The following is a 63,694-nucleotide window of genomic DNA, read 5'->3' on the forward strand; positions in this document are numbered from 1 at the left end:
CCAACATTCCAAGTGCATGTTATGTACAATTTGAAGTGAACGATAGAACCTCAAACGCCATAGTCTCCATGAGTGAAACGAGAATAACCACTCAACTACATGGGAGGGAAGGGCGATGTCGTGACTAGCGACTTAATTGTCATGGATGGCGTTATAGTTCTTTTCTCTTCTCCACTGTCGAGGTACACACATATTTGACCCCTGAAAACACATTGTATTTGTAGGCTAATAGTTTGTCTGGTTTGTTCTTAGGGAATGTTTGAGATGGCAAGCTGGTTGTCTGGAAACAAAAGATCAAATGTTCATTATCTGGTGTCTCGTTTCTCAAAACTTTAACAATATCATTTGTTCGCATTTGGAAACACATTTTACATCACGTATCTTCCAAGCCATTTGGCTTGCGTGAGTGTAGTTTCCTGTTGTTCTCAGCCTTTTCCGCTGGACACAGAATGGTGAGTGAGTGAGTGAGTGAGTGAGTGAGTGAGTGAGTGAGTGAGTGAGTGAGTGAGTGAGTGAGTGAGTGAGTGAGTGAGTGAGTGAGTGAGTGAGTGAGTGAGTGAGTGAGTGAGTGAGTGAGTGAGTGAGTGAGTGAGTGAGTGAGTGAGTGAGTGAGTGAGTGAGTGAGTGAGTGAGTGAGTGAGTGAGTGAGTGAGTGAGTGAGTGAGTGAGTGAGTGAGTGAGTGAGTGAGTGAGTGAGTGAGTGAGTGAGTGAGTGAGTGAGTGAGTGAGTGAGTGAGTGAGTGAGTGAGTGAGTGAGTGAGTGAGTGAGTGAGTGAGTGAGTGAGTGAGTGAGTGAGTGAGTGAGTGAGTGAGTGAGTGAGTGAGTGAGTGAGTGAGTGAGTGAGTGAGTATGGTTTTACGCTGCTTTTAGCAATATTCCAGCAATATCACGGCGGGGGACACCTGAAATGGGCTTCACACATTGTACCCATGTCGGGAATCGAACCCGGGTCTTCGGCGTGACGAGCGAATGCTTTAACCACTAGGGTACCCGACCGCCCCTACACAGAATAGACTATACCTATACATTGTACATATATCTGGAGTGGAACCCGGACCTTATCAAGATTTAGATATCACGGGATCATTTTCCCATTGGCGATCACTAAGGTCGAATCTTGTCAACAAAGTCATTTCTGAATTTTGAAATATTTCATAATCATAAGCAGCATTTGGGTATCCGAATCACATTCATTATATCTGATAACCGTCTTTAATTCATCGTCAATCATTTAGACAGGACCCGGTGTTTAAGTTGCACAAGATTCGTTGCGCAAAGTTGCGCCCCTTAGCTGCATGGATCCGTTGGTTGTGGTTTCGAGGCCCACACTTGCCTCTGATTATGATCCTTGGTTTGTCGGCACCATACACTTTCCCATGGGTTTCACATTGAAGGGCAAATGTCTAGAAACCTGTGCAGCTCAGTCAATATTCCACATAAAGCTGACATGCTGTGATATAACTGGAATATGTTTCAACACAACGCCTTTACTCTCTTTTGCAAAAGTATTCGTCTTGACAATGTGTAACCACTCAGCCAACTAGGCATATAATATGGCAACCTCGGACCCTCTTAACTGCTGTCAGTGAAGTTATCTTGTTGTAAATATCTCTTCAGACCAGACGTCTAGCTCCGCCAAGAAATAGCACTGTAAATAGTAGATCGGGCTGCGCCACTGTACAAGACTTCCAGGTCGACCGTACACTTGGGATCTGGTATGATGAAGCACCATTGTTCACTATAGATTATGGTCGTCCATCACGATACACGCTAGCTGATGCCAAGGACATCTATCCGTTGACAATACATGCACAGCACAATATCGACAAAATGTTTGGATAAGAAGACATCATGACACATCCTATACATCCAGCTAAGTGTGTTTAAAGGTGCAAGATCCGGGTCCTGTTCATAACGTGGGAACTGTTGGATGTAGAGAATTGTCGAAACTGATCTTTCACCTTAAAGATTAAAACAAAACAAAAATATCAATATTTTCAAGTAGGGTACATTAACTTGAAACATTTGCCCTTGGATATTGTTTGTGCAGTGAGGCTTCATCTGGTTTGTAATATTCTCTGTAATATATATGTGACCGCCTCCGTGGTCTAGTGGTAGAGCGTCCGCCCGGAGAGCAGAAGGTCCGAGGTTCGATCCCCGGCCGCGTCATACAAAAAGACGTTAAAAGATGGTACGTGTTGTTACTCTGTCTGACGCTCGGCATTAAGGGGCTAAAACAAGGACTGGTCGGCTGAGAGTCAGTATACTGTGTCTGAGTGGGGTATTCATGTTAAACTGCGGCAGTGTGCTAGCACTATAAATCGGCATCAGTCCGGACTAGTACAAGCAGCCACACGTGCATGCACGTCGCTATATAAGTGCAATAATCTTGGACGCGACGTTAAACCCCATTTCACCTCACCTCACCTGTTTATATGTTAATGTATTTCCTCTATCCACACGACCGTAAATGTATCTAAAATGTAATGACCCCCGTTGGAGTTCCGGGTTAGACTAGGTCCCCAGCTTTGGCGTGCCATCGTGCCCGACGGCATATATCGTTCATGATGTCAATCATCTCATTGTCTGGTCCAGACTCGATTATCTCACAGGCCGCCGTCATAGAGCTGGAATAATGCTGACTGCGGTGTCAAACAACAGACAAATCGTTCAACTGAGCACGCCAATCCGGAGGTCAAAGATTTTATGTGGAAGCTGATTTCTCCAAGCCCTCCACAGTAATATCTCGTTTCGTGCTAAGGTTCCTTGGTGTCTTTACGATGCGACACATTTATCATACGTAGAGACCACCTCCTTTCACAATATATCCCATGAATCTTTTCCAATTCCGATACAGGTGTAGGATTTATCCTCTTGTTTAAATATTGTCATAGTTAGGAAATAAATAGAATGATGTAAATCTTGAACAAAAAGTGACTTTCTTCTTGTACCTTAAAGATTAAAACAAACAAAAATATAAATATTTTCAGGAAGTAATTTAATAGGACTTCTAAAGGTCATTACTGAAGTGGCCCATAGACATCACTACAAATCAACATGAAAGGTGCTACAGACTGGAAACAAAGGCAGCACGAAGCCCAGATCGCCAGCAGACGCACATACATGAGACAAGAGGATTGATTGTCTGACGGAGAACTGCGAGCAAGCCAGAACAGGCCTCCTAACGCCTTTAATACCTGACGAAGTCCTCGACCGCGTGGGTACTGCCTCGGGATTCGTGTGTAAATATCGCCTTATCTTTAATCTGATGTAATCGGGGACCAATTACCATTCTTTTGACATTTACTGTTGTGGTCCAGTTGTTGCTGATGTCTGCGCACTGTATTGGTTACCGCCTTAATCATGCATGTTTCAGCCAGGAACACGTCATCTCCGTACTTCGTTAAGCCCAGGCTAAAACCCGTGTATTAACTGTTCATGAGACAATTAATGTTTAATCGATACTGAAAACATTCTCAACACGGAGCTCTATTTTCATGGAGACATAGGTCCTTTGATATTTTTTTCTAAAAAAGATAGAATTACATAAAACGATAATCACAGTTGGAATTTTGATTAAAAATTACGCTGTATGTTATTCCGATGAGAACTAGTACGACACTAATTGATCCGTTTGCAATGATGCTTGCTACCCAGAAATGTAAATAAGACTCTTGTGATGGTCGTGATATTGTAATTAATGTAGTGCTTGACAATTGAGACACTATCTCTATTCCATTAGAAAAAGCCGTTGTTGCCAGGTTGGTACTATTACCTTTGTTATCCAGCCAAGCTCATATTTAATCCCGATCTTCAAATAACAGCTGTTCAGATGAATAGAGGCCTGGTATTTGTGCATATCGTATTTAAACGCGTAGATGTGTGTGTGTGTGCGTGCGTGCGTGCGTGCGTGCGTGTGCGTGTGCGTGTGTGTGTGTAAGAGAGAGTGAATGCCTGTGAGTGTGAGAGTGAGTGAGTGTGTAAGAGAGAGTGGGTGCCTGTGGGTGTGAGAGTGAGTGTGTGTACGCGCTCGCGCGTGTGTTTGCGTGTGAGTGAGTGAGTGAGTGATTGAAGTTTGTCGAACAAATCGTGGTTAGTGCGTAGACCGTGTTTCCGGTATGTGCATGTGCGTCGAGGTATAGATGTTTGTCGGAAGTGTGGATGTTTGTGGACGTACACTATAGGTTCGCATTATCGAAAGCCTAATCCTCGGGCCATTGGGCTACTTCTGAAGATAAGCTCATTGATATACTATATATAGATATGTGTTATTACTTTCCCCGCCTGACTGCACAAAGCCTTGGATATCGCAAGCTTCTTGTTCTCATACTAAAATCAATTGATTTTCGCATAATCATAAGCACCTGCCATTGACGGGTCTGCCAAATGTGTAACTGAACCAAATATGGATGTGTTCCTATTTATCACAGTGATCGATTGTTTGCTTCCAGCTTACTACGGTATCTATGGAAACAGGTCACATTTTGTACGTCATATATCAACAACTTTTAGCGGTTTTCTCTCCTGTTGTGGATTAGGCAATAGCAACATCGCGAAAGGATATGCCGACTACACCTTAAAGGAGCACAGATCTAAAGCAATTCCCCGGGACTGGTTGTTGCCTTTGTTATTGTTTTTCCCCCGTGAGTACCCGGATGATACGCAACGCAACTGAGCGTGACAAGAGACTAGGCTACCGTCTGCAAATACAGCTAAATAAACTTGGAGGCAATATTTGTTTTACTCATTTTTGAACTCTGATTGGTTAACCGTGATCTATAAAGATTTCGACAAAGGGCGCATATTAATTATATTTGCATATTAGCCTAAACAAACAGACAAAAAGAACGGCGGAGTTCATCGGATGTCGTCATTTGGAAATACCCCTGATGGTTATAGTATAATAATTAAAAAAAGTATCCATGCAGTGAAAGCATTTTCGGATTTCGGATTGCGTCGATAATACGATTACTACTCCCTTGTTGTCATCCACGTTTTCTGGTATAACCCTGTACTTGTGCATTTGTCGTCACACAGTTAATGCATTTACTAAAGGTATAATTAGTGGTAGCAGGTTCCCATTTGGTATTTATTGTGTCTGGGGTAATTATTCAATCTAAATCCAGGTTTGAAGTGAGGTGAAATGTGTGTTAGGTTATATGCACGTGGCAGCCCAGCAAGAGATGAATGATCAGTTGATTTACTTTTTTGTAAATCAACGGATCGTTCCTAGTCATCAAAGGATTAACAGAAAATACATTGATTGGATTAATCACTGTTATCTTGCACAGTGGATATGTCAAAAGTAAGTGTTTACATGTCTAGGTTTACTACAACAGACGGAATACACTCATATCATGTTGTCTACCCTACACTTCTGCAGCTCTGTCTACTCATGCTGTCCACCCTACACTCCTGCAGCTCTGTCTACTTGTGTTGTTTATCCTACACTCCTGCAGCTCTGTCTACTCGTGTTGTCTACCCTACACTCCTGCAGCTCTGTCTACTCGTGTTGTTTATCATACACTCCTGCAGCTCTGTCTACTCGTGTTGTCTACCCTACACTCCTGCAGCTCTGTCTACTCGTGTTGTCTACCCTACACTCCTGCAGCTCTGTCTACTCGTGTTGTCTACCCTACACTCCTGCAGCTCTGTCTACTCGTGTTGTCTACCCTACACTCCTGCAGCTCTGTCTACTCGTGTTGTTTATCCTACACTCCTGCAGCTCTGTCTACTCGTGTTGTTTATCCTACACTCCTGCAGCTCTGTCTACTCGTGTTGTCTACCCTACACTCCTGCAGCAAGGCCTACTCATGCTGTCTACCCTACACTCCTGCATCACGGTCTACTCATGTCTACACATGCTGTCTACCCTGCACTCCTGAAGGACGGTCTACTCGTGTCGTCAGCCCTACACTCCTGCATCACAGTCTACTTGTGTCGTCTAACCTACTTTCCTGCAGCAAGGCCTACTCATGCTGTCTACCCTACACTCCTGCATCACGGTCTACTTATGCTGTCTACCCTACACTTCTGCATCACGGTCTACTCATGCTGTCTACCCTACACTTCTGCATCACGGTCTACTCATGTGGTATACCCTACACTTCTGCATCGCTGTCTACTCATGCTGTCTACCCTACACTTCTGTAGGACGGTCTACTCGTGTCGTCTTCCCTACACTTCTGCATCACGGTCCACTCAGGCTGTCTACCCTACACTTCTGCAGGACGGTCTACCCGTATTGTCTACCCTGAAGCTCTTCATGACTATCTACAAATAGTGACTACCATTGTTATCCACGCCAGGTCTACCCACGTCGGCTACCCTACACCTCTTCATGACTATCTACACGTATTGACTACCATTGTTGTCCATGCCAGGTCTACCCGTGTTGTCTACCCTACACCTCTTCATGACTATCCACACGTATTGACTACAATTGTTGTCCATGCCAGGTGTACCCGTGTTGTCTACCCTACACCTCTTCATGACTATCTACACGTATTGACTACCATTGTTGTCCACGCCAGGTCTACCCGTGTTGTCTACCCTACACCTCTTCAGGACTATCTACAAACAGTGACTACCAATGTTGTCCACGCCAGGTCTACCCGTGTTGTCTACCCTACACCTCTTCATGACTATCTACAAACAGTGACTACCATTGTTGTCCACGCCAGGTCTACCCGTGTTGTCTACCCTACACCTCTTCATGACTATCTACAAACAGTGACTACCATTGTTGTCCACGCCAGGTCTACCCGTGTTGTCTACCCTACACCTCTTCATGACTATCCACACGTATTGACTACAATTGTTGTCCATGCCAGGTCTACCCGTGTTGTCTACCCTACGCCTCTTCATGAGTATCTACACGTATTGACTACCATTGTTGTCCACGCCAGGTCTACCCGTGTTGTCTACCTATTTATAAACAGGAAATTCCATAACTATATTATTCTCACCAAACATCAACCGATAACGCTAATAGTTCTTGTCGTAGATTGCTATAGGAACAGACATTGTCGAAGTCTCGTACACGGAAGAATCATCGCGTATTAGACAGCCCAATTAATTTCCTAGCTGTCCGAACTGATGGCCCAGCCAATATCAGAGGAATACGAACTGACACGGATTGTCTAGAGAGGATCACGAGTCAGCTTGGAGGCACTGGCTTGTCAGGGATGAAGGCACTTGAAACACACCCATGACTCGCGTCGACAACAGAAGTATGACATTATAGAAAAGGTCGTCAATATGGTTGATATCGCTGTCTAATTGGTTCTATTGTAACTCGATTTTGACCTGAGAACGTATATCACAGATCTTGTTCCAATATATCCTTCGGGTCCTTACTATTAACAAATAAAATTCGATCGTATCAAAGCGGACTGTCGGAAATATTCCAGGTAATGTAGTGTGTGACTGTCGGAAATATTCCATGTAATGTCGTGTGTGACTGTCGGAAATATTCCATGTAATGTAGTGTGTGAATGTCGGAAATATTCCATGTAATGTAGTGTGTGACTGTCGGAAATATTCGATGTAATGTCGTGTGTGAATATCGTGAATATTCCATGTAATGTCGTGTGTGACTTTCGGGAATATTCCGTGTAATGTAGTGTGTGAATGTCGGGAATAGTCCATTTAATGTAGTGTGTGACTTTCGGAAATATTCCATGTAATGTAGTGTGTGAATGTCGGGAATATTCCATGTAATGTCGTGTGTGAATGTCCGGAATATTCCATGTAATGTAGTGTGTGAATGTCGGGAATATTCCATGTAATGTAGTGTGTGAATGTCGGGAATATTCCATGTAATGTAGTGTGTGACTTTCGGGAATATTCCATGTAATGAAGTGTGTGATTGTCAGGAATATTCCATGTAATGTCGTGTGTGAATGTCGGGAATATTCCATGTAATGTAGTGTGTGACTGTGGGAAATATTCCATGTAATGTAGTGTGTGACTGTTGGAAATATTCCTTGTAATGTAGTGTGTGACTTTCGGGAATATTCCATGTAATGTAGTGTGTGACTGTCGGGAATATTCCATGTAATGTCGTGTGTGAATGTCGGGAATAGTCCATGTAATGTAGTGTGTGAATGTCGGAAATATTCCATGTAATGTAGTGTGTAACTTTCGGGAATATTCCATGTAATGTAGTGTGTGAATGTCGGGAATATTCCATGTAATGTCGTGTGTGAATGTCGGGAATATTCCATGTAATGTCGTGTGTGACTGTCGGGAATAGTCCATGTAATGCCGTGTGTGACTGTCGGGAATATTCCATGTAATGTCGTGTGTGACTGTCGGAAATATTCCATGTAATGTCGTGTGTGAATGTCCGGAATATTCCATGTAATGTAGTGAGTGAATGTCGGGAATATTCCATGTAATGTAGTGTGTGACTTTCGGAAATATTCCATGTAATGTAGTGTGTGAATGTCGGGAATATTCCATGTAATGTCGTGTGTGAATGTCGGGAATATTCCATGTAATGTAGTGTGTGAATGTCGGGAATATTCCATGAAATGTAGTGTGTGACTGTCGGAAATATTCCATGTAATGTAGTGTGTGAATGTCGGGAATATTCCGTGTAATGTCGTGTGTGAATGTCGGGAATAGTCCATGTAATGTAGTGTGTGACTGTGTGAAATATTCCATGTAATGTAGTGTGTGACTGTTGGAAATATTCCATGTAATGTAGTGTGTGACTTTCGGGAATATTCCATGTAATGTAGTGTGTGACTGTCGGGAATATTCCATGTAATGTCGTGTGTGAATGTCGGGAATAGTCCATGTAATGCCGTGTGTGACTGTCGGAAATATTCATGTAATGTAGTGTGTGACTGTTGGAGATATTCCATGTAATGTAGTGTGTGACTGTCGGAAATATTCCATGTAATGTAGTGTCTGTCGGTCAGAAATATATACTAAACAACAAAAGTTCCTTTGACATTGAATAAGATTCAATGCAAAGTTATGTTTTTTACCAAATCTGAAACAATTTCGGTTTGCAACAGATAAATGACTCCTGTAAGTGTTCAAATGGTTTAATTTGCCATACTGACTTCAGAAAATGAGTGATTTCATAAAAAAAACATGGAACATGCCAAAATGTAAATTTACAAATAAATAGCGTGTGTCCACCTCTGGTTGCGATGCAAGCAGCACATCTTCGTCTCATGGAATGGACAAGGCGTCTCACAAAGTCCTGTGGGATATATCTGTCCATATCTGCTGGAGCATGCTTCGAAGTTCCTGGAGTGTCTGTGGAACACGTGGTTGTCGAAGGCGCTGATCCATCTCATCCCACGTGTGCTCGATTGGTGAGAGATCAGGGGAGCGAGCCGGCCAGGGGATGACATTCACATTGTTTTGTTGAAGAGAATCCTGAACAAGTCGAGCAATATGAGGCCGGGCGTTGTCATGTTGAAAGGTAATACCTAGGCCATGACGATGCAAAAACGGTAGAATAACAGGGCCGATGATCTCGTTGCGGTAGCGCTGTCCATTGAGATTTCCCTCTACCACTATCAAACGGGTCCTCTGTCTTGCTATAATCCCACCCCATACCATAAAGCTGCCGCCCCCGAACCGATCTTCTCCCATGACACATTGATTGGCGTAACGTTCACCTCGACGTCGGCACACTCGAATCCGTCCATCGCTGTTGCTGAGGTGAAAACGAGACTCGTCGGTGAATAGAACTTGTCCCCACTGCATGGCCGTCCAGAGTAGACGCTGTCTGCACCACTGAAGACGTGCTTGACGGTGGTTTCCTGTCAAAATGGGACGTCTGGCGACAATCCCTGCACATCTGAGGCGACGACATACGGTTTGTAAAGATATTCGTCGAAGGCCGGGGATGCTTCTTGCAGTCACTGTTGCTGGCTGGAATCGATTTCGTAGGTGTGTTGTTCGAATCCAGTTGTCTTGTCAATTATTGGTTACGCGTGGCCTGCCACTCCGAGGATGGTCTCTGACTGTATTCGTCTGTTGCCAACGTTGCCATAAACACGAAATAGTGTTTCTGTGGACTTAAAATTGTCTTGCAACATCACCCGATCCTACTTCAAGCATACCAGTGGCTCGCAGACGCTCATTTTCGGTCAGGCGTAGCATTTTGTTATGTTGAATAATTGCGTAAATTTGCTGTTTTTCTGAGTGGTTGTTGTCAGCACGATACTAAACAATGCATATGGAATCCCGTTAACGCAAGTTTTTATACCCATTCTTGGGTAGTGAAATGCATGGGGCTTGCATAAAGGTCAACTTTTGCATGGAATGCATGCTTTTCTGTAGCAGTTGCGTTTTTGTGACTTGATTCCATACATGTTGTATGGAATATTGAAAACCAAACTTTACTTATTTGAAAGTACACCAAAATATTGGTGTCACAGGAACTTTTGTTGTTGAGTATATGTTTCCGCTTCCATTTCTTAGTCTACTGATTTTGTTGAAACAACTTGCAATAAGAAATAAATCTTATGGTTGACTTTTGATGTCTTTTTCACACAAAATTAACTTTTGGTATTAATGATAACAGAATTCCTTCAGTTAAACAGGATGTGTTTTACTAGCTGTTTTTCTTAAAACCAAACTCTCCAACAATGAATCATGGTGATATTCTCTGAAAATTTTGATTCATCATTTTTGCATGACATCTGATGAAATATGTTATATTCATAGATGAAAACCATATCTATAGATTGTTTTAAATTCTGGTGGCCATGACTTTCTACAAAAGTCAACTGAAGTTTATTCAATCTGAGACCATGTCTAAGAGGTAGTTTGTTGGTGAATATCATTTCAATTTACTAGGATCATAAGTGTATGTATACTTATTTCACTGGTGGTGACTATGGTCTTCAATCTGATTTCACTTTCAACAAAGGTCAACTGAAGTTTATTCAATCTGAGACCATGTCTAAGAGGTAGTTTGTTGGTGAATATCATTTCAATTTACTAGGATCATAAGTGTATGTATACTTATTTCACTGGTAGTGACTATGGTCTTCAATCTGATTTCACTTTCAACAAAGGTCAACTGAAGTTTATTCAATCTGAGACCATGTCTAAGAGGTAGTTTGTTGGTGAATATCATTTCAATTTACTAGGATCATAAGTGTATGTATACTTATTTCACTGGTAGTGACTATGTTCTTCAATCTGATTTCACACAGTACATTTTAGACAACTGCCATGGTGGCCATTGTACATGTCCACCATGTATTGCATGATCTTCCACAGATCGGAGTCTGGTCTAAATCCCAGAATATATTTGATTGTTGTCTACATTTTTCTCTACATAGAGCTCTATGGATTGAGGTTCCAGTGGATGCAAGATGCAAGGATGTCAGCAGCTTCCAGTCAACCCCCAACAGCACTCTTCAAAAGAACATACGACTTATCACTATTGAGCAGGGACTATCTAGATAGGATGCTCTATAAAAAATCGATAATTTATTATTAACTTATTATATTTCAAGTTTAGTTGTCCATTTTGGGGATTTCAAGTACCTCAGGCCTTCCGTAAGAGCTACCTAGGTAAGGTGAAATAAGGTTTAACATCGCAGTCAAGATTATTGCACTTATACAGAGATGGGCTAACTACACTGAGTGGTCAGGCTCCGTGTCCGTGACTTGGTTGATGCAACCAACCACTGTTTGTCTGGTCCCGACTTGAGGTGAGGTGAAATGGGGTTTAACGTCGCGTCGAAGATTATTGTACTTATATAGCGACGTGCATGCACGTGTATGTGTGTGTGTGGCTGCTTGTACTAGTCCGGACTGATGCCGATTTATAGTGCTAGCTCACTGAGATACCATGCCGCAGTTTAACATGAATACCCCACTCAGACACAGTATACTGACTCCGAGCCGACCAGTCCTTGTTTTAGCCCCTTAATGCCGAGCGCCAGACAGGGTAACAACAAGTACAATCTTTTAACGTCTTTTTGTATGACGCGGCCCGGGATCGAACCCTGGACCTTCCGCTCTACCACAAGACCACGGAGGCGGTATTGGTCCCGACTTGACTGATTACCGGCTGCTGTGATCTAGCGGGAATACAGCTGATTGTGGCCGCGAAATATAACTAACATTGAGATGTTCTCAACAGTGTAGCATTGAACATTTTACGATGACTGAAATGTCATGTCACAATACAAATAAGGCAAATGTGTATAAGCTATGATGATTTATTCGTGTATGACAAAGACACATGCACTCATTCATATCATACATTCTACAGTATCGATCTAATGGCATGGATGTTGAATGAGATAACCCCAAAATACAAGAAATCAGTAAAACTGGGGAACACAATCAGATGTGACATGGTCAGCATTTGACTGAGATAACTTGAACTGAGTGGATATTAATCTCTTAAGCATCAAACAGTGTTCATGATCTTGTCAATCAAACTTGGCAGCGTTAGAAATTGGCACTAGTCCTGTAGTCCTTGCCAAAATGCCCAATAGTTAAGGTATCATAAGGACTAGTAGAAATTTGCCATTTTTAAAGGTTTTGCTATATGTTATCATTATAAGGACTAGTGGGCTAAAACTGTTAGTTTCTACTGCTGCTTGGCTGTGACGAAGAGTCCATAATCTGGTCTCCAACATCTGCAATTCTACATGTTGTTCATGACGTGATGCAGGACACACTATCCGGCCAAAGATATCACAATCCGTCTGCACACAGCTTGCCTCTTATTTTGTCCGTAACCAGCTGGTAATCGGGGGATGTAGCCAGTGGATGCTTATCAGGATGTCATCAAGATCCATGGACTATGGCTACATAACAGATCTAGATCATTTGAGTAAGAGTTTAACATTAGCCATTTTGTCCTTTAGTGAGTCCTTTGTCATGTAATCACTGAATGGAGTGAAAAATCTAGTAACAGATACACAGTGTGCCATGGTGTTTGGACGATTCAGGTGTATTACCTAGATAACAACAATCTATGAACATTGGTGTCATATTACAATGAAACCATGTTACTCCAGACAGAGCTGGCCGTTCACAGTGAAATCATTTGGATTAACAGTGAGTATGGTTTTACGCATCTTCCCGAGGCAAGAGAGTCAACTGACTATAAAAGTCCAGTTTCGACCCTTGCCGAACTAGGCTGGTATTATGGAGTTACAATTTGGCTGGACTAACGAGTCTATGCATAGTCCAATCAAAATCGCCCACCGAAATCGAAATCCTGTTTGTAAACTGTCGTGCAGATTTCGGTCGATTGCAGGATTTGCAAAGCATGTGCACCGCCAACTCTTTGTCAACAGATATTTTCAAAATCTTTTCATGTTTTTAATCAAGGTGCAAGTAATACGACAGGTGGAATCTGATTGGTCCATAGGAGAGGCTTAGAAGGGACATAACTGGTAATAGCCACTGGTAGCGCTACGACCAAGCCCAGGAATTCCAGCCTTGTTCGGCAAGGGTGGAAACTGGACTTTTAAAGTCAGTTAACTATCTTGCCTCGGGAAGATGGGTTTTACCCCGCCTATAGCAATATTCCAACAATATCACGGAGTGGGACACCAGAAATTGTCTTCACACATTGTACCCATGTCAGGAATCAAACCCGGGGCTTCGGCGTGACGAGCGAAAGCTTTAACCACTAGGCTACCCGATCCCCCCCTTTGGATTAACAAGTTTCTGGATCAACAAATCACATGCATGTAGTAATGTTTCTGTGATTACATAAGCATTCCAAACAATCCCCTGGATGTGGAGACTTCCGGACAAACCCGGTCTGGATTAACAAGGTTTCGCTGTTAACAGATCATTTGTTTTTGTACACAGCTGTGTTTTTTGGAAAAAAAGTGCGCACTATACTCAAGACAATATGGTATTGATTTAACTGATGTTTTATAATTACATACGCTCAAATAGAATCCAGGCAAAGAATGCCACCTTGTTTCATGGCCAGGTAAAAAACCAGACATTTGATTCAATAATAATATATCCCTTTCTCCAAAACATTTAAATAAAACCACCCCAAACACAATATATTATCTATGTGATATATATTGGGACAAATCCCTTTCAACATATATACTCACCGCAGAAAGAAATGCGAAACATAAAACATATAGAGAAGAACGTACGTTAAGAGAAGATGTTTCCAATGTGTACCACTTAATGAGAATCAGTCAAGTGTTAGCACAGTGTCTTTATTCTTATCACAATATGTTGCATGAGATTTCCAAACATACTAATCCTGCGCGAGTCAAATGGTGCATCTCCAGTCACGGATAGGTGACGTCACATGTGATGCGTTGAGTGTCGGTTCACACAACATATAAGTATGTTTGTTTGTGCATTAAACCAATCTAATATCTCTTGAATATCAGTAATTCTTCATATAGTAACCAACATATATGTTTCTCACATTTCTTTTGTCGGTGTGTACAGTACATAGGTTTGGGGAGCTTTTGAGACCGATACCTGTGGATGAAAAAGTCTCATGAATATTTTCCAAGGGAGATAACTCTTTCCATAAGTGTTCTTGCACACACAAACACACAATGTTGTGGAGTGATCACTTAAGAAACACTGACCAGGGCCGATTTGCACAAAGTAATCTTGGAGTGAGGACAATCACACATCCGTCATGGGGATCAATGTCTTGATGGCTTTGTGCAAGTGAACCCAGGAATGTCCAGTAGCAGACGTCTAGGTCACTCAAGGTCATCCTCTTCCAGGGTAGATACCTCGGGACCACCAGTGGGCACACCGCCAGACAGACGCTGAAGAGGAACATATATGTCAGTAGACAGCTGAAGCAGAGTTACTGGGAGCTATGAGTGATGAAAATATACCACATTTAAGGAGGATAAGTGATAATAGAAGGGAAAGCCAGTCTGTAGTTACCTGCTGGAATTCGGCGCTGCAATTCTTGTTTATGGGAACTTACATTTTAACCTCATTGGTCATGAAAGGTAAATCACCAGACTGGGGAGAAAGTGCTGATCTCACTTGACTGGGGGAGGAGGGGAAGACCTGCTGTCACCTGACTGCGGGAGAATATTGTCCTCACCTGACTGAGGGGGAATTTTGTCCTCCCCTGACTGAGGGGGAATATTGTCCTCACCTGACTGAGGGGATTATTATCTTCACCTGACTGAAGGGGAATATTATCCTCACCTGACTGAGGGGGAATATTATCTTCACCTGACTGAGGGGGAATATTATCCCCCACCCGACTGGAGGGGAATATTATCTTCACCTGACTGAGGGGAATATTATCCTCACCAGACTGAGGGGGAAGAACTGTTCTCACCTGAGGGGGAATATTGTCCTCACCTGACTGGAGGGGAGTATTGTCCTCACCTGACTGGGGGGGAATATCATCCTCACCAGACTGAGGGGGAATATGATCTTCACCTGACTGAGGGGAAAGAATTGTTCTCACCTGAGGGGGAATATTGTTCACACCGGACTAAGGGGGGCGTATTGTTCTCACCTGACTGACTGACGGGAGTCGCTGCACCAGGAGCTGGAACACCTGAGGGGGGAGGGTCTGCTGTAAGACCTGCAGCAGTTGCTGGGGCTGCCCACACACGGCCACGGCGGTGCTCAGGTGCTCCACACCACCCTCCATGTCACCTGCAACACGTCACACTCATTGAATACATTCTGCACAATCAGTAAAACATTATCCAACACAGGAATGATCTTGGTTGCCTTTACATCCAACACAATGGTAGTTACTACACTACTCTGCATATAGTGATGCTGTTATGAGACTGATAGGGGGAGAAAATACCACAACCTTTGAAATCTGAATGTTTGTTGACTATGAAACACTTATTTGTATCTTGAACTACATTGTGCTTCTTCAATAAATATTACTGTCAGAATATGTCTATTTTCTGTCTATTTTCACCCTTTCTCCATCGTTTCTCCATCCAATTTTGTCCCTTGTAACTCCTGTTAGAGGCTACAGTGTCTTTTAGTAAATATATGTTGTACCGTATTTTCTTGAGTATAGTGCACACTTTTTTCTTCACTTTTAACATAGGGAATATGACAATGACGTTGGACTTTCATGCTTAATCTTGCCACTGCCACTGTTTCTGTTGGCTGAGTGTTAGCTGTGAAACTGAGTCTACTGATCTTGGCCATACTGACCACGACCAACATGTACAAACAAACAGTTTTGGAAAGGTCCAAATATAACGTTAAGAAATACATACGATAATTATTCTTTTCCATGACAACTGGCAAGTTTTGTTCATATTTGCATAAAGCTGTGAACAATAATCCTTTCTTTTCTTATCGTCCATATAAAACTTGAGAAAAGCAGAATTGTTTCTCACAAATTAGGTCCATACTTGGAAAATCTTGAAGAATACTGATATAAATAGAATAACTTTGAACAACATACCAAAGGTGTTGGTAGAATGTGTGAAATACCACTGTTCTGTACAATATATTTGAGGGCTAGTGTTTCACATAAAATAAATATTACATCATTGTAAATATGATTTTAACAATGTCGTCTCTCATCAGTCTTTTGAGTGGCTACAGTGTTATACGCATTGTCTCACTGCAGTCAACAATGTTTCAGTCTTACAGCAACAACATGAGAATGATCTATTCAAGGAAGTTAGTGGCCCATAGCATAAGCAATGATCTATTCAGGGAAGTTAGTGGCTCATAGCATAAGCAATGATCTATTCAGGGAAGTTAGTGGCTCATAGCATAAGCAATGATCTATTCAGGGAAGTTAATGGCTCATAGCATAAGCAATGATCTATTCAGGGAAGTTAGTGGCTCATAGCATAAGCAATGATCTATTCAGGGAAGTTAGTGGCTCACGGCATAAGCAATGATCTATTCAGGGAAGTTAGTGGCTCACAGCATAAGCAATGATCTATTCAGGGAAGTTAGTGGCTAATAGCATAAGCAATGATCTATTCAGGGAAGTTAGTGGCTCATAGCATAAGCAATGATCTATTCAGGGAAGTTAGTGGCTAATAGCATAAGCAATGATTTATTCAGGGAAGTTAATGGCTCATAGCATAAGCAATGATCTATTCAGGGAAGTTAGTGGCCCATAGCATAAGCAATGATCTATTCAGGGAAGTTAGTGGCTCACAGCATAAGCAATGTTCTATTCAGGGAAGTTAATGGCTCATAGCATAAGCAATGATCTATTCAGGGAAGTTAGTGGCTAATAGCATAAGCAATGATCTATTCAGGGAAGTTAATGGCTCACAGCATAAGCAATGATCTATTCAGGGAAGTTAGTGGCTCATAGCATAAGCAATGATCTATTCAGGGAAGTTAGTGGCTCATAGCATAAGCAATGATCTATTCAGGGAAGTTAGTGGCTCACAGCATAAGCAATGATCTATTCAGGGAAGTTAGTGGCTCATAGCATAAGCAATGATCTATTCAGGGAAGTTAGTGGCTCACGGCATAAGCAATGTTCTATTCAGGGAAGTTAATGGCTCACAGCATAAGCAATGATCTATTCAGGGAAGTTAGTGGCTAATAGCATAAGCAATGATTTATTCAGGGAAGTTAATGGCTCATAGCATAAGCAATGATCTATTCAGGGAAGTTAGTGGCCCATAGCATAAGCAATGATCTATTCAGGGAAGTTAGTGGCTCACAGCATAAGCAATGTTCTATTCAGGGAAGTTAATGGCTCATAGCATAAGCAATGATCTATTCAGGGAAGTAAGTGGCTCATAGCATAAGCAATGATCTATTCAGGGAAGTTAATGGCTCATAGCATAAGCAATGATCTATTCAGGGAAGTTAGTGGCTCATAGCATAAGCAATGATCTATTCAGGGAAGTTAATGGCTCATAGCATAAGCAATGATCTATTCAGGGAAGTTAGTGGCTCATAGCATAAGCAATGTTCTATTCAGGGAAGTTAGTGGCTCATAGCATAAGCAATCATCTATTCAGGGAAGTTAGTGGCTCATAGCATAAGCAATGATCTATTCAGGGAAGTTAGTGACTCATAGCATAAGCAATGATCTATTCAGGGAAGTTAGTGGCTCACAGCATAAGCAATTGTCTATTCAGGGAAGTTAGTGGCCCATAGCATAAGCAATGATCTATTCAGGGAAGTTAGTGGCTCATAGCATAAGCGATGATCTATTCGGGGAAGTTACTGGCTCATAGCATAAGCAATGATCTATTCAGGGAAGTTAGTGGCTCATAGCATAAGCAATGATCTATTCGGGGAAGTTAGTGGCTCATAGCATAAGCAATGATCTATTCAGGGAAGTTAGTGGCTCACAGCATAAGCAATGATCTATTCAGGGACGTTAGTGGCTCATAGCATAAGCAATGATCTATTCAGGGAAGTTAGTGGCTCACAGCATAAGCAATGATCTATTCAGGGACGTTAGTGGCTCATAGCATAAGCAATGATCTATTCAGGGAAGTTAGTGGCTCATAGCATAAGCAATGATCTATTCAGGGAAGTTAATGGCTCATAGCATAAGCAATGATCTATTCAGGGAAGTTAGTGGCTCATAGCATAAGCAATGATCTATTCAGGGAAGTTAGTGGCTAATAGCATAAGCAATGATCTTTTCAAGGAAGTTAGTTACTTACAGCATAAGCAATGATCTATTCAGGGAAGTTAGTGGCTCACAGCATAAGCAATGATCTATTCAGGGAAGTTAATGGCTCATAGCATAAGCAATGATCTATTCAGGGAAGTTAGTGGCTCATAGCATAAGCAATGTTCTATTCAGGGAAGTTAATGGCTCATAGCATAAGCAATGATCTATTCAGGGAAGTTAGTGGCTCATAGCATAAGCAATGATCTATTCAGGGAAGTTAATGGCTCATAGCATAAGCAATGATCTATTCAGGGAAGTTAATGGCTAATAGCATAAGCAATGATCTATTCAGGGAAGTTAGTGGCTCATAGCATAAGCAATGATCTATTCAGGGAAGTTAATGGCTCATAGCATAAGCAATGATCTATTCAGGGAAGTTAGTGGCTCATAGCATAAGCAATGTTCTATTCAGGGAAGTTAGTGGCTCATAGCATAAGCAATCATCTATTCAGGGAAGTTAGTGGCTCATAGCATAAGCAATGATCTATTCAGGGAAGTTAGTGACTCATAGCATAAGCAATGATCTATTCAGGGAAGTTAGTGGCTCACAGCATAAGCAATTGTCTATTCAGGGAAGTTAGTGGCCCATAGCATAAGCAATGATCTATTCAGGGAAGTTAGTGGCTCATAGCATAAGCGATGATCTATTCGGGGAAGTTACTGGCTCATAGCATAAGCAATGATCTATTCAGGGAAGTTAGTGGCTCATAGCATAAGCAATGATCTATTCGGGGAAGTTAGTGGCTCATAGCATAAGCAATGATCTATTCAGGGAAGTTAGTGGCTCACAGCATAAGCAATCATCTATTCAGGGACGTTAGTGGCTCATAGCATAAGCAATGATCTATTCAGGGAAGTTAGTGGCTCACAGCATAAGCAATGATCTATTCAGGGACGTTAGTGGCTCATAGCATAAGCAATGATCTATTCAGGGAAGTTAGTGGCTCATAGCATAAGCAATGATCTATTCAGGGAAGTTAATGGCTCATAGCATAAGCAATGATCTATTCAGGGAAGTTAGTGGCTCATAGCATAAGCAATGATCTATTCAGGGAAGTTAGTGGCTAATAGCATAAGCAATGATCTTTTCAAGGAAGTTAGTTACTTACAGCATAAGCAATGATCTATTCAGGGAAGTTAGTGGCTCACAGCATAAGCAATGATCTATTCAGGGAAGTTAATGGCTCATAGCATAAGCAATGATCTATTCAGGGAAGTTAGTGGCTCATAGCATAAGCAATGATCTATTCAGGGAAGTTAGTGGCTCACAGCATAAGCAATGATCTATTTAGGGAAGTTAGTGGCTCACAGCATAAGCAATGATCTATTCAGGGAAGTTAGTGGCTCACAGCATAAGCAATGATCTATTCGGGGAAGTTAGTGGCTCACAGCATAAGCAATCACCTATTCCCTCATGGTACATTGATACACAATTGTTGTCCTGAATCACAAGTAGAGGGGAGGGGACGGGGGTAGGAGTTGCTCCATTGTATCATGTTACCTGTAGCCAGCAGTTCTTCTCCAAGCTGTACCTCTTGAAGGAAGAAGCGCTGCATTGCCTCAGGATTGCTCAAGTCTGGAATCTGTGCAATGAACAGTTGACCATGATTTTTCAACACAATAAAACTTGCTAACACAAACAAAACTGTTATCATCTCATTGATATTGTATTGTGAGGGAAAAGTATACTTTAAGCCACGTCAACATATTTTCAGCATTTTCTTTTTTATAGTAACTAAAGCATCTCTGCAGGTTTACTGTCAAACTCAGAGACCAGAATATGACAATTGATGGTAAAAACAGATGACACTGATAAGCTTATAGTTTGGGAAAACAATTTGCCAATAGTGAAGGATGTCTGTAGTTTTTACAAGTGTGATGACAGCCAAATTACAAGAATGTTGGCATAATGTAAGAAAGGTAGGGTATTTGAAGTTATTATATGACAATTGATGGTAAAAACAGATGACACAGTTAAGCTTATAGTTTGGGAATACAGTTCGCAAATAGTGAAGCAACACTGACAAGGCATCTTGAACAAGTGTATTCCTCATGTTTTAATAACAAGTCTTATGTACCTTAATTTTGAATTATATTGCATTTCTTATTCATATTTCCAGCAATGTTCCACCTATATGATGGCAGTCTGTAAATAATAAAGTCTTGACCATTGATGATTGGGATACGATGACGTGCATCAACCAAATCCCCGGCCCTGACCACCTATCGATCCATTTGGTTGCTTCTTACGACTAGCATAGCAGGATTTATCAAGACCAGTTTAGAGGCCAATATTTGGCCCCGAGTCTGCAGGAAATATCAGTAAAAAAAAATCCAAATTGGAATTACAAATTTCCCAATCCATAATGTCTAGCAATGATTAATGTTGAGGCTTTGTAGAAGTTCCTTGTATTCCTCCCCGATGTGTATTAATACACATACCTGAACAGTGGCTTTCCCAGGTCGCTGTGAACTTGCCTTTTTCCTCCCTAAAATATAAGAAAGCTTCCATTTTTAACATGCTCTTTCATAGTGTGATGAATAAAGCTTATAACTAAAAGGATTTCATTTTGGAAACTGCAAAATCAATACACTTCAGCGATGTCATGTAAGTCAAGGTAAAACCCTAATACATGTTGTAAAAACATTGTTTAAAGGAATGACCGATAATACATCATGAAACATAGTTGTACCATGTGCTATCCCAGCTGAGTGAGTGAGTGAGTTGGGTTAACTTTTAACAGTATTCCAGTTATATCACGGCATGTCAGCTTAATGTGGGAGGAAAGCCCGAAGTGATGCAGGTCTCAGACATTTACCACTTCAGTGAAACCCACGAGCACGGGTATGGTGCTGACAAACCTAGAAACATAATCGGGGCGAACCGGGATTCGAACCCACAATTATAGGTTTCTGGCATGCCCAAGGGATGCATCTCTGCACAGAGAATTGCGGCACCTTAGACGACTGGGCCACCTGTGCCCCCTATCCCAGCTGACAAATCAGACTTTACACATACAAATGTGTGTCTGGACAATTCACTACAGGACAATTTCCCACCAATACAGGGACAATTCCCTACACCCTACAATATTTTTGTTTTTAGACAATGGCAGACTTGAGTTATGACAAAACCATGTTTTTTAGTAATCAATGTGAAAGTAGGGTTTGTTGTCTTTGCAATGTATTATAGGAATATTCCATAAAAGGGCTGATGTTTTGGGGAATTAGTGGAGGAAATTGGGAGTAAATTAATCTTAAGTAAGGATTACATACAGGTCTCACTAGCTAGTTGTTTTACATTTTGTATGCAAAGGGGGTGGGATCAAAGTAGTGTAAAATGTTTTCTAACAGTTTCTAATAACAAGTGGAGGAAATTGGAACTGAATGAAGAGTATGAAAGGATCACATCAGTGACAGGTGTTACTGGGTCACATACAACAGGTCCATGTGAGGAATTGTCACAGTGGGGAAAAAGTCCATGTGTGACTGTCCATGTGGGGAATTGTCTGTTTAGGGAAATGTCCGTGTGGGGATTTGTCCGTGTGGGCAAATGATTGTGTGGGTTAAATTCAATTTAGGTTTTTATGCCATCTTTGCAAATTTTCACAAGTCATTATTTTTCTTTCAGTTAATAAATGTGTAAACACACAATATGATAAGCAAAGCTGAGGTTAAATCATTAGTTTCTGCTACAAGTCAAAGCAGTGATAAGAAAATCACAGAATGGCGAACATATGGCTAGCAAAACTTTGTCAACATTACTTATGCGCTATTTTATTTTTCTTAATCTATGTTCCCTAATTACTTTCCCAATTCTTTCTTCTTGCTCTTCCCGGGTTCGCGTGAAAAACATTGTAAGTAGTGTTGGTCCTATACCATGTTACTAACACCCAGGGTGCACACCGCTTAACACAAAAAACAGTCAGTTAAATGAATCCTACATCTGGCTGACGTACCCCATCTTCCCGAGGCAAGAGAGTTAACTGACTTTAAAACTATATTGTGATAAAAGGGGTCTTACATCACGAAGTGCATCAAATCATGTGAGCACCTTGATTAAAAACTTGAAAAGATTTGGAAAATATCTGTTGACAACGAGTTGGCAGTGCGCATGCTTTGCAAATCCTGCAATCAACCAAACTCTGCATGACAGTTAACGAACCGGATTTCGATTTTGGTGCGCGATTTTAATTGGACTATGCAAATACTCGTTAGTCCAGCCAAAATCTAACTCCATAATACCAGCCTAGTTCGGCAAGGATGGAAACTGGACTTTTATAGTCAGTTAACTCTCTTGCCTCACGAAGATGGACGTACCCATTCAAAACAAACAAATGAAAAGACCAGTCCATCTTAAGTGTCCATATGTTTAAGGTCATGATGGAAAATGTCTTTAAGCAGCCAATAAATAAAAGAATAATATTACGAAAGGGAGGAGAGTGAGGGAGTGATTATTGCTTGGCACAGCATCGGCAACCCTGAAGCTATTCACAGCAAGATGGAAGATTGGAAACACTATAGTAATACTTTATGTCTGACTGGCGTCAACATTGTCTCACATACTTATTAATTTAACCAATTAAGTATTTCCGTTTGTATCAACAGTGTCTGCCCCAAAGTTCTAGACTCTATGTCTACTAGCTTGAATCTCGGCTTAGTGTTAAAAAATATATATTACCAGTTAAGTTGACCAAACTTGACCGAACAAACTTAAACAATCTCAAGCTTCGGACAATGTGGCTAAAACAGCATATTGTCTTGAACGTGTCTGTAGTGTCTGCTGTTTGAAACATTCAGCTAGACACATAGTCGACTTGATCTTTAGACTGAATAATGGGTAGCCAGAAATTACATTCCTTAAAATGGTCCCTATTTAATATGTAATAACTAAAATTAATATACAACAATACTAGCTATGTGTAGTGTACCGATCATCACAAATTGTGTACAATGTGATGCACTGTTTAGTGGACTGTTTCTCATTTTGTTGAAGAAATACCATGCAACTTTTACATGAATTGATGAAATTATCTATTCAGTTACAAATTCACTGTGACTGTGACCCTTTTCACTCTGTCAGTAATTCCGTTAACTATTTTGTGACATCAAGGCAGGTGTCATTCACATCATGCATTGCATCAGAGATAAATGTGTTCAAATTATTCTTGAGCTGTTGCCATGTAGAACGCGGTGATAACTTACTTTCTCTTAATTTTTGTTTGAAATTTGGATCACTTCTCCGCTTCTTGTCAAAATATATACAATAACCAAGGAAACAAAGGCCAGCTCCCGCGGCGATCCCCACAGCTGTCTTCGACAACATCATGAGAGCAAGTGAGGACGTCTTGTGATATCACAAACCCCACATGTAGAAATAAAAAGGAACTCTTCAGCGCGTGAGGTACAGAGTGACCTCCAGTACACGCGATGTACTCATTCAATATTCTCGGCTTCCAAAGTGATATATTATATTTATATATGATACAATCATAGGCCTAATCGCTCGATAACAGATATAACATTGTCTGTTGTTTGTAGGAATTACAGAAAATGATCACAATAGTGATGATGTCCTCAGAATATATCTAGAAAATCTATAGTCTCTTTCAATAATTGTAGACATTTGCGCGTGGGTATGGAGTAAGTGAGTTGGGTTTAACGCCGCTTTTAACAGTATTCCAATTATATCACGGCCTGTCAACTTAATGTGGGAGGAAAGACCGAAATGATGTTTACCACTTCTCAGACGTTTACAACTTCGGTGAAACCCACGAGCAGGGGCATGGTGCTGACAAACTTAGAAACATAATCGGGGCAAACCGGGATTCGAACCCACAATTATAGGTTTCTGGCGTGCTCAGTGGACGCAACTCTGCACAGCGAATTGCGGCGCCTTAGACGACTGGGCCACCCATGCAACAACAACAAAAACAACTTATATAGCGCCAACATTCACACAATAAAGTATGCTCTGTGCGCTTTTTGAGGTTAAGAAACAGTTTAGGGAAAGTCAGTCTAAAACGGATTTTATTAACAGATGATACGTTTGGGGATTGTTTTATTTCCAGTGGTAGATAATTCCACAATGAGGCTGCTGTATATTTGATACGACGTTACAGCTTGTGTTGTTGAGATGATTATTTCGTCTTTGGGTTGTTGCGAACGCGTTGGTTGAAAAGGAGGTAATAAGAGATTTGGACTTTAATAATATGCCATATTAGCTAGAGCGTCAGAAGATGCCTAACTAACTTCGGTCAAAATCTGAACTTCGGAATTTTGTTTAGCTCCAGCTGTCAAAGAAATTATAGTGACATTGTCATTGCGAATACATGTATTGTTGAAGAAACTATTGCTGTAAATAATTATAAATACAGTAGTATAATATATACACCGTGTCCGTAAATATAAATTTATAAACAATATTACAACAATCGACAGCTATACAAAAATAGAGACCTGTTTTACAATTGTCAATCATTCCGCAAGGTCGTGTCACATGTAACATCTGTTTTATGGATACCGTTATGCAGTAGAATTACTTATACGACCAAAAATGCACATCATATTTGCGTAACATCATACCAAAGTGCAATTGTGAAAGAAACATGCTTTTTTGGATGATCTGCAAATTATAGGCATTATGGATACTCCGTTTTGTATGGTGTCATTTACCCATTTGATGACAATAGTTTAATATTATTAATGCACAGTTAAACAAAGTAGCGAGAACTAAGATCTGTTTTTGTTGAGATAGGAAAAATATTCATTCGCAGTGAAAGATTTCCTGGGCTTTAACAACGTTTTTCAACCAATCAGGCTGCAGCACACACTCCAATTCGTTTTACAACTGTGTATTATTATATTGATACCTTCTGACACATTGTGTCAAAATGTCAATGTGTTGCAGGTTTAATGATGAATAAAAATTCGTCTTTAATTTGATGTTATTTGGGAACGTTTGATGTGCTATGAGAGATTTCTTTACACAAAAGAATATGCACAGATTTATTCTACCCGAGAACTAAGATCTGATTTTAATGAGATTGATATTTTTATTGATAAGTATCTCTTTTTCCTTAATCCCACATTCGAACAATGGCATTTGAATTGGCTTGGAAACCACGATATTATGAGGCTTCGTCCGTGGTAAAATAGCACTGGGATTTAAAATATCTTCTGCTGCAAATATACCCTACTTATATCAATATTATTTCCACATAACATGTTCTTTGTGTCTCTACACAGCTAGCTACAACGTAAACATTAGTAACAATTCAAAATACCTCCACAGCAGCTCATATTGAAAAATACAGCCTTCGTGTCAAGCCAACGCACGTCTTCTTCTGAAAAGTGCAAATGGTCTGAGGGTGTGACTAAATGTTTTTATATCTTGTCACAAGGAAAAAAGACCACTTTGTTGGTGAATAAAATGTGCATGTATACATATTGCATACAATCAAATGAACTTTATATATGTCACTCATTTACATGGTTAGAATCACTGTTAATTTTTAAGGTACATTGGTGAAGTGGTCTTAGATGTATGTTTTGTGGAATATACGAGCGCTTCCAACAGTGTTGATTTCGCACATGGATCTTGTCTAATTGTCGTTCATGAGCGAGTAAGTAAGTGAATTTGATTCACGTCACAATTTACCCATATAGCCTACGACCGCAGCCTGTAAACACTGGAATCTGAGCCATATGCAAACAAGTGGTTGATAACACGAGCATCGATCTCCGACGACGGGATCGAACGACACAAACTTAGCTTGGTCCCACGTTAGAAACATTATGTGCAATAGTTTTTTCCAAACTAGAGAATAAGTCCAGACGCAGAAAGTGGTTGCTGCAAATCATACGAAAGTACCGTTACAGACGTGTCTCTGACGTCATTTCCGGTAAACACGAATTGAAATTTGGCGCACCTGGTTCGAATTTTCAGTTCAGAAATATGAAGTGACATGTTCAAATTTGATCTGTAAACAGAACAAGATGGCTTCATTTGTTGCAGAAGTCTTGTCTTCAGCAGGTAAATTAAAATATGTCTTCATCTGTATCAAAATAAACAGCCGTATACATCTTGAACGTTTTTGTTCGGTTTTCGATCACATTCCTTCACGAAGTTATTAAACGATACATGTCATTAAAACTTCAATGTTCGTTTGACATTACAAGGTGACTTTAGGATTTGACATAGTCTTCAAACGAGAATGTCGGATATGTGAGAAATGTCAAATAAGAGTGACTCGATTTATGCCTGTGATGTTTATTTGTTATTTGTTAACTGTTGTAGTTAATGTTTCAATGGCATCTAGAATTACATCATTCAGCATGTATAGTACCAAAATCTCACAACTGACAATAGGTCTCAAGTATTCCAAACTAGTTGTGAGGTCTCAAGTAATCTATACTAGTTGTAAAAGACCATGTTTATTGTGTTTATACCTGTTCTTCTGTTAGTGCTATAATGAACAGCTCCTATGCTAGCAAGCTTCCAATGTCCGGAGGGAGCTGTGTAAATACATCACTTCAAGCTCAAATTTATTATCCATGGCAATTGCTGTGCACTATAAACAAAACAGTCTCATCTGGCCATGATGGTAGACAATTTATTCCATTCACATCAGTTAACAAACCTGGTAGGCCTACAGAACATAATAAGAATGCTAAGACGTCAGCATATACTGTAAATCTTGATATTAACGCGAGCGTGAATTAAATGCGAAAAATGCGAGTGGTCTTTTCTCACATTATTAAACATTGCATTTATATCAACAATAAGACATTTTGGATATAGCAGAAATACAAAAATTAGACATACGCTGAAAACAAACAACTATGTATTCCACATCACTGTTTATTGAGCAGCACTTGTTACAAGTATATAAACAATGTCATTCGAACACTAATTACATCCTGTGAATTGTCACTGCTGGGGTCAAGAAAAGCGTTCTACTCACTCATGTCATCACTGATTACACCTGCAAGTCCAGACAGACACCACCCAACACAGTGTCTTTGCTCTTAGCGACTGCGTCAAAGGCCGACACGAGCCAGCGCGCACATATTGTTTTAGCTGAAGTATTCTACTCAGCGCTAATAAGCTGTGCTATTTGGTGTGTGATTGGATTAATGTAAGGTTGGATTAAGGTGAGGATTCTCCTGTAAACCTGACAGAGGACATTTTGTTCAGATATAAATCCACTGATGCTTGAGAGGAGGGGGTGTCGCATTCATATTGAGTCGCATTTTTGGCTAGGGGCCATCAGTCGCATTCTTTTGGAGACGCATTAATTTCACGTTTTACAGTATGTATGAAACATGCTCAGTAGCCCCTTCATAGGAAGGAATTACAAGCACACATGCTGAAGCAGAAATTACATTCATCAGTAACAAATAATTCATATTATTGATAGTTGTACTTTTAAAAATGATAAATTATAAAGTGAAACGAAAGGGAATTTGCAATCACCACACAGTCAACAGTGTTTGTTTCACGACTTGACTAACATGACCAATGAAAAACAGGTGCTTGTGTTGGGCGATGATGGTGATTATGTGTCATCGGGGCAGTTTAGATTGCTATCCGAGATCTTTCAAGACCTTCTTGCACCTGCTTATCTAGTCTATCTAAAACCACACAGTAGATTTCAGGACAGTTTGTTATATTTCATGTTTAAGTAGTACCGCATGGGTAATAAAACAAGCTAGAAGTGTTCCTCACCAAACCCGTGAAGATCTGGGTAGAGAATAGGTCTTCAGTAACCTGTACTTGCCGTACAAGGCGACTGTGTTGTCGTAAGAGGCAGCTAACGGGATTGCTGACTTGGTTGATGCATGTCATCATATACCCAATTGTGTAGAGTGATGGTCATGATGTCAATCACTGTATTGTCTGGTACGGACCTCAATTATATACAGACTGGCGTCATATAGCATGAATATTGCTGAGTTCCGCGTTAAACAACCGGCAAGCAAACAAGCTAGTGTTCCCCAGCAACCATTTTGATTGGATAGTCAGGCTCGGTGACATGGTTGATAGCGGATGGTTGTTTACAGTATCAATCACTGGATAGTCTGGTCCAGACTTGATTATTTAGAGGCTGGAGTGCGGCGTCAAACAACAAACAAAAAGAAAAAGCATACACCTAACAAATAATTTCAATCATTTCTTCTAATTCTTGAGGATTGTTTATACTTTGCAGCCCAGCTGGAGAAAGAAGAAATTTTGGGCAAACTGAGCACTCTTGCTAAAAAGACGGATGAAATGAAGGCTGAGATCCAAGACCTTGTGACAAGGAAGTATAAGGACTTTGATCCTTGCTATGGAGAATCTTCTCAGCTTGGTGAGAGGGTAGAAGGGCTCTCAGAAGAAATGTCTTGTGTCACAGAGAAGATTGAATCGGAGGTATAATAATTTGATTTAAGTTCAGAATTTCTAGTTGAAGAATACATGGTTGATTTGATAGTCTAACTGACGTTTTGCACTGCAGTCTCAGTGAAGTTGTTCAAATGCTGTTCCCAGACCTGAAGTGTTAGGAATCAATACCAGATATCTTGTTTTTAAAGATGAAATACACCTGTTATGGTATCAAATAAAATCTTCCTTTCCCATGGTTGTGAAACCACAGGTGGTAAAAATATAACCATGACTCATCACTTTGTATATTAGTTAACGAGGGACTTTTCTTGCACTCAAGTTGAAAATGCTGGCTAAACATGCTTAAGAATTGAATTTTACTTTTGTTTGTCCTTTGTTCAATCATGTGATGATGATAAATATACCCATCAAATACATAACCTGTAAAATAAGTTTGCACACCATATTTCAATGAACTCACCTGATGAGTTACTAGAGGTGAAATGATACATCAAGGTCACAATAAGATTTGTATCACAATACAAAGGATACAATATGTCTCGCAATATGCATATTTACGTCAAATTGCGTGGAAATGACTATGAATATTCAGAGCTCCAGATAAGCTGCGTATCTGCGTAAAATATGAATCAGAAATGCAGAAATACGCCAGTAAAATAAAATCCAAGCGTATCAAATACGCAACGAACATTACAGATACGCTGCAAAAATAAAACTTGTGCATATCATCAAAATATTGTGAAGTAACCCTGCGTATTCGATTAGCAAATCAGCAACTTATTCCGTCAACCTTGCCAAACTCCATGATGACAGTTACATCATGATCATTTGCCATCACACTTTCTTGTGGAAGTATCATATTTTTGAGTCCTAGAGGACTAGATGAGTAGTGTTTTTAAATATTTAACTTAAATACCCACATGTGTAAAAACTAGTGGGTAACAGAAATTTGAATACCCAGATAGAATTACTGATACCCAATGATTTTTAAATGCATGGGTAAAATACCCACAACACCAAAAGCTTATCTGGAGCTCTGATATTTCAGAGCCGGTTCAAAAAGAAAAGTTAGCTGTAGACACATGTTCGTTGCAGCTATTTGTAGTAGTAAACTAAATCACAACAAATTTTGCTATTTTTTTATATAGAAACAAGAGTAAAAGTTTTTTGTTTTTTTTCATAATCATGTATATTGGTCTTTCATGCAATTAATATTTTTAATGACTAAACACCATGATTACTAATACAAGTTATATTTCAGATTCGAGGGCAGTTAAACATGTCAACGGGAGAGTTTCAGAGCCTGACCAGAGAGCTACAGGAGATGACATCAGTGATGACTGTCCTGGAGAGGCTGGCCAAGTTCCAGGACCTGTTGGAGAACCGAGAGACGGCCTTGAGGGAGAAGAAGTACTCGGAGGCTGCCAGCTGTCTGGACACTGTGTATAGTCTGCTGCAGCAGACGGTGCATGACCGACAGGGAGAGATGACCATCATGGCGAGTCTCCGGACCGAGTGCGAAGTCCAGAAACAGAAGTTCATCTTTGATCTGGGGGATGTGTGGAAGGAGCATATCTTCTGGACCACATCCGACACCAGTGAAGGAGGACAGTGGGAGTTGAAACTGTTGACAGGTGGAGCTGAAGCTGAGGTGGTGCAGGAGATGGTGGTTGCCATGGCAATGCTGCAGGTTCTTCAACTCAAGATGAAAAGTTTTGGTGAAAAACTGTTGAGTTGTTTCATCAAACCTCTTGTCTTGAATGAGGAAGTAATCATTGACACCAAGTCAGTTTCCCAAACACACATTCTGTGGGTGTCTGTGGCTTCCAGTAAAAAGGTCACTGATAGTTATGTAACTGTCCTGGACAACATTTTCAGTATGCTGAATTATCTCCATATCAAATTCTTGAAGTTCCCAATAGCCCCCAACTCGTCTGTGACCCTGATGGAACTGCTGGGCACGGAGATCTCCAGCCAGGCAGTGGATGTCATTGTGAAGGAGTGCCTCTCTCGTGCTATACCCACCAACAGGAAAGACCTGGAACACTTCCAGGAAGTCGTGGCCAGGACTGAGCTGTTTCAGAAGCAGCTCCTTGACTTGGGTTTCATCAAGTCGGACAACTCCATGCTGACAGACTATGTCCGGAATGTGGATGTTTTATTTGCCAACAAGAAATGTCAGGAGATTCTGGAACAGGCTCGACAGATGATGACATCTGAAATACACAACACCACGGTCATATCTGATGACCAGCCGCTAGGGGAGGTAACTCAGCTGGACTCGGGGCCATCCAGTAAAAAGACAAGGAAGGTAGAGATCAGCTCTGAGGTGCCTCTCAGTGGTAACACATTCAAGATGCCAACTTGTCACATTAGGTTGGTTGCAAAATATATCAATTATGCTTGTCATATATTGACTTCTCACAATCATCATGTTAGTGCATAAGACATCATAAATATGTTTTTCTCACAATTGTTGTCATTCATGATCGACAAGACACATGTATGAATGAGAAATAACAACTACCGTATTTGACGTAATTAACGCCCAGGGCGCTCTCAAAATTAGAAATAGGGGGCTCTTATTAGAATAACATTTTGGTGAAAGAGTTGAAAGATCGTAAATTTCGTGGTTTATGCTGACAGCCTGAAATGATACAAAAGAAAATTCTGTGCGTATTATACACGACAGATATATTTTTCCAGAATTTAATTGCCCGTAGTTAAGGGTGCATATAACACACGATTGTGTATTATACACGAATAAATAAGTCTTGTGTACATTGATCAATTGGAAAGGTGCTAACTGGGATTGTTCACTAGCCAATATATTAACAAATATCACCCCAGTGCTTATTAGAGCGGGGCGCTTATGCCGAATACGGTAATTCAATTACTCCTTCAATTTAACTTTTTAATCAGAATCTTGACAATCTCTTTATATTTAACATTAGTTTGTTTTAGGCTGGAATCAAATGTGAATTAACACTGTTTAAATGTATTCACCAGGTTTCATGGCAGTGTGTGGCATGCATAGCCCAGTGGCATAATGTACCCCAAGTTGCTCTTTGCAGGGATTTATCTAGACATGTTCAGAGGCTCATATTCAGCCCCCCCCTTGCCAATTTGCCTGCCAGTTTGGAATCCCACATAAATCCCAGCCATGTCAGGATCTGGTGATTGTGGATTTGGTTTTTCAGATTTGCCATGCTTATGACCCTTGGTTTGTCAGCACTATGCCAGTGCTTGTGAGTTTCACCAAACTGGTAAATGTCTATGGTCTTTGTTTGGCTCTTTCCAAACAAAGATTGCATACCATGTTATGGCATGATGTTGATAACTGAACACAACTGCCTCACTCACTCCCTCCCTACACAGTGGGAGCGGTCGGGTAGCCTAGTGGTTAAAGCGTTTGCTTGTCACGCCGATTCCAGACATGGGTACAATGTGTGAAGCCCATTTCTTGTGTCCCCCGCCGTGATATTGATGGAATATTGCTAAAAGCGGCGTAAAATCAAACTCTCTCACTCACTCACCCTACACAGTGATGCACTATTTCCTAGATCATGCCTACAATTTGCACGACATTTTGCAGCTCCTCAGTAAACTGCCTGATGAACCTTGCTTACGAAACCCTCCACGAGGCCACAGAGAGCTCCCCTCAGTGTGCTATCCAGATGTTTTATGCTGTGAGGAACATCTTTGAGCTGTACTGTGGCGTGTTCCCCACCTACCACAGGCAGAGTCTCTCCACACTCCCTCAACTCACAGGTAACTCAAACTTGAGAAGCTAGCCTGGGTATCATGCTCTCTTGACAAACTTTGATCAGTTCATAACAACACATTGCTGGTCTGCTGGCTCAAGTCTTTTTAGGTAGATTTATGTTTCATAAATGACTACCTGTTCCCTACCTGGTGACTAAGTTATTGTAGCCAGTGTTAACTTAATTTACCGTAGAGATACACTTGGTACCTGACTGTAGAGTCTAGTCAAGGGGTAGGTTTGTATGTAGCCAGCAGTTACTGGCCCTTCTCCAAACTAAATGATGCAAAGCGGCTGAAAACCGAGGTCACAAATATTACCTGCAGGAGGATAAAAAGAAGGACGAAATAAATGAATTGCCCATCTTTAGTGTTATCTTCTCCAGGAAGCTTAGTTCTTTGTTGGTTTATTTCGGTAGGCAAAGGGAGTCAAATCAGGCAAAGTCTGTGTATCAAGGATAAGGGACATAACTCTTTAAGACTTATATGCAAGGAATTTCTCTACCGCTTGTCGACTGAACTTGCCAAATGATTTGGCAAAATATTAATATAAACTTTTATAGATTTTAATTTTTAAAAACCTGATTAATCTCCAAATGCATGACATATGTGAGTTATGGGCTGAAAAAAAGGTATAAATTTGGATTATTATTGAATTTTCTTTCAATTTTGAATGTGGGGTCGGTGGATCCAACATAAGAGGGCCAAAGAATGTTAATGATGGGCATAGCCATCACGCAATTAAACACTTCATCCTGTCTGCTACAGGTTCTTACATAGTTTGATCATTCATGTGCTATGGTTGGGGTTGGCTAGTGGTTTGCTAGAGGTGAGTCTGATTATGAAAGGTACACACTGGTGTGGACAGGCCTGCTTCCAGCCAAGGTCAGGTTGTAGGGTGAATAAATAATTAATGATCTGCATCACCATGATCACTTTAGACTTTCCTCTTACATTATGCTGAAACGCCTTTAATACTACTGAAATACTGCTCAAAGTGGTATTAAATGTACTCACTGACTAACGTTACCTATTTCCAAATGCTTACCGTAAAAGGCGACTATGCTTGTCGTAAGAGGTGACTAACAGGATCGGGTGGTCAGACTCGCTGACTTGGTTGATGAATGTCATCGTATCCCAATTGCGTGGATCGATGCTCATGATGGATGTCAATCACTGTATTGTCTGGTCGAGGCCTGATTATTTACAGACTGGTGTCATATAGCATGAATATTGCTGAGTGCGGTGTTAAACAACAAACAAAGAAAAACCTATTTCCAATATCTTTAAAGAAGCTGCACACACCAAGTGCTGCTGTATCCCAAACAAAGATTACAAAACTGTGAAATTGTTTTACAGCAAGGTTTCAAAACCTCAGTATTTGTGTAAAGTTGCTTCAAGTCAAGAGTAATATTCGGCATGGATTCTCAAATAAATTTCAAAGTAATAGCAGGAGGGGTAGTATAAAACGTGTGTTGCTCCGCTGTGACAAATGGTTTGCGTATATGTTGCCACTGGCGTGAAGCCAGTGTGGTGTCGACGCCCATTTTCATTCTGATCTTGAAGTGACATTAAGATCTGCTGGCATATGGACTTTATGTATCAAAAACAATTGATACTCCAATATATCCTTGAAAAAATGTTTGTTTTGTGAGATACCTTCAGTAAAGTATAAAGGTTATTTTAACACTGGTGTTGTGTAAAAAAGGGAATTTCATTTGGGCATATGTAGGTCACATGAGTAAGGATAGATGGCGACCTTTAGGCGAAATGCAATCAGGTTGATATGTAAACTTTGTTGCAGCAATTGGTAGATTTTTATCCCCCGCCCAACAAAGTTGGCGGGGTATATAGAAACGGGCTCCATCCCTCCGTCCGTCACGTTTCGTTTCCGGAGCATAACTCAGAAACCGTTCTATATTTTTTCATGAAACTTTGCAGGTCTGTCAGGTACATGCTGAACTGGTGCCTTTTGCTATTTAGAAATTTTAGAAATTTTGACTTTTTTATGTTTCCATGGCAACAAGATGGGACTTAGGTTCCAAACTCTTCTTTTTTTAACAATTTCCATGAAAAGTTCCACCTCGGTTAAAAAAGGTTAGGGTTTGTTTAGATTTAATATATAGCCACATTAGTGGCAAACTCTTGTTCAGCTATTTTTACCGTAGTGAAAATTACCTAAAAAATCAGCGGTGGTCCTGAGAATGCTAAATGTCACTGACTGTGACTTTGTCCATATGTTGCAGCTTTGCACCACAACAACTGTATGTTCATCGCCCACCACTTGATGACACTAGGACATCAGTTCAGCAAGAAGTTGCCCTCAACACTCAATGCCACATTTGTCGATCTGATCTATAAAATTAAGAAAATCGGCACAGAAAGCTTCCAGGAGCAGCTCAACACACAGAAGAGCCAGATCTCCGAGTCACTGAAGGGGTCGAATGGTCAGTACAGCTGGTGCCGCGGAGGGTATGGGTGTTCACAGTGATGTGATGGGGTTTGCCTCATTTCACGAGCGGTCTCATGGCCAAGCTCTGTGTGGATTGTATGACATTTTTGTGTGACATTGTTATGTGACAGTGATGTGTGACATTGTACAACATTTTGTGACATACATTGGTGTGTTACAGGGTTCTGTTGTGTGATGTGTGACATTGTTGTTATGGTGTTGTGTAACGTTGTGTGACAGTGTTGTGATGTTGTTTGAATGTTGTGTGACATTCTGTGATGTGACATTGTTGTGTGACAGTGTTTACTGACATTGTCCTGTGACAGTGATGTGAGACATTTTTATGTGATGCGTGGCAATGTGTGATGTGTGACATTGTTGTGTGATGTGTGACATTGTTGTGCGAAGTGTGACATTGTTGTGTGATGTGTGACAACATTGTGTGATGTGTGACATTGTTGTGTGATGTGTGACATTGTCATGTGATGTGTGACATTGTTGTGTGATGTGTGACATTGTTGTGTGATGTGTGACATTGTCGTGTGATGTGTGACATTGTCCTGTGATGTGTGACATTGTCCTGTGATGTGTGACATTGTTGTGTGATGTGTGACATTGTCCTGTGATGTGTGACATTGTTGTGTGATGTGACATTGTTGTGTGATGTGTGACATTGTCATGTGATGTGTGACATTGTGTGACATTGTTGTGTGATGTGTGACATTGTTTTGTGATGTGTGATATTGGTTTGTGATGTGTGACATTGTCCTATGATGTGTGACATTGTCCTGTGATGTGTGACAATGTTGTGTGAATATGAGGATCAGGCTGTCAGCCACTTGTTTGCCCAGCCTTAGATTAAGTTAGAAATTTGTTTTTTTAGGACTAGTGTAAACCTTATGGCACTTGTCCTGAGAATTATAGCTGGTCCTGCTTGAACAGGACAAAACTGTTGTCTGTTTACAATTTCTGTTAATTTATTCAGTTCCATTTTATAGCAAAATTGAAGCAGTGAGAACTGCATTATAAATTATAGCCCTCACATGCCTTTGGTCAGTGAGGACTACCAGCATTGGATTTTAATCTGACCTTGGCACAGTTTTGTAGTCTCGGGCTAGCAGACTAACTTGAAGTATGAAGGCTGTTTATCTTGCCTTGACGTAATTTTTACAGGCTGCTGTGATATAAATGCAGCACAAAACAAACAAATATTTCAATAACAAAAATGGAGGTTGACCTCGTGGTTAATGTGTTTGCTTGTCATGTCAAGGACCAGGGTTCTATTACATACATGGGTACACATTCTTCTTGTCCTGTTGTTTTATTGCTGAAATGAATCAGAAAGTAAATAAATTTGATAACATTGATAATATTATGATTTTATGAATTTTACTGTTTATTTTGGATGTGTATTTTAAGACCTTATATAACTATCTTAAGGAGAGTACTGTAATCTATATCTAAAATGTGATTGATTGGGCAGGTTTCAGCGGTGTGTCGGAAGACGAACAATACTTTGCTGCAGAGCGGTCCATTAAGCAGTGCCTCCATCAGCTGACTCATCTACAGAATGTGTGGCAGGAAGTATTGCCAGTCAACATGTACAGGAAGGCTATAGGTGAGGGGGCAAAGGTGGAATACACAATGTCACAAGCTTTATTATTACACTGGGAGACCTGTGAAGATCCGGGATAGAATAGGTCTTCAGCAACCCATGTTTGCCGTAAAAGGCAACTATGCTTGTCCCAAGAGGCGACTGACGGGATCGGTTGGTCAGGCTCGCTGACTTTGTTGATGCATGTCCTCGTAGGCCAATTATATGGATCAATGCTCAGGATGTCAATCACTGTATTGTCTGGTCCAGACTTGATTATTTACAGACTGGTGTCATATAGCTGGCGTATTGCTGAGTGTGGCATTAAACAACAAATAAACAAACAAACATAATACACTAGGACAAACCTGGTCCATGGATCTATAGGAGTTATGTCCCTTTTCTGTCAACTTGTAGGTTGTGGGTTCTCGCCTCACTTCAGCTTAATTGTCACCAAATTCCACATCAGTTATCATGATTATTTGTAAAGTCGTTGAAATCGACAGCATACTGAAATTGCAAATTGTAACACACTCATTGGAGGAGTTTTAGTTCAAATTATACCATATATGTCAATCTAGGAATCAAGCACTACCAGACAAAGCTGCTTTTCTCTAGATGTGCCTCGCTTGTACATGCTTAATACTGCTGAGTGGAAAATGCTGTTTTAGATGTATTTTTATTTTTGCGATAACATTTATTTCAAGATGTTCTTTTTAAAGTTAAACTTGAATGACTTAATTACATGTATATCATTTATAAAGAGACAATGTAAATGTCTTAATTTCATGCAGACTCTTGATATAATCAACTATCTTCAGTTCATGAAAATTTGTATTATGACGAATCTTACACATTCGGCACAATCTAAAACAAATAGTAATAGTGTGTTTATTAACAACTCCAGGAATGCTGGTGAACACGATGGTGTCAGAGCTGACAGATTACATCTGTGTCCTTGAGGACATCTCCTCGGACGACGCCCGCCATCTCCACAGCCTCCTCTCCGTGGTGCTGGAGAAGGCGGGGCCTCTCTTCAACACCCCCACAGACAAGGCGGACAACATGGATGTGGAGCTGCAGAGGAACGTGTCCAAGTGGCGCAAGTTCAAGGAGCTCCACCTTGTGCTGAATGCCAGTCTGCAGAAGATCAGTGATCGGTGGGCGGAGAAGAAAGGGCCCCTGGCTCTGGATTTCTCCGCTAATGAGATTAAGCAACTCATAAGGGCCTTATTCCAGAACACTGACAGAAGAGCTGCTGTACTTTCCAAAATTAGATAATACATTAATGAGATTATGACAAGGTTAACGTTGGTTTGAAAATAAAATCTGAATCTACTGAGAAAGTTTGCTTTGTTTCTGTTGATGTGTAATATATGTGCAATATGTGGCAAATATATTGCTGCTCATGTCACTGAAAATAAGTATTGAACTTGGAATATAATGTTCAATAAGTAAGGTGTTATTGTTATTGAAAAGCTTATACTCTTGTTTTCTGGTAACAAATATATGTATATAAAAATGTGTAAAGAAAATATATTTGTCTGAAATCAGTTTTCGGAATGATTAAATGATTTAAAACATCTGCACTATTTGTACATTTCAAATGTTTCTTATTCTACCATTGGATATTATTGATTTTGTCAGTCAGACATGTTCATTGTAAGAATCTTTGACCTTCACAGGAGCCTGTTACTTTTGGGACAAATCCAGAATCTAATAATTATTTCTTGTAAACATTATGTTAACAACTTCCTCTGTTAATACTGAAATTTACTGAAAATGATGACAAAAGGAAGTCTCAGAGTCCTTGGCATAGACTGCCCCAGTGCGAGGTGTGGGTTACCATGGAAACATGCTGGAAATTTACCAAAGGCCATTTGTCCTGGAGCAATGGTTACTGTTTCAACTTTGAATGCTTGAGGCAGTACAGAAACTGTGAAGTGTGAACACAATGCCATTTAGAAAGTGGTCAAATGTAACAAATGTTATATTTGGGATAACACTTTCTTAGTAAAGTTCAGATTCTTGTAATTCTGTTGAAACTGTTAGACTCTACATTGTACCGTTCGTTACAAGACGAGTGAAAATGTGTAAGGAAACAAACTACTAGTCTGAAATGAGCCCTGGACTAATTTGGTGTTTGACCCTGAAGTGTGGATATTTTCTTTACTGTGATTTACCTCTTTAATGAAGCTGTGAACTGATGCATGTTTTAATTGATCATTACAGCAGTGCACTGGATTCCTAGTAGACTAACATCTAGTCTCTGAAATGAACATTTTGACAGAAAAACAACAGTTGTTCAAATGTAATAAAAAAGGAGCCCAGAGAATCTGTTCATTTTCAGAATACAGTAATCTAGACTTGCCAAACATTATAGACTTGCATGGGCTGTTTTTGATATATTTGTATCAGGGTCTGTTACACAGACTAGATCCCCGCTGACCATACTTAACAATAGGATGTAAGGATTTATTGAGCTCTGAATCAGTATTTCATGTATACGAACTGAGACAAGTGTATATTAGGGTGGCATGTAAAATTACATAAACCTTATTGTAAAGGTATTTCCTGCAGGTATTTACAAGAGTTCTCAAGCCACTGTTTGTTGGTTGACTTGAATGCACTGATTTTGTTTTGAGTGGGCTTCCATCCATTCCCTTTGCTGTCAGTGTCCAGGTATTGTATCTTGATGAAGTGCAGTGTTATGGCCCTACCATACAATCCACATAGTTTGAAGATATGGGATATGAATGTTTTGCTGCAGCTTTCAACATCTCAAGTATACAATAACATGTCAGCAGCAAAATTGATTTACTTAACTCATTGAGTCTTGACACTAAAGAAGTAATAAAAAAGGTAATTGTTTTGTCATTGTATTCAACGTCCTCTTGAACTAATGATAAAATCTAGAAAGTAAAAATTACACCTGCTGAAGATTGACATGTTACATTCAATGCTCTTTTTGGCACAGTTGGCCCAGTTGTCTTAGGAACCGCAATTTGCTGTACAGAGTTATGTCCCTTGTGCACGTCATAAAGCAAGCTCCTTCCCAGCGCGTGACACCTTCGTTACACTCCCGGTATAGAGAGCTCCGCGAACGGGATATCCCTGTGAAGGAGGTTTTAATCATGGTTTGCCACAGTTATATTTGTAGACCTGCATCACTTTGGGCTTTCCTATCACATTGAGCTGATACCCCAGTGTGAGGAAAGCCTGAAGTGATGCAGGTCTCGGACGTTTACCCCTTCGGTGAAACCCACGAGCACAGGTATTGCGCTGACAAACCTGGCCCCGGTTAGTGTTTCTTCCGAAGTTTGTGTTACTCAAATCACCACCATCAAAATGTGTTTTGGGGTTAGAAAAAGGTAACCTGAAATGTTTCAAAGAACAAGTAATCAATTTTTTGTTTACTCTTCTGAAATGTTGAAATGGAGCCAACAAAGGATTGAAACCAGGCAACTTTCTCTTAGAAGTTATACTTAGAAATTTCTTTTGTAGGTTGAAAAAACTAAAACATTCATATTTTCAATATATTTTATGTGGTTACAAGGAAGAGGTTCGTGGAATACTAACACATGGTGATGGCATGTATTCACATGCTTGATTTACATATCCTGACGTGTTATGGAGAACATCTTACATTGCTGTTACAGTTTCCCAAAACAATGCAATGAAATAAAGTTTTCTTGATTGAATGGTATATTGTTTGATTTTTTGCTCACTTGAGAAATTCAGCGACAGATGAAGGGATGTGAAAATGTCCGAGAGGTGGTTTGTTTGTAACCCAATGACATGAGAATTCATACATAATTATCAGCAATTTGATGTACTTCCTCAATGGGGATTGTGTTTGTTGTGTTTGTTGTTTGACGCTGCACTCAGCAATATCCCAGCTATACGACGGCGGTCTGTAAATAATCAAGTCTGGACCAGACAATCCAGTGATTGAAATTATGAGCATCGATCAACGTAATTGGGATACCAAGACATGCATCAACCAAGTCAGCGAGTCTGACCGACCGATCCCGTTAGTCGCCTCTTACCACAAGCATAGACGATTTAACGTCTCACAACAATGACATAATGTGTGTCAAACATGCTTGATGATTGATGGGATCTTTTGATATTGGTTCCTTCTTGTAATTTGTCTAATCGTAAAGTCTTTAAGGTTGGTTGTAAGGTCTTCATCCCACTGGATGCTGTGGCAGGGGTTGTCACGAATATGGTCTGATGTGGCATGACCACAATTGAACTGAATGTGACACACTGCATTGAATGGTTCTTGCTGTTGGCTGGATGGTGGTTTTGCTGTTTCTTTGGAATTGTTAGCCAAAAACTCCAGAGTATCTTAAAGAAACAGGCCAACATTATTGTAGTCTTCAAGAGAAGTAACCTTATTCAAACCACCACCAAAGCCTCAGGAAAACCACCATCAAGCAGCCAACAGCAGAAACCATCGGGAGCTGTGTACCGCATTCAGTGTAATTGTGGACGTTTGTATTGGCGAAACAACAAGGTCGCTTAAGACCCGAATTAAATAACATCAGAGCTCAGTTTACAAAGTTGACTCAAAATCAGCTTTATCAGACCATATCCGTGACAACCCCAGCCACAGTGGTGTAAAATGAAAGCCTTTACAACCAACCTCAAAGAATTTTAATGGCGTTAAACCCAGCTCACTCACTTACCCTTTGACCCGTGCCACCTTTGGCTTGCCTTTACGTAAGACCCGTGAAGACCCGGGGTAGAATAGGTATTCAGCAACCCATGCTTGCCATAAAAGGCGACTAGGCTTGTCGTAAGAGGCGACTAACGGGATTGGGTGATCAGGCTCGCTGACTTGGTTGATGCATGTCATCGATCCCAATTGCGTGGATTGATGCTCATGATATTAATCACGGTATTGTCTGGTCCAGACTAGATTATTTACAGAACGCCCTCATATAGCTAGAATATTACTGAGTGCGGCGTTAAACAATAAACCAACCAACCAACCAACCAACCAAACCCAACCCTTTACGTTAAGCCCATAGGCCGTGATATAACTAAAATCCTTTTCAAGGTTACTGTAAATGTCACTCTCTGTTTGGTTTCACTGCTAGTCCAGCAAGTCTAGAATGTATTTGAACGTTAAATGACCATTATGACTGAAGGATGTTGAATGCTTGAATGACGTGTGTACATTTGACATTCTCCATGTAGACGACCGACTGGACGTCCACTGTGACAAACAGTGGAGTGGGCTGAGTGGAGACGAGGAAGGTGAAGAGGTTGGAGGATGCCGGGGAGAACTGTGATAGCCTTGTGACCTCCGAGATGGGTCATGTGATGTCTAGCTGGCACACACGGCAGGAAATAAACAAGAAACCCTTTATCAGTAAGAGTGAGTGAGTGAGTGAGTATGGTTTTACGCCGCTTTTAGCAATATTCCAGCAATATCACGGCGGGGGACACTAGAAATGGGCTTCACACATTGTACCCATGTCGGGAATCGAACCCGGGTCTTCGGCGTGACGAGCGAACGCTTTAACCACTAGGCTACCCGACCGCCCCTTATCAGTAAGAAGCCAATAACATGTTTCATATATATTGAAGTTGTTTAAAGGAACAATGCACACTCGCATAGCTCCATTGGATCTGGCTGGAGTTGTCATGGCAACGTTCGTGTTCTTTGCCATGTCTCAATCCGTTTCCTATTTTGCGTTTGTTGACATTTGTACCCTTTTTAAAATACCGAAATGATTTGACTGGAATCATTCTCAAGTTTAATACAGTATTTCAAATATTATCTTGTGAATAGATATCAATTTAATCGTTTGTACATACCATGATATTCAATAAATATTTAATATTGCGAAATTGTTATTGATGTTTTAAAGAACAATGACAATAGACTTAATTTTTCAAAGACCTCTACTCACATGTGATAGCACAATGGTTAGTACGTTCTCCCATCACAAAAATATGGCAAGGATTAGATCCCCACAGGGATGTTGAATGCCCTTCATCTGCTTCCAAACGTTTATCGTGGAGTGAGTGAGTGAGTTTTAGTTTGCAGCGCTTGCAGCAGTACTGTCATCATGACAAGCTGGGAACAATAATGCAGCATCGAACCCAGGAATGAACTGAAACCAACATGTCTGGAAAAAGTTGACTTTAATCAGGTATCGACCCATCTTTTTCATATACACAAGATACATGGTAAGGCTTGAACAGTGTAAAATGTAATAAACTATTAGGCTTGTCCAGTAGTCACCAGCTGTATACAGGAGCGTGTCAGCGTTTAGGATTATGAAGGAAAATATAGCCGATAATCGTAAGAAGAAATGAGTGAGTGAGTGATGGAGTATTGCAATTTTGATGGAACTGCTTTGTTATATAAGACTCGTTCGACGAAGACAAGTGATGGAAGCGTACTACAATCTTGGAAATACTTTTACTCGCTGTTGAAACAACACACACGCTAAAAATATACTTCTGCTGCGTTTGACAATCTGAATATTTAACTTAAAGGAGCCTGTAATTGAGTCAATGATATTCGTAAATTTCTGAGCAGTATCAATACGATTTGCCGCACAAATAACATTTTTGGATTCTTAACTACAGTTGAGTCCTGAGAGAATTCGGTGCAACGTGGTTTTGATGGGAGTTCTCTGTGAGCGCACGACGAAGTGTGAGTGAGTGAGTGAGTGAGTGAGTGAGTTTGGTTTAACGCCGCTTTTAACATTATTCGAGTCATATCGCGGCGTGTCAGCTTAATGTGGGAGAAAAAGCCCGAAGTGATGCAGGTTTAAGACGTTTACCACTTCGGTGAAACCCACGAGCACGGGTAGGGTGCTGACAAACCTAGAAACATAATTGGGGCGAACCGGGATTCGAACCCACAATCATAGGTTTCTGGCGTGCCCAAGGGACGCACCTCTGCACAGCGAATCGCGGCGCCTCAGACGACTGGGCCAACCGTGCCCCCGCACGACGAAGTGTGTGAATATGACAAGACTATGCGACCTGGCAGGAACACTGAGTTGGGTTTAAGACCGCTTTAAACAGTATTCCAGTTATATCACGGCCTGTATTTTTTATGCGGTCGTACCACTTTGCTTAACCAACGTGCTGAAAAACACGGATGACAATCAATGCGTATCTGGTATTTAAGTCGGGTAGAGAGACCCCCAACTATTTAGAAAAACACGTATCCCCACCAAAACACAACTAACTACTTAGAGAAGCACTTATCCACACATTAATCCAACACCTCTGACCGTTTGGGGAACCGTGTCCCAACCCACAGTGATGCAGGTCATGGGTCATTATTTGACCTATTCTGATACTCGACCATCGTATCCTGGCACGGAAAAAAGGATGCGATGCCTTAATCACCCCTTGATACATTTTGCCCCACCTCAGTCGGTCCACTAAACAAACATTTCATTTTTTTGGCACTGATGCAAGGCATTCAGATAACACAGACCGTGATAAACCATAAAAAACAATCCGTGTGATATCAGGGGTGCAACTTGTCCCATGGTACCGCTGTAAGAAGCGGCTCAAAGGATTGGGGAGTCAGATTTGGTGGCCTGGGTGACTGGGGGCAACTGGTCCTATAGTAGTTATGTTTGCTGAAAGAGGCGGCGTCTATGTATAGGTATATGTTTATTCATGTATGGGAGTCCATAGGTCCATGTACATTTCAGTTATATATAGTAACACAATTGAGGCAATTTACATTGAAAACAATACTTAGGGTATTAGGTCTTTGTACGTAATAACAGAGCTTTATTCACATACTTAGCTACATTTCTACATTGGCTATTCAAGAGATTGCTAAAGGTATTAATACATGGATTGTTATAAAATCTTACAGGAATATACTTCTGTCTTAATGATGCGTAAAACGGGCAGACAAACACAAAATAGACTTCGTCCTCAATAGAACCATTGTTACTTAGCCGACAAAAGCGTTGTGAATAAACAATATCCTCTCTTCTGCCCGGATCTGTCCTTATAGGCAATTCAATTAATCTCAACAGGCACAGCATACGTCTATGGTCTCTATTTCTGAAAGCTGTAACACAATATTCCATATTCAATAAAATCTTAACCTGTGAATAATACCTAAATTTAAAGGACTGATTTTCATCTGGATACAATCCAACAAAGGCTGTCTAAACAGCGTTATATCAGCATTTAGGAGATTATTCATATCATCATCATTACAGTAATTGCACTCATTAATATCATGGCTGTTCATAACATTTTCTGCCTCATCCAGATTGTCCCCATCCACAGGTATATCAGTTAAATATTCGGTCCACTGCATAACTGGGCTGCCTGTCACAGAAGGTGAAGAACAAGTCCCAAAAAAGATTTACCATTCTTGCTATCATTGACCAAATCATTGATACACTCTTCCTCATACTCCAATCTCTTTTGTCCACACAGTTCTCAATATTTAGTCTTAATTACAAAATATTCCTTCAAAAGTTCCTTATTTCCTGAGATTCTGAATAAATCAAGTTTATTAAACTTTTGTCTTTTTAATTTCATAAACTCATCATGGTACCAATCCTTACTATCCCTAGTCCGGCAAACACTACTCTATTTCTTCTTTTAAAAGGCCACAAGACTCAGCACACATATGAAATACTTCAACTGAAGTTTCTACCGCAGACTCGACATTAAGTGGAACCTGGTCTCTGGCACTGTCTAATACATAAGGTCATAACGATGTATTATTATCCTCGTTTTTCGCCCCGTTCTCCGTTGTACTATGGTCAGTATGAACCTGCAATGACATAACAATTGGAAAATGATCAGACTCGGACCGTGTACTGTGAAATAAAGTCGATATCTCTGGTAAATAAGTCACTTGAACATAAACAGTAATCATCAAAACTTGCTCCGTCGCCTACGGTGGCCCATAAGGGACATGGAGTCTGTTTTTCAATATTTTGATGTTTAACTTACTTTTATCTTAACCTTTTGCAAATTAACACAATCTGCCATACAAATATGTGATAAATCATGTGTAAAAACATCCGAAAACATAGAAAATGTACTTTTAAGTAGCTTTTGAGTCGCTGAAATGTGAAGTGAAAATTTCAAAAACTAAAATGGAAATGTCAAAAACCAAAACGAAAAGGTCAAAAACTAAAATGAAAATGTCAAAAACACAAAACGAAAATGTCAAAAACTAAAATGAATACACAGAAAACTATTTCCACCGCGGTGTAAATATTTTCACCGCGGTGATAATATTTCCACCGCGGTGAAAACTATTTCCACCGCGGTTATAATATTCCCACCGCGGTGATAATATTCCCACCGCGGTGAAAACTATTTCCACCGCGGTGGAAATAGTTTTCTGTATTTTCATTTTAGTTTTTGACATTTTCGTTTTGTGTTTTTGACATTTTCATTTTAGTTTTTGACATTTTCGTTTCGTTTTTCAGCGATTCAATATCTTCTTTACACATGATTCATCACATATTTGTAAGTCAAATCGTGTTAATTTGCAAAAGGTTACGATAAAATGTAAGTGAAATATCAAAATATGGAAACACAGACTCCATGTCCCTTATGGGCCACCGTAGTCTCCTTTATAACAAGTAAAGCTACCCTCTGTATCACCCGAACATCTCCCATTCAACATGTGAATGTTATGAGTTGAACACAAATCTAGGAGTTCCTTTCCATATTCATTACATTACGTCTAGGCATGTCAAAGGAATCAGACACATAGTCCATGTCCTCAAAGCTCGGTATGTACCGATTCCCATCATGCACAACAAAATCGGACTGATTTCTGCACCTGGCGTTAAGATCCCTAAATAATATAAACTTACCATTTGGAAAACGATTAGTACATGAATACATAAAACGCTTTGCTCCAGATACTCTATACCTTGCAGTGGCCTAACATCTGTTACCAGAGAGGAGCCAGTAGGATGTATATATGTAAATACAAAGATGTAATCATACAATGAACTAAACGAACTTTTCAGAGGCGGGTCAAAGGATGGGTGAGTCAGATTTGGTGGCTTGGTTGATTATATGTCATCGTACCGGACGGCGTTTAACGTTGCTACCACCGGTTTGTCTGATCCCAATTATTTACAGGTCGCTGTGATAAAGCGGGGTGAACACTAACTGCGGCGTCAGACAGCATTCACTTATGACTATCACGGGATCATGTGCATGTGCGTGATTGCACGGGAAAGTTTCCGTTCCTATCAAGAGCCGAGGTATCATCAGCCAACAGTGTTTTCTGTGTTTCCTGTTTTCAACTATTGTCATATCTGTTCCTGGTTGAGTCACACGGGGAAATAATAACGTTGCCGAACAAAGGACACCGAGCCCTCCATGAAAAGCATCACCCGACTGAACGACTTGAAGTTGGCACACAGACACAGACACAGCCTATCAGGCACAGCCATAGGCACAGACACAGCCACCCAGGCACAGACTCAAGCACAGATACAGACACAGACATATGCACAAAAAAGACACTCAGACACAGGCACATCCACTCAGACACAGACATAGACACAGACACATCCACTCAGACATAGACACGGACAAGGACACATACACATCAACTCAGACACAGATACAGACATAGCCACTGAGGCACAGGTATAGACACAGATACATACACTTAGACACAGACAAAGACACAGACTGTCAGTTAGACACTGACACAGACAGAGACACAGCCACTTAGGCACAGACAGAGACACTCAAACACAGACAGAGACATAGACACTCAGACACAGACACAGACACTCAGGCACAGACAGTGACACTTAAACACAGACAGAGACATAGACACTCAGGCACAGACACAGCCACTCAAACACAGACAGAGACACAGACACTCAGGCACAGACACAGCCACTCAGGCACAGACAGAGACATAGACACTCAGACACAGACACAGACACTCAGGCACAGACAGAGACACAGACACTCAGGCACAGACACAGCCACTCAGGCACAGACAGAGACATAGACACTCAGACACAGACACAGACACTCAGGCACAGACAGAGACACTCAAACACAGACGCAGACATAGACACTCAGACAGACACAGACACTCGGGCACAGACAGAGACATAGACACTCAGACACAGACACAGCCACTCAGGCACAGACAGAGACACTCAAACACAGACGCAGACATAGACACTCAGGCACAGACAGAGACACTCAAACACAGACGCAGACATAGACACTCAGACACAGACACAGACACTCGGGCACAGACAGAGACACTAAAACACAGACGCAGACATAGACACTCAGACAGACACAGACACTCGGGCACAGACAGAGACACAGCCACTCAGGCACAGACACAGCCACTCAGGCACAGACAGAGACATAGACACTCAGACACAGACACAGACACTCAGGCACAGACAGAGACACTCAAACACAGACGCAGACATAGACACTCAGACAGACACAGACACTCGGGCACAGACAGAGACACAGACACTCAGGCACAGACAGTGACACTCAAACACAGACGCAGACATAGACACTCAGGCACAGACAGAGACACTCAAACACAGACACAGACACTCGGGCACAGACAGAGACACTCAAACACAGACGCAGACATAGACACTCAGACAGACACAGACACTCAAACACAGACAGAGACATAGACACTCAGACACAGACACAGCCACTCAGGCACAGACAGAGACACTCAAACACATACGCAGACATAGACACTCAGACAGACACAGACACTCGGACACAGACAGAGACACAGCCACTCAGGCACAGACAGTGACACTCAAGCACAGACAGAGACATAGACACTCAGGCACAGACAGAGACACTCAGACACAGACACAGACACTCGGGCACAGACAGAGACACTCAAACACAGACGCAGACATAGACACTCAGACAGACACAGACACTCAAACACAGACAGAGACATAGACACTCAGACACAGACACAGCCACTCAGGCACAGACAGAGACACTCAAACACATACGCAGACATAGACACTCAGACAGACACAGACACTCGGACACAGACAGAGACACAGCCACTCAGGCACAGACAGTGACACTCAAGCACAGACAGAGACATAGACACTCAGACACAGACACAGACACAGACACTCAGGCACAGACAGAGGCACTCAGGCACAGACAGAGACATAGACACTCAGACACAGACACAGACACTCAGGCACAGACAGAGACACTCAAACACAGACACAGACACTCAGGCACAGACACAGACACAGACACTCAGGCACAGACAGTGACACTCAAGCACAGACAGAGACACAGACACTCAGACACAAACACAGACACTCAGGCACAGACAGAGACACTGACACTCAGGGACAGACAGAGACACAGACATTCGGGACATAGACATAGACAAACACAGGCAGGTAGACACAAACACACATATGTATAATGTCTTCCTCCTTATATGCATGCGGGAACGAGCTGTCTACATCAGCACATATACTGAACAAAATTAAAAACTTCACAATCCTAAAATTTTAACATTTTGACCAGTTTGATCATTGTGGGCCCTTATTGTGTATTTAAACAGTAATGGCCACGTATTGTCTTCAGATAACACTCGTTTTTGTGCAGGTGAATCGATCAAAATCATGTGCACAGCACTATAGTGGCAAAAGTGGTTTTTCACGTGCAACTGGTCACGTGGCCATAATATCGCACGTCTTTTCAGCCATACTTGTTATCAGTCATTAAAAAAAAGAAGAAAAACACAAGAAAACAAAAGTCTTTACGTCCATTTGTCATGCCACGCCTTTCAAATGTGCAACGTGAACGTGCCATCGGCATGTTGCAGACGGGAACGTCCGTAGTTGAAGTCGCAAGGACGATGGGTTGTAGTCGACGGACTGTTTATGATTTACAGACGCGTCTACAGCAAACGGGTATCACCGCTGATCGCCCTCGGCCAGGTCGACCACGTCACATGCAGAGGATCGTCAGATTGTCTTACGTCATCTCCGTAACCGATTTTTGACGGTTACATTAACCAGAAATGAACTGTTTAGGGGTAGACTGAGTGCGCAAACTGTTCGAAACCGCCTGAGAACTGCTCACCTTCAAGCACGACGGCCATACTGCGGGCCGATTCTGACTCAATTACACAGACGTCAACGTCAATTGTCGGCACAGCGACACTTACGATGGACTCAGAGGAATTGAAAACCAAGTCGTCTTCAGTGATAAATCCCGATTTAATCTTCGATTTCCTGATTGTAGGGCGAGGGTGTGGAGGCGCCGTCATGAACGTTACGCCCAGTGTTGTGTACAGGAAGTTGACAGATTTCGAGGCGGAAGTGTCATGGTGTGGGGTGCTTTCTGTGGCAATGCACGTTCCAGGCTTCTTGTCATCCGTGGCAACCTCAACGCTGCTGCTTACCGCGACCTTTTATGGCAGCACATGGGCCCGGTTTGATCTTCCAGCAATTTTGACAAGGAATTTCCTTCAGAATGCGGGAGTCAACGTCATGGACTGGCCGTCAAGGTCTCCCGACCTCAATCCCATCAAACACGTCTGGGATGCTCTTGGCAGAAGTCTGCGCACTCTCCAGAACCAACCACAGAATTTGCAAGATCTTGGCACCATTTTGCAGCAACAATGGCGTCGTCTTCCCAATCATGTGTTCACAAGCATCACAAGGTCCATGCGGAGGCGTTGTGTGGCAGTTGTCAACGCACATGGTGGCCATACACGCTACTGAACTTGTGTGCCATCAGATTCTCGTGCTTGGGACTTATGATTTAAACTGTTGATGTTATTACCGAATACCGTAGGTACTTATAAAAATTACCTTCTCTGATACATTTGTCCGTTGTATATCATATATGGGATTACTTTTAAAGATGTGAAGTTTTTAATTTGACTCAGTATATTTACATTGTGATGTTATCACTACCATGTTCAACCATACACTTTTCCTGTGTGAGTCGTCAGCCGTTTATCGTATTCCCTGAACAGCAGCCGGCTCATTGTACGGAAAACGGTACAACCTGAGCCCCTGTGATACACATTTCTGGAACTTAATACAAATAATCCCACATTGGTCACCCTGCCAAACACGATTGTATAGGAACTCTACAATATGTAAGGTCAAAAAGAAAGTTATATGTTCTTTGATTTGAATTGTTATCTGTCTCGAATTCGGTTGTTAGCCATATGAACAACAGCTGACACGTTGGTCTGGTCTAAATTTAGAATCTGTGTTTGGTGTAAAGTGTCGGGGGATAAGGCTTCGATGTTGCGTAATCAACAGGTGTCTGCATTACTCAGGTCGGTCTTCTATTTCAACAATATAACATGTCGATATATCTTTATATATCGATAGCTTCAATAATGACGTATCAAATAGTATGTCCTACAAAAGAAGTGGCCATCTCACCCAAATAGTTTTATCCACATTTACCAAATTACATTTTATCGCAATGTCGTAGACATTCAATTTTCTTTCAAGATTGTCTTGAGGAAGTTCTAGCGAGGAGTATCCTAATACGAATTTGATTGGTATTGTTTCCTAAAACCATTTTAATATATTTCCAAGACAAAACTGTCAACTTTTGTATTCAAACTGAGACATTTGACTGGACAAAATATCTGAAACAACAAACAAAACTCATGAACTGAAACATAGCTTTCTTCAGTAGGCAAGATAGTCTCGATTAACACTTCCGTCGACAAATCACACCTCAATACGTTTATATCGCATCGCAACATCCTGCATCGGATGGCAACATCGTCCATTGCAGCACGCGTCGCATCGTAGGATGGGATAATGAAGCGACAAAGTGTATTTGTTTTGTATCTAAGTAGATTAAACTGACATATTGTCGGTGTGGAGTATTTGATAACCTGTGGGTAGTATTTGGTTGCCTGTGTGCAGTACTTGGTTGACTGTGTGCAGTATCTGGTTGCCTGTGTGGAGTGTTTGGTTGACTGTATGCAGTTTTGGGTTGCCTGTGTGCAGTACTTGGTTGACTGTGTGCGGCATCTGGTTGCCTGTGTGGAGTGTTTGGGCGCTTGTGTGCAGTATCTGGTTGCCTGTGTGCAGTACTTGGTTCCTTGTGTGCGGTATCTGGTTGCCTGTGTGGAGTGTTTGGTTGCCTGTGTGCAGTATTTGGTTGATTGTGTGCAGTACTTGGTTGCTTGTGTGCAGTATCTGGTTGCCTGTGTGCAGTACTTGGTTGCCTGTGTGCAGTATCTGGTTGCCTGTGTGCTATACTTGGTTCCTTGTGTGCAGTATCTGGTTGCCTGTGTGCAGTACTTGGTTGCCTGTGTGCGGTATCTGGTTGCCTGTGTGCTATACTTGGTTCCTTGTGTGCGGTATCTGGTTGCCTGTGTGGAGTGTTTGGACGCTTGTGTGCAGTATCTGGTTGCCTGTGTGCAGTACTTGGTCCCTTGTGTGCGGTATCTGGTTGCCTGTGTGGAGTGTATGGTTGCCCGTGTGCAGTATTTGGTTGATTGTGTGCAGTACTTGGTTGCTTGTGTGCAGTATCTGGTTGCCTGTGTGCAGTACTTGGTTGCCTGTGTGCAGTATCTGGTTGCCTGTGTGCAGTACTTGGTTGCCCGTGTGCAGTACTTGGTTGCCCGTGTGCGGTATCTGGTTGCCTGTGTGGAGTGTTTGGTTGCCCGTGTGCAGTACTTGGTTGCTTGTGTGGAGTATTCGGTTGCCTGTGTGCAGTATTTGGTTGCCTGTAAGCAGTAGTTGGTTGCCCGTGTGCAGTATTTGGTTACCTGTGTGCAGTACTTGGTTGCCTGTGTGCAGTATCTGGTTGATTGTGTGCAGTACTTGGTTGCCTGTGTGCAGTATCTGGTTGCCTGTGTGCAGTACTTGGTTGCCTGTGTGCAGTACTTGGTTCCTTGTGTGCGGTATCTGGTTGCCTGTGTGGAGTGTTTGGTTGCCTGTGTGCAGTACTTGGTTGCCTGTGTGCAGTATGTGGTTGCCTGTGTGCAGTACTTGGTTCCTTGTGTGCGGTATCTGGTTGCCTGTGTGGAGTGTTTGGTTGCCTGTGTGTAGTATTTGGTTGCCTGTGTGCAGTACTTGGTTCCTTGTGTGCAGTACTTGGTTGCCTGTGTGCAGTACTTGGTTGCCTGTGTGCAGTATGTGGTTGCCTGTGTGCAGTACTTGGTTGCCTGTGTGCAGTACTTGGTTGCCTGTGTGCAGTAATTGGTTGCCTGTGTGCAGTACTTGGTTCCTTGTGTGGAGTGTTTGGTTGCCTGTGTGCAGTGTTTGGTTGCCTGTGTGCAGTATCTGGCTGCCTGTGTGCAGTATCTGGTTGCCTGTGTGGAGTGTTTGGTTGACTGTGTGCAGTATCTGGTTACCTGTGTGCAGTATCTGGTTGCCTGTGTGCAGTGCTCCGCTGAATTATGTGTGACATGCAGACATAATATTTTCCCGGGCTTTGTTGACTGGCCAAGTTGTGAGTGAATTAACTTCCTTGTAGGCCACAGACTACTGTAAGCAGTGGCTACATGGGATCAGTGGGTGTCGGATATGTTGTTTACATGGCTGTTCGTCTGTTGGGGAGCTGTCATATGCCGGGGAATACGTAAGTTCTCGTTCCATTAAGATCCTGACAAACTGTCCCCTATGTATAAAACTTGGTATGATATTATGTCTTCAGACACGGGCTCACCTGTTTAAAGGTACTATGTCTTACCTGGGGCTTCAAACATTGACGTCCACAATATTTATGTTACACTTGATGTTTCGTGACATCAATCGGTAACTCTTTTAGAGACAAATCGTGCATATTTCAGGGTATTATGATGGACTCTTGATTGTGAGTCGTTCATGTGTCACGCGTGTTTTACTAACCCTGTGCTTCTTATATAATCATACCGTAAATAGTCATCGTCAGCAACCAGGTACATGTGCATCTCTACGTATACTTGTGTAAAGCTATCACATGTTACAGTTATGTGAACACGTACTGAGGGCACTTGATGTTATCATGACGTCATGCATGTGTTGTCACAATGCACGGTAGAAAACAATGGTTTGGAGAGCTGTACTGCATTTAAATGATGTACATACGCTTTTATCTTAATTTCACTTTTCATAAATGAGACATAATTGACGAAATCTTAACATATTTGGAAGAGACATACAAGAGAAAGGAGTGCTAGATAAAATTGTTATCCGAATTATGGTGCTTTACATTAATCACTTTCTGAAACAAAGTAGACACAATTTATGGATAACAACTTCTTTTATTACTGTCAAACGCGATTGTATATGAATTCTACAATATGAAACGTCAAAACGAAAGTCACATATTTTGGGTCCTTTGATATGAATTGTTTGATAGGCATTACTTAGAAGTCGACGAATGACAAAGTAGAGATAATTTATTGATAACAACTTCTTTATTTACTGTAAAGGCGACTATAAGGATCTAATCAAAAAGCCGCCTTTACAGGAATTAAAGAAGTTGTTATCCATAAATTGTGTCTACTTTGTCATCCGTCAACTTCTTAGTAATGCCTATCAAACAATTCACTTTCTGAAAATCAATTTGTAGAATCTTCTCGAATACGCATTATGGATGAACCAAGCACTTGGTGGGAGGCACAAAGCCGATGCAATGTGACAGAAGGCAGGTTGTACACACCAGGCTCAGAGGACATTCCACTAGACCGTCTACAGTCCGGCACCTACTACTGGATAGGTGCCATGCAGTACTTAGCCTGGCTTTGGACAGGTACAATAAGGGCAATTGAAAATATCGGCCTACTGGCCACACCTTACACAATTACAAAAATGTTTTAATTTTGATTGGTTAAAGACAATTACACACAAGCATACATGGTGTTAATGTCCTTAATAGAAGTACATCATTTATCATAGCAATACACCTAAAGTAGGAACAGTAAAGCCTTCTTACACGTTCAATACCTTCAATTATTCACATACAGAAGATGTCAGTCCCCTGTACACCTATGCTGGCTTCCTTCCCCTGGGGAGTGTGACAGCAGAATCAATGGTAGAATTTCTTGATAACTCGGTATGGAAGTGCCATCGTCATTGCAGCCCAGCAGCTTCAGTAGGCATGAAGGTAGGTTCACCAAATTCATGATTTGAAATATATGCAACATGCAGTATGGCAACTTCCGTGATACTGCATATACTACTGTTCGGAATATGTATTAATTTAATTCAAGTGCAGTGTGAGTGGTAGCCCTGTTGTCACAGACGCCGCGTCTCTCTCTGCAGAGAAGCGTCTAGCATGCTAGCAGGATTGGAATCCGATATTCGCCCTGGTTATGATCCTTTGGTTGTCAGCACCGTATCCGTCTGAGATGAAGTAGTAATTTTCTAAATTTCCGTCATCTGTTGAGATTTATTACACACATTAAACACTGTGATATGACCAGACTCACTCACTCTCATCACGACCCGTGAAGATCCGGGTTAGAAAAGGTCTTCAGCAATCCATGCTTATCGAAAGAGACGACTAACGGGATCGGGTGGTCAGGCTCGCTGACTAGGTTGATAGATGTCATCGTATTCCAATTGCGTGGATCGAGGCTCATGATATCAATCACTGGATTGTATGGTGCAGACTCGATTATTTTCAGATCGCCATTATATAGCTTGGACACTCTCATTTAATACATAAACCACTATATTCAAAAAAAGAACGCTGTGATATAATTACTCTTCAAAGCGGCAATAAACTCAACTCACTTACTCATAAACGTACTATGATGATAAAACAAGTTTTTTAGGCCTCAAGGATCACTGAAGGCCAATCCTATCCAAGGTTTTATCATTTCCAGAGGCCTGAGATGCCCGATGAAAACATAGATATTATAACAATTTGTTTAAGTTTTCATTGTTTAATCTATTATGTTTAGAGACGAGGTGAAATAGACCGTAACTTATCTTCCCTTTGTTTATTTGAGCGCAGTACGTTCGCCATACAGTTTTGTTTTGATGCCATGCAAATGTAGCGTAAATACTCATGGCAACACTGAATGATTATGACATTATATCTACCTTTGTGCGCATTTACAGGGAACCACGTGCTACTGTCTAAAAGTAAGATACAGCACTACAACTTCGATGACACCTGAGAACACGTGTCCAGGAAACTTGGACGAAAAGTGTGGAAACGTCCAAGGGATGTCAGTATATAGGCTAGGTATGTACTGCATTGATATCATACCATCCATGTAATTGTTGAAATAATGCTATTTATGCTCTGATCGGTTCCTAGACCCTTGACACAGACAACGTTATCTTGCTCGTTACCAGGTCTTGGTGCCATTAATAATTTATTACATTTGACACTTATCTTATATTTCATTTCCGATCACCATGGAATCTACATCCACATGTTTTACTATCAAGGGTATATCTTTCTTTTGTGGAGGTTTTCTTTGGCTTAGAGCAATTAAAAATTGGGATCTCTGAGCCACTAAAACTTCCTACTACTCTCATAACACCCACACTTAACATAAACACGCGGTCGTCGTAGATTTGAGATCATTTTGTGGCACGAGGCACAGGGCTGTTTCAGAATCATTGAATGTTCATTCCCTTCACACTTCAGTTCCATATTGTGGAAAGGTCAGTGGTGACAGGCCGCATACTATATTTTGATCAGTGTCGAAAACGTCCTTCTTTCAAATTGTGTCATTACCATCAGCATGCCAGTCTTCATTCAAAGTGAGAGAGCGGACTAAATAACTAAACTTTATGTTTGATTGATAATTTGTCTTTATGTTTTGTAGAAAACATTACATTTTATCAAGAGGAAGACAATTACTGTGCTTATGCAATACGTCGGGATGGAGACCTCTCCATACACAGCAGCACATATGAAGATTGCCAAAACAAAGAAAGATGTTATGCCTGCATTTATAGAGGTATGATTTCATTACGTTTCACACACAAGAAGATTAATCTCCATTGGTTCCTTTTATGGTATGTGTCACAACCTTAATGTTATGTATTTTAGACCATTTTCTGGATGATAACAAATAAAATGACCCAAAAATAAAAATAAAAATATATCCGTCATTCACATAAACAAAATATGTTATCCATCTCAATATGTTCAAGAATATATTGTAGAGAAGTTCCTAGCAACGTATGTTGAGAGGATGTTACACTTGCGGGTGACATTGTCATAGCAACCTATTATTGACTGAATCACCACTACCATGTTGTCACCAGGGACTCTAAAACCGTGACTTGGCTCTAAAACCGGAAGACATGTCCATTCTTCTTTTGTACTAGATTCCAACAATCCATAAATAAACCATACAAAGATAGATATATTGCAAGGTACAGCAAATGTACCACCAAATCCCTGTCTGAAAGATTAACCATAATCTCTAAACAATCAAGGAAGGACTTTCTTTATGCTCACAGCAAGTAATTGTGCTAAATTGATTTAATACTATGTGGATTCTCAAAAACTTAAAGGATTTGCTTGACATTTTGTAATCTCAGAAAAGAAAGAAGTTTAATTTTGTCAAACATTTGATTTTCTAAACTTTGTCCCCCGCCTTCCCAAACAACAAACTTCACTTATTGTGGTGACCACATATATAGTTACATCAGTATCATCAAACGTTCAGAGGAATTTGTCAAAAGTGAAAACAATTTACTGTGAGTTCACAAGTTTACTGAGATAAAAACCATACTCACTCACTCATAATTAGATAGCCATCTATGGACTTAAGACGCATGGTTTCTTTTGAGGTACAAACAAGCATGCTCTTTCTAACAAAATTTCAAAAAGCGCTACACAACTCTTGCTGAAAAGCTGTTTGATCAGAGTTACCCTAATCAACGTCATAGTAAGGTGGAAGAAATTTCAAATTTGATGCATCAGTGTCCAGAATGCTGTCCGATGCAATTCCCTATTTTAAATTGTACACTGTGTCGTCCCAGTGTTTCTTCAGTTGAACACTTGTCTGACCTTTGCATGTCCTTGTGATGGGGTGTTATCGGTGGTGCAGGATACGCTTTTCGCGTACTGATGGTGATGACAAAATGCATGTTAATGCTATTGTTCATCCCATGGCAAATCATGAAGGCCAATGTTTCAGCAGAGAAACAATACCTTTTCAACCTTTCGTAGAAGATAATTTTGTTAGATATAGATACAGAATGCTTTCTTGGTTTGCTTGGATACACGCATGTGTTTACTTTCTTGAATTGTAGTCCATTAGCAACAATCACATACACTACAACAGAAAAGTCTGTTACTTTACTGTATTTCGCAGAAAGTCGGCGGATAATTTGCATTTTTGGGGAAACTTAATTGCCCCTGTTATGGGAATTACTAGTTTTAAGCCCATTTCTAGTGTCCCCAGTCGTGATGTCAAAAAGAATATTTACGGACAACAGTATTATGGCATTCACACTGTAACATTTTCTACTACTCTAAACAGATTAAAGAACACAAACAATTATAAGGCTGTGTTTTGGAATACATTCAGACATGGCTGATTAACCAGTCATATCGGGTGAATCGGGTGTTCTTCAACTTCTTTTGAATAGTATAGATTTAGATTTTAACCTGATTTAACTAGAGAGTATTGCCATGACCCGCCACGCGCTGACGGCGCAATGGTCCCACACAACTCATAAATAGGGCTATAATTCAATCAATTACGTTTTACGCATAAGTCCGTGGGTTGTTTTAAAATCACCTTCGTCTATACAATTTTTTAACATTCCCTCGATAGGCATAATTTGAAATGTTACTGGAAAAAATCTCAGCTCTCTTTAATGAACAAAACTACCCCCATACCCCGAGCCCCCAAAACAAAGAAAACAACATCATGGCGACCCCCATCCCCACAACCCTTATATCCGTGTATTAAATGGTCAGCCCCTTAATGATACCGAGGTGTCGTTTAACAATAAATTACTGCTGTTTTGGGTATATACCTTTTATGATATAGAGACCCATAACACATGCGATCCCTATGGTGGCCAAGAGGGGATATTGCTTTACCGCGATAAAGCGACAGCACGAGACGAGAAAGCGACACACATATCGCTTTCTCGGCTCGTGTTATCACTTTTCGTCTTGTGTTATGGTTTCATCGCTTCTCTCGGTCGTAAATGAAGGCGAGACAGCCTTGTCCCCTCTCGGCCACCATAGAGAAAGTTGTAAACAACCATACATGCAAGAAACTTGCACCAGCTTTTCTTATCAAACTTTTCAATTGTTGTCCTTTTATTTTATAGGTCCACGTACATACATAGATTGCTGGAAAAAGTCCTGGTATGATGCCGACAGGAGATGCCACTTGGTTAAACTTAATACAGCTGTTCAGAACGTTCTTCTTAGCCTCACGAGTACGACCACAATATACTGGATTGGCTTATACAAAGATATACACAGGCAATGGATAAGCGGTAAGGGTCATACACTATATATTCACGTAAAGTTGGGGTTATGTCACGATTGATTTAAACAAGGTTACAGCACAGCGCATATTATATGTTTACATGCGAACCATTAAGGTGTTAACGTTTCTTTCAAATCATATCGAATACGAGGCCAACGGCGTTGTTGGTTCATTTCCTTTCTGGATCAGAACTCAAAATTCATTCGTGTCACTTTGAATAGATATTGACCCAGGGTCTAGTGTTGCATATTGACATCTAGAATGTTCAAAGGACATAGTCTAGTAGGAGCCCTATTTGGACTATAAGAAAAGCTGATTGGTTTACTTTAAAGTCATTGATTTGGGTTTAACGCTCAGTTATATCACGGTGTGTCAGCTTAATGTGGGAGGAAAGCCTGAAGTAATGCAGGTCTCAGACGTTTACCCCTTTGGTGAAACCAACGAGCACGGATGTGGTGATAACAAACCTAGAGAACTAGTATTCGAACTCATGATCATAGGTTTCTGACGTGCCCAAACGACGCAGCTATGCACAGATAAAAGCGGGACTTTAGACGACTGGGGTCCCGTGCCTGACTTGGACAAACCCCCCTCTGAAGCAATATAGAAAGCTTGCAGGCTTTCGGAGGCTTTTGGAAAAATTATTCAGTTTGATCGAAGCTGTTTTTTCTCAGGATACATGAATAAAGACAGTACGACCATATAGTGAAACAATCATTTTTGCTCAGGTCCTTGATCATAATTCTGTACTTGATAGTACAATGAACCGGAAAGATGTCACACCTGATCACGACCCGATACCTTTAATAATATTATAAAATTTTCTATTATTTTATAATTCGACATTTCAAATGGGTCAATATCGTTACCCACGAAAGTATATATCTTTGCTCTGTATTTGAAACATGTTCTGACTCTACTCTTGCATTATGCATTTCTGACAGTTATTTGTCTTCATCATGTATCACAACGACTCACTTGCGAAAACCATACTCCTCGCAATACATAATAAGTTCCATTTGGTCCATTTTTTAATCCGAAATTGTTTTGACAGATTTGTATGAAAACCAAGATCATTTCAAGAAGATTTGTAGCAGCGGTTATTGAAAATTGTTGCATATTGTTCACATGTCCAAGCTCATTGCATCAAGCATTGACAACAGTAAGATTGCTACTTAAATATAAGATTGCATTATTTTATTTCACCTTTATTGGTAATAGAGTTATCACAACACAAATGAAAATAAAGTTGTCATTATCAATTGAATTTGAATATTCGTGTGAATTTTGCTTCTTCATCCTTGTCTCTCTGACATGAAAACATCCACCCCTTCACCAAGAATAAAAACGTTTTATCAAAAGAAGATGCTCAAGAGAATTGATTGAAACCTTCGTTTTTACCAGAAGCAAACTATTATTATACGGTTTTCAGAGTATAAACTGAGAGTGTGTGTACTGAATATATATAATTACATTACAAGTGTGACAGCCTGTCCCCCAAAACAAGTGCATTCGTTAAAAAGTTGTTACTCCCGGCAAATGGTTATTTGTCTTCATGTCCTTTTACAAAAAACAACTTGTCTCGGTGGAGTGGAGATATATCTGATACAATTAAGGTGTTCCTACATTTGCCAATAATTTTGGTGTCCTTCAGCTTTTATTAAATCTATGCTATACACTTTCGTCAGCGACATTACCTATACATGAAGTAAAATGTATGGTATTGTATCTGTCTGAAAGGTTGTGCTACTGCATGTGCCGATACCCTATTCTAATATTCTTTTCAGGAAAGGAGGCTTTGAGCTACGATGGCTATCCCAGTAGTTCGTCTTCAGACACCATGTGTCTGAGTGTATACAAGCAGAAGAATGGAATGAAGCGTTTCTACTGGAGGCCATGTTCAGAAAATAGGACGTTCATATGTGAAAATGGTAAAGTTCACTTCTCTACTTCAGTCATCCTGTCATAATGGCTCTGAAACCAGACAAGCACATGTTAGTTTGCGGCTACTCAAAATCAGTTAAGCTCATTTGTCCCATTTCACCCATTTTGAATCAAAGTTGACATATTTCCACTTTCAGGCCCAAAATTGCTGTTAGATATAATCCTTTGAGAATAAATATGATCTATAACGCTAAACGAAATTTAAAAACAAACCGCGACAAGTAAGGCGCATGTGTAACCAGTCGTCTAATGTACCGCAATTTGCTTTACAGTGTTGCAAGCTTGAGTCAGGCATGAATCCTATAATCATGGGATCGAAGATGTGCCTTTATTTTGATTCTAGTGTTGTCGTTACTATCATCGTGTTCGTGGATTTCAGGCTAACCTGAATTTACATCACTTAAGCTTACATGCATCATATTTCTGAAAAAGTGTCAAGAGTGGTGTTGAACCCATCTCACTCACTCACTGAAGGTCAAGTGTTGAGTCAGATATTCTGTTCACATAGGCGTAACACGAACTGGGTAATGTATCTAACAGATTCATATCGAGATTTGATGTCACGATATGGAAATATATACAATTCTAAAAGGATTTGTTTTTGAACAAAGTAAAATATTTTGGTGTTCTCAAAAACTAGTTGTTTCTTTACCACACCAGGACAGGATTTCATAGTTTTTTTATATGCTGTATGTAACCTTGAAATACTTGTATTATATATTGAAGGTCAAATTCGCTCCCTAAATTATGGTCATGAATTTTTTATTATAGTCAAGGTCGTTAAGATTTTTAAAAATGAATATAACATGTTGTAAAGTGGGAGGAAAACCGGTAGTGATAGAGATCATAGATGCTTAGTACTTTAGTGAAAACGTGCTTGTCATTTTAAAACTCATCATCAACAAACTGATGTGTACTTTGGTTGTTGTTTATAAACTTTGAAGTTAAGTGACCATGAAACTGTAATTATGAATTAGAAACAGACTTTAGTCTCATATAGCTATGACAGCCACAGCTATAGGTTTCAATAATTATTATTTTTATAATTTTTTAAACAAGACGCCGAAGGGATGTGGTTGGTCGGCCACGCCGAATGCCAAGCTTCGATTTCCCAAAGGGATACTATTAGTTATGGTGTATTTAGTTGCCGTTGCCGTCTTTAGTTGAGGGTGTCATATTAGGTTAGCAGAAACATATTGGACGAGGCTAACCTAATATGACACCGTATACGGCAACTAAAGACGACATAACGAATTTATTATTCCGAAAAGTTTACACTATTTGGTATCTTTGTCGCACATGTCAAAACTTAAAACTCAAAACTTACCACTTACAACCTAAGACGTTAAGGTCAAAGCGAGACTACTCTTCAAACCTCAGAAGCCAAACCTTGCTGTTAATGTTAACTTTATATAATCTTATTAAAGTCACGAACGTGATCCAAAAACATGAACATCCTTGCACATAAAAACTAATGATATTAAAACACAAAACAGTGTCGAATAACGAATTTCTGTACCAGAATTTTCATGTGAAATATCTGAGGTTGTTGTTGAAAAAACCAAGATGGCTGTTACTGACGGTATACGGTCTCATATAAGGTCAGTAACAACCATCTTGGATTTTTACTGACGGTATACGGGCTCATGTGGGGTCAGTAGTTCTGCTCTCTGATGGGTGAGGCATAACAGAAATGAATATATGACGCTCAAATGTGGTCTCTCTCGCTGTAATATATCTGTAATAACGGTAAAAGCAGCGTTGATACCAACACCCTCCATCATTTGAAATTAAACTGTGATTCGTTATCTATTAATCGTTCATTGTGATCACTCCAGTAAAAATATCTACAGCATCAACCACAATGACACCAACATCATGACCACAATCCTCATCATTATCAACCAAATCACCCACAATGACTCCACATTTTAACACATCCTCATCATCAGAAACAAAATCACCGGCACAAGGAGTTGGTACAACCGATGGCGTCCACTCTACCGAAGTTACCACACCACTTGCAGGACGGAAAGATGCTATGAACTCTTCGAGCAATCCCCAGGCAGGTGTGTATCAAACGCTGCTAACAAATAATCATACATATGTTTCATCATATAATATACTCACACGCAAAAGAAACGCAAGTCGAGTATGCAGTATACATGTTATTTATTTTCAACAGTAAAGACAAGAAATACTAATAGGAGAAGATTGACAAAATTTGACTGAAGACAGTTTAATGGATTAAAAGGCAGATAACATCATTATTTTTTTCAAATGTTAAGGGCACAGTTTCGGGTCAATACCCAAAATGTCAGTCAATACCTGGTGTGACCACCATAAGCATTGATCACTGCCACACATCTCCTGTACATTGAGTGGATCAGACGATTTGTGAAGGCCCTAGGGATCCTCCTGCACACATCAGGAGCAGCTGTGCGTAGTTCATCGGCAGTTGTAGGGACTGGGCGCACACTGTGCAGACGCCTTCGAA

The 63,694-nt window shown here is 40.7% G+C and overlaps 4 protein-coding genes across 4 annotated transcripts in view; 3 read left to right on the forward strand and 1 right to left on the reverse strand.

The window, feature by feature from the left end:
- Positions 1-12,196: 12,196 nt before the first annotated feature.
- On the reverse strand, positions 12,197-24,033 carry LOC124134887 (mitochondrial import receptor subunit TOM20 homolog). Its single transcript, XM_048403811.1, has 5 exons — positions 23,823-24,033; positions 21,060-21,106; positions 20,119-20,200; positions 15,489-15,631; positions 12,197-14,772 (listed from the first exon to the last, which is right to left on the reverse strand). The coding sequence occupies exons 1-5, from the start codon at positions 23,944-23,946 to the stop codon at positions 14,704-14,706; spliced, it is 465 nt and encodes a 154-aa protein (XP_048259768.1). The 5' UTR covers positions 23,947-24,033; the 3' UTR covers positions 12,197-14,703.
- Positions 24,034-26,510: 2,477 nt separating this feature from the next.
- LOC124134888 (centromere/kinetochore protein zw10 homolog) lies at positions 26,511-40,513 on the forward strand. Its single transcript, XM_046499980.2, has 7 exons — positions 26,511-26,652; positions 28,829-29,031; positions 30,266-31,380; positions 32,600-32,775; positions 35,013-35,213; positions 36,702-36,836; positions 37,720-40,513. The coding sequence occupies exons 1-7, from the start codon at positions 26,616-26,618 to the stop codon at positions 38,091-38,093; spliced, it is 2,241 nt and encodes a 746-aa protein (XP_046355936.1). The 5' UTR covers positions 26,511-26,615; the 3' UTR covers positions 38,094-40,513.
- A 12,838-nt stretch (positions 40,514-53,351) lies between these two features.
- LOC125384466 lies at positions 53,352-61,249 on the forward strand. Its single transcript, XM_048403821.1, has 7 exons — positions 53,352-53,423; positions 54,399-54,578; positions 54,793-54,932; positions 55,895-56,021; positions 56,614-56,748; positions 59,090-59,260; positions 61,041-61,249. The coding sequence occupies exons 1-7, from the start codon at positions 53,369-53,371 to the stop codon at positions 61,220-61,222; spliced, it is 990 nt and encodes a 329-aa protein (XP_048259778.1). The 5' UTR covers positions 53,352-53,368; the 3' UTR covers positions 61,223-61,249.
- Positions 61,250-63,115: 1,866 nt separating this feature from the next.
- Positions 63,116-63,694, forward strand: part of LOC124134893 — a 3,992-nt gene continuing 3,413 nt past the window's right edge. The window contains exon 1 of the mRNA XM_048403351.1: positions 63,116-63,266. Within this exon, the coding sequence (XP_048259308.1) occupies positions 63,116-63,266 (151 nt within the window). The remainder of the gene's footprint in view (positions 63,267-63,694) is intronic.

Source organism: Haliotis rufescens, unplaced genomic scaffold, assembly GCF_023055435.1.
Source record: "Haliotis rufescens isolate VD_foot unplaced genomic scaffold, xgHalRufe1.0.p SCAF_3, whole genome shotgun sequence".
Lineage (NCBI taxonomy): Eukaryota > Metazoa > Mollusca > Gastropoda > Lepetellida > Haliotidae > Haliotis > Haliotis rufescens.

What these genes read in the sequence shown, in the direction of transcription:
- LOC125384466 (XM_048403821.1), top strand. Translation starts at nt 53,369, where the DNA reads ATGTTGTTTACATGGCTGTTCGTCTGTTGGGGAGCTGTCATATGCCGG. An exon ending in CAGCTTCAGTAGGCATGAAG is followed by an intron (nt 54,933 to 55,894) that starts GTAGGTTCACCA and finishes GCGCATTTACAG; the next exon opens with GGAACCACGTGCTACTGTCT. An exon ending in ACACAGGCAATGGATAAGCG is followed by an intron (nt 59,261 to 61,040) that starts GTAAGGGTCATA and finishes TATTCTTTTCAG; the next exon opens with GAAAGGAGGCTTTGAGCTAC.
- LOC124134888 (XM_046499980.2), top strand. Translation starts at nt 26,616, where the DNA reads ATGGCTTCATTTGTTGCAGAAGTCTTGTCTTCAGCAG. An exon ending in AGAAGTCTTGTCTTCAGCAG is followed by an intron (nt 26,653 to 28,828) that starts GTAAATTAAAAT and finishes TATACTTTGCAG; the next exon opens with CCCAGCTGGAGAAAGAAGAA. An exon ending in ATGCCAACTTGTCACATTAG is followed by an intron (nt 31,381 to 32,599) that starts GTTGGTTGCAAA and finishes GACATTTTGCAG; the next exon opens with CTCCTCAGTAAACTGCCTGA.
- LOC124134887 (XM_048403811.1), bottom strand. Translation starts at nt 23,946, where the DNA reads ATGATGTTGTCGAAGACAGCTGTGGGGATCGCCGCGGGAGCTGGCCTT. An exon ending in CTGGGAAAGCCACTGTTCAG is followed by an intron (nt 20,201 to 21,059) that starts GTATGTGTATTA and finishes TTCATTGCACAG; the next exon opens with ATTCCAGACTTGAGCAATCC. An exon ending in GACTCCCGTCAGTCAGTCAG is followed by an intron (nt 14,773 to 15,488) that starts GTGAGAACAATA and finishes GTTCCTCTTCAG; the next exon opens with CGTCTGTCTGGCGGTGTGCC.